This window comes from Hyla sarda, chromosome 6 (genome assembly GCF_029499605.1).
Source record: "Hyla sarda isolate aHylSar1 chromosome 6, aHylSar1.hap1, whole genome shotgun sequence".
Taxonomy (NCBI): domain Eukaryota; kingdom Metazoa; phylum Chordata; class Amphibia; order Anura; family Hylidae; genus Hyla; species Hyla sarda.
Genome location: NC_079194.1, coordinates 21,041,799 through 21,113,887, shown reverse-complemented (window position 1 = coordinate 21,113,887; position 72,089 = coordinate 21,041,799).

Here is a 72,089-nt window from a genome sequence, read left to right as displayed (position 1 = left end):
CCCAGCGTTTTAACCTAATATTTTAATCCTGCCTTCCTTCCCACAAAAATAAGATATATATCCCTTAAAATGTATGAAAAAATAAATAATATTTCAAAATGACTGAGACAAATAGTTCTGGCCCTAGAGTGTTACATATATTAGCATTTGTAGCATGTATTAGGAACATGTTATCATAGTTGTATCTCTTTTACAGGTGACTGATGCCGAGTGAGAAGGTATACCTGACACATACCCCCGTCAGCTGCAATAAAGGAACCACGAGACAGGTAATTAATATTTATATTAATTACTGATAACAATCAGGCTAGATGTAAAATCTAGACCTGCAGAGATGTCACAGTCTCTACCTTTTACATGAAGATATATGTGTTGTTTATAAGTATATCGTCTATGGATAGCTTTTTATATTACACAATCATATCTCAGATACAGAGATTAGGAACATATATGATCGCTAATATCCGTTTTTTATCTGCAGGAATCCCCAGCGTTCGGGAAATTTAGTTCCAAACGCTTGGTGCGGGCTTCTGGGGTCGCCCCACCCCCCTCGTTATGTCACTCCATGCCCCCTTAATGCAAGTCAATGGGCGGAGGTGTGATGAAGATCACACCCACTCCCATAAACTTCCATGGAGGGGGATGGGGTGTGACGTCACGAGGGGGCTGGGTGATCCCCGAAGCAAGCACCCAGCGTTTGAACCTAATATTTTAATCCTGCCCTCCTTCCCACAAAAATAAGATATATATCCCTTAAAATGTATGAATAAATTAATCATATTTCAAAATGACTGAGACAAATAGTTCTGGCCCTAGAGTGTTACATATATTAGCGTTTGTAGCATGTATCAGGAACATGTTATCATAGTTGTATCTCTTTTACAGGTGACTGATGCCGAGTGAGAAGGTATACCTGACACATACCCCCGTCAGCTGCAATAAAGGAACCACGAGACAGGTAATTAATATTTATATTAATTACTGATAACAATCAGGCTAGATGTAAAATCTAGACCTGCAGAGATGTCACAGTCTCTACCTTTTACATGAAGATATATGTGTTTTTTTTATAAGTATTGTCACGATGCCGGCTGGCAGGTAGTGGATCCTCTGTGCCAGAGAGGGATAGCGAGGACCGTGCTAGTGGACCGGTTCTAAGACACTACAGGTTTTCACCAGAGCCCGCCGCAAAGCGGGATGGACTTGCTGCGGCGGTAGTGACCAGGTCGTATCCACTAGCAACGGCTCACCTCTCTGGCTGCTGAAGATAGGCGAGGTACAAGGGAGTAGGCAGAAGCAAAGTCGGACGTAGCAGAAGGTCGGGGGCAGGCGGCAAGGTTCGTAGTCAGGGGAGATAGCAAAGTTCTGGTACACAGGGTATAACACACAAAAACGCTTTCACTAGGCTCTAGGGCAACAAGATCCGGCAAGGAAGTGCAAGGGAGGAGACTAGATATAGCCAGGAAACAGATGGGAACCAATTAAGCTAATTGGGCCAGGCACCAATCATTGGTGCACTGGCCCTTTAAGTCTCAGGGAGCTGGCGCGCGCGCGCCCTAGAGAGCGGAGCCGCGCGCGCCAGCACATGACCGCAGGAGACGGGAACGGGTAAGTGACCTGGGATGCGATTCGCGAGCGGGCGCGTCCCGCTGTGCGAATCGCATCCCCAACGGCCATGACAGGGCAGCGCTCCCGGTCAGCGCTGACCGGGGAGCTGCAGGGAGAAAGGCGCCGTGAGCGCTCCGGGGAGGAGCGGGGACCCGGAGCGCTAGGCGTAACAGTACCCCCCCCCTTAGGTCTCCCCTTCTCTTTATCGGGTAACTGCCTCCCCTGGGAAGAGGACACCGGGAAAGGAAGGAGGGATTCCTCAACGGCAGGCAGAACCGCAGGAGTAGGAATGGGGAGAGAGGGCAGAGGGCGAGACCTGGCACGGGGCAGTGTGACACCAGGACGGGGGCCATGGGGTGGCACAGAGGCTTGCCTGACGGGACTGGGAGGGGGGGAGGGGCATTTCCTGTGGCAGGCAGAGTCCTTAATGACCTTAGGGGGACCGGAAACAGGAGGAACCACAGGGTCACGGCAGGGAGTACTGGGAACCGGTTTTAGACAGTTCTTGGAACAAGAGGACCCCCAACTCCTGATCTCCCCAGTGGACCAATCCAGGGTAGGGGAATGAAGTTGAAGCCAGGGAAGTCCAAGGAGAATTTCCGAGGTGCAATTGGGGAGGACCAAAAGTTCAATCCTCTCATGATGAGATCCGATGCTCATAAGAAGGGGCTCCGTGCGGAAACGTATGGTGCAATCCAACTTGGCTCCGTTGACCGCGGAAACGTGGAGTGGCTTGACAAGACGGGTCACCGGAATGCGAAATTTATTCACTAGGGACTCTCGAATAAAATTTCCAGAAGCTCCAGAGTCCAGGCAGGCCACGGCTGAGAGAGAAGAGCTGGCTGAAGCAGAAATCCGCACGGGTACCGTGAGACGTGGAGGAGCAGACTTGGAACCAAGAGACGCCACACCCACGTGAGCTGGGTGCGTGCGTGCGTTTCCCAGGCGTGGAGGACGGATAGGGCAATCCACCAAGAAATGCTCGGTACTGGCACAGTACAGACAAAGATTCTCTTCCTTACGGCGATTCCTCTCTTCCTGGGTCAGGCGAGACTTATCCACTTGCATGGCCTCCTCGGCGGGAGGCCCAGGCGTAGATTGCAACGGATACTGTGGGAGAGGTGCCCAGAGATCTAAGTCTTTTTCCTGGCGGAGCTCTTGGTGTCGCTCAGAAAAACGCATGTCAATGCGGGTAGCTAGATGGATGAGTTCTTGCAGATTGGCAGGAATCTCTCGTGCGGCCAGCACATCCTTGATGCGACTGGATAGGCCTTTTTTGAAGGTCGCGCAGAGTGCCTCATTATTCCAGGATAATTCTGAAGCAAGGGTACGGAACTGTACGGCATACTCGCCAATGGAAGAATTACCCTGGACCAGGTTCAACAGGGCAGTCTCAGCAGAAGAGGCTCGGGCAGGTTCCTCAAAGACACTTCGGATTTCCGAGAAGAAGGAGTGTACGGAGGCAGTGACGGGGTCATTGCGGTCCCAGAGCGGTGTGGCCCAAGACAGAGCTTTTCCAGACAGCAGGCTGACTACGAAAGCCACCTTAGACCTTTCAGTGGGAAACAGGTCCGACATCATCTCCAGGTGCAATGAACATTGCGAAAGAAAGCCACGGCAAAACTTAGAGTCCCCATTAAATTTGTCCGGCAAGGACAGGTGGAGGCTAGGAGTGGCCACTCGCAGCGGAGGAGGTGCAGGAGCTGGCGAAGGAGATGATTGCTGAAGAAGTTGCGAATGTTGGCGCACAATGGTGGACACTTCCGACAGCTGGTGGGTTAGATGGGCGATCTGTCGGGCGATATCAGAGACAACTGGCAGGGGAACCTCAGCGGGATCCATGGCCGGATCTACTGTCACGATGCCGGCTGGCAGGTAGTGGATCCTCTGTGCCAGAGAGGGATAGCGAGGACCGTGCTAGTGGACCGGTTCTAAGACACTACAGGTTTTCACCAGAGCCCGCCGCAAAGCGGGATGGACTTGCTGCGGCGGTAGTGACCAGGTCGTATCCACTAGCAACGGCTCACCTCTCTGGCTGCTGAAGATAGGCGAGGTACAAGGGAGTAGGCAGAAGCAAAGTCGGACGTAGCAGAAGGTCGGGGGCAGGCGGCAAGGTTCGTAGTCAGGGGAGATAGCAAAGTTCTGGTACACAGGGTATAACACACAAAAACGCTTTCACTAGGCTCTAGGGCAACAAGATCCGGCAAGGAAGTGCAAGGGAGGAGACTAGATATAGCCAGGAAACAGATGGGAACCAATTAAGCTAATTGGGCCAGGCACCAATCATTGGTGCACTGGCCCTTTAAGTCTCAGGGAGCTGGCGCGCGCGCGCCCTAGAGAGCGGAGCCGCGCGCGCCAGCACATGACCGCAGGAGACGGGAACGGGTAAGTGACCTGGGATGCGATTCGCGAGCGGGCGCGTCCCGCTGTGCGAATCGCATCCCCAACGGCCATGACAGGGCAGCGCTCCCGGTCAGCGCTGACCGGGGAGCTGCAGGGAGAAAGGCGCCGTGAGCGCTCCGGGGAGGAGCGGGGACCCGGAGCGCTAGGCGTAACAAGTATATTATCTATGGATAGCTTTTTATATAACACAATCATATCTCAGGTACAGAGATTAGGAACATTTATCATCCCTAATATCTGTTTTTTTAACTGCAGGAATCCCTTTTTCAATATGTAAAAGAATAGACTAGAATGACCCCATAGTTTACAAGTTTACTTTAGTCCGTGGGCTGACTGACGGCAGATTTAAGACTGAAAGGGGTACTCCACTCCCCAGAGTCCGGGAAATTTAGTTCCAAACGCTTGGTGCGGGCTTCGGGGGTCGCCCCCCCCCCCCCCCTTGTTATGTCACTCCATGCCCCCTTAATGCAAGTCAACGGGTGGAGGTGTGATGAAGATCACACCCACTCCCATAAACTTCCATGGAGGGGGATGGGGTGTGACATCACGAGGGGGATGGGTGATACCCGAAGCCGGCACCCAGCATTCAAACCTAATATTTTAATCCTACCCTCCTTCCCACAAAAATAAAAATAAGATATATATCCCTTAAAATGTATGAATAAATAAATAATATTTCAAAATGACTGATATAAATAGTTCTGGCCTTAGAGTGTTACCTATATTAGCATCTGTAGCATGTATCAGGAACATGTTATCATAGTTGTGTCTTTTTCACAGGTGACTGATGCCAAGTGAGAAGGTATACCTGACACGTACCCCCGTCAGCTGCAATAAAGGAACCACGAGCCAGGTAATTAATATTTATATTAATTACTGATAACAATCAGGCTATATGTAAAATCTAGACCTGCAGAGATGTCACAGTCTCTACCTTATACATGAAGATATATGTGTTTTTTTTATAAGTATATTGTCTATGGATAGCTTTTTATATCACACAATCATATCTCAGGTACAGAGATTAGAAACATTTATCATCCCTAATATCTGTTTTTTAAACTGCAGGAATCCCTTTTTCAATATCTAAAAGAATAGACTAGAATGACCGCAGAGTTTACAAGTTTACTTTAGTCCGTGGGCTGACTGACGGCAGATTTAAGACTGAAAGTGGTACTCCACTACCCAGAGAACGGGAAATTTAGTTCCAAACGCTTGTAGCGGTCTTCGGGGGTCGCCCCCCCCCCCTTGTTATGTCACTCCATGCACCCTTAATGCAAGTCAACGGGTGGAGGTGTGATGAAGATCACACCCACTCCCATAAACTTCCATGGAGGGGGATGGGGTGTGATGTCATGAGGGAGCTGGATGATCTTCGAAGCCGGCACCCAACATTTGAACCTAATATTTTAATCCTGCCCTCCTTCCCACAAAAATAAAATTAAGATATATATCCCTTAAAATGTATGAATAAATTGGTAATATTTCAAAATGACTGAGATAAATAGTTCTGGCCCTAGAGTGTTACATACATTAGCGTCTGTAGCATGTATCAGGAACATGTTATCATAGTTGTGTCTTTTTTACAGGTGACTGATGCCGAGTGAGAAGGTATACCTGACACATACCCCCATCAGCTGCAATAAAGGAACCACGAGACAGGTAATTAATATTTATATTAATTACTGATAACAATCAGGCTAGATGTAAAATCTAGACCCTCAGAGATGTCACAGTCTCTACCTTTTACATGAGGATATATGTGTTGTTTATAAGTATATCATCTATGGGTAGCTTTTTATATAACACAATCATATCTCAGATGCAGAGATTAGGAACATATATGATCCCTAATATCTGTTTTTTATCTGCAGGAATCCCCAGCGTTCGGGAAATTTAGTTCCAAACGCTTGGTGCGGGCTTCGGGGGTCGCCCCACCCCCCTCGTTATGTCACTCCATGCCCCCTTAATGCAAGTCAATGGGCGGAGGTGTGATGAAGATCACACCCACTCCCATAAACTTCCATGGAGGGTGAGGGGGTGTGACATCACGAGGGGGCTGGGTGATCCCCGAAGCAAGCGCCCAGCGTTTTAACCTAATATTTTAATCCTGCCTTCCTTCCCACAAAAATAAGATATATATCCCTTAAAATGTATGAAAAAATAAATAATATTTCAAAATGACTGACATAAATAGTTCTGGCCCTAGAGTGTTACATACATTAGCGTCTGTAGCATGTATCAGGAACATGTTATCATAGTTGTGTCTTTTTTACAGGTGACTGATGCCGAGTGAGAAGGTATACCTGACACATACCCCCATCAGCTGCAATAAAGGAACCACGAGACAGGTAATTAATATTTATATTAATTACTGATAACAATCAGGCTAGATGTAAAATCTAGACCTGCAGAGATGTCACAGTCTCTACTTTTTACATGAAGATATATGTGTTGTTTATAAGTATATCGTCTATGGATAGCTTTTTATATAACACAATCATATCTCAGATGCAGAGATTAGGAACATATATGATCCCTAATATCTGTTTTTTATCTGCAGGAATCCCCAGCGTTCGGGAAATTTAGTTCCAAACGCTTGGTGCGGGCTTCGGGGGTTGCCCCACCCCCCTCGTTATGTCACTCCATGCCCCCTTAATGCAAGTCAATGGGCGGAGGTGTGATAAAGATCACACCCACTCCCATAAACTTCCATGGAGGGGGATGGGGAGTGACATCACGAGGGGGCTGGGTGATCCCCGAAGCAAGCACCCAGCGTTTGAACCTAATATTTTAATCCTGCCCTCCTTCCCACAAACATAAGATATATATCCCTTAAAATGTATGAATAAATTAATCATATTTCAAAATGACTGAGACAAATAGTTCTGGCCCTAGAGTGTTACATATATTAGCGTTTGTAGCATGTATTAGGAACATGTTATCATAGTTGTATCTCTTTTACAGGTGACTGATGCCGAGTGAGAAGGTATACCTGACACATACCCCGGTCAGCTGCAATAAAGGAACCACGAGACAGGTAATTAATATTTATATTAATTTCTGATAACAATCAGGCTAGATGTAAAATCTAGACCTGCAGAGATGTCACAGTCTCTACCTTTTACATGAAGATATATGTGTTGTTTATAAGTATATCGTCTATGGATAGCTTTTTATATTACACATTCATATCTCAGATACAGAGATTAGGAACATATATGATCCCTAATATCTGTTTTTTATCTGCAGGAATCCCCAGCGTTCGGGAAATTTAGTTCCAAACGCTTGGTGCGGGCTTCGGGGGTTGCCCCACCCCCCTCGTTATGTCACTCCATGCCCCCTTAATGCAAGTCAATGGGCGGAGGTGTGATGAAGATCACACCCACTCCCATAAACTTCCATGGAGGGGGATGGGGAGTGATATCACGAGGGGGCTGGGTGATCCCCGAAGCAAGCACCCAGCGTTTGAACCTAATATTTTAATCCTGCCCTCCTTCCCACAAACATAAGATATATATCCCTTAAAATGTATGAATAAATTAATCATATTTCAAAATGACTGAGACAAATAGTTCTGGCCCTAGAGTGTTACATATATTAGCGTTTGAAGCATGTATTAGGAACATGTTATCATAGTTGTATCTCTTTTACAGGTGACTGATGCCGAGTGAGAAGGTATACCTGACACATACCCCCGTCGGCTGCAATAAATGAACCACGAGACAGGTAATTAATATTTATATTAATTACTGATAACAATCAGGCTAGATGTAAAATCTAGACCTGCAGAGATGTCACAGTCTCTACCTTTTACATGAAGATATATGTGTTGTTTATAAGTATATCGTCTATGGATAGCTTTTTATATTACACAATCATATCTCAGATACAGAAATTAGGAACATATATGATCCCTAATATCTGTTTTTTATCAGCAGGAATCCCCAGCGTTCTGGAAATTTAGTTCCAAACGCTTGGTGCGGGCTTCGGGGGTCGCCCCTCCCCCTCGTTATGTTACTCCATGCCCCCTTAATGCAAGTCAATGGGCGGAGGTGTGATGAAGATCACACCCACTCTCATAAACTTCCATGGAGGGGGATGGGGTGTGACATCACGAGGGGGATGGGTGATCCCCGAAGCCGGCACCCAGCATTTGAACCTAATATTTTAATCCTGCCCTCCTTCCCACAAAAATAAAAATAAGACATATATCCCTTAAAATGTATGAATAAATAAATAATATTTCAAAATGACTTATATAAATAGTTCTGGCCCTAGAGTGTTACATATATTAGCATCTGTAGCATGTATCAGGAACATGTTATCATAGTTGTGTCTTTTTTACAGGTGACTGATGCCAAGTGAGAAGGTATACCTGACACGTACCCCCGTCCGCTGCAATAAAGGAACCACGAGACAGGTAATTAATATTTATATTAATTACTGATAACAATCAGGCTACATGTAAAATCTAGACCTGCAGAGATGTCACAGTCTCTACCTTATACATGAAGATAAATGTGTTTTTTTTATAAGTATATTGTCTATTGATAGCTTTTTATATAACACAATCATATCTCAGGTACAGAGATTAGGAACATTTATCATCCCTAATATCTGTTTTTTAAACTGCAGGAATCCCTTTTTCAATATGTAAAAGAATAGACTAGAATGACCGCAGAGTTTACAAGTTTACTTTAGTCCGTGGGCTGACTGACGGCAGATTTAAGACTGAAAGGGGTACTCCACTCCCCAGAGTCCGGGAAATTTAGTTCCGAACGATTGGTGCGGGCTTTCGGGGGTCGCCCCCCCCCCTCTTGTTATGTCACTCCATGCCCCCTTAATGCAAGTCAACGGGTGGAGGTGTGATGAAGATCACACCCACTCCCATAAACTTCCATGGAGGGGGATGGGGTGTGACGTCATGAGGGAGCTGGGTGATCCCCGAAGCAAGCACCCAGCGTTTTAACCTAATATTTTAATCCTGCCTTCCTTCCCACAAAAATAAGATATATATCCCTTAAAATGTATGAAAAAATAAATAATATTTCAAAATGACTGAGATAAATAGTTCTGGCCCTAGAGTGTTACATACATTAGCGTCTGTAGCATGTATCAGGAACATGTTATCATAGTTGTGTCTTTTTTACAGGTGACTGATGCCGAGTGAGAAGGTATACCTGACACATACCCCCATCAGCTGCAATAAAGGAACCACGAGACAGGTAATTAATATTTATATTAATTACTGATAACAATCAGGCTAGATGTAAAATCTAGACCTGCAGAGATGTCACAGTCTCTACCTTTTACATGAAGATATATGTGTTGTTTATAAGTATATCGTCTATGGATAGCTTTTTATATAACACAATCATATCTCAGATGCAGAGATTAGGAACATATATGATCCCTAATATCTGTTTTTTATCTGCAGGAATCCCCAGCGTTCGGGAAATTTAGTTCCAAACACTTGGTGCGGGCTTCGGGGGTCGCCCCACCCCCCTCGTTATGTCACTCCATGCCCCCTTAATGCAAGTCAATGGGCGGAGGTGTGATGAAGATCACACCCACTCCCATAAACTTCCATGGAGGGGGATGGGGTGTGATGTCACGAGGGGGCTGGGTGATCCCCGAAGCCGGCACCCAACATTCGAACCTAATATTTTACTCCTGCCCTCCTTCCCACAAACATAAGATATATATCCCTTAAAATGTATGAATAAATTAATCATATTTCAAAATGACTGAGACAAATAGTTCTGGCCCTAGAGTGTTACATATATTAGCGTTTGTAGCATGTATTAGGAACATGTTATCATAGTTGTATCTCTTTTACAGGTGACTGATGCCGAGTGAGAAGGTATACCTGACACATACCCCGGTCAGCTGCAATAAAGGAACCACGAGACAGGTAATTAATATTTATATTAATTTCTGATAACAATCAGGCTAGATGTAAAATCTAGACCTGCAGAGATGTCACAGTCTCTACCTTTTACATGAAGATATATGTGTTGTTTATAAGTATATCGTCTATGGATAGCTTTTTATATTACACATTCATATCTCAGATACAGAGATTAGGAACATATATGATCCCTAATATCTGTTTTTTATCTGCAGGAATCCCCAGCGTTCGGGAAATTTAGTTCCAAACGCTTGGTGCGGGCTTCGGGGGTTGCCCCACCCCCCTCGTTATGTCACTCCATGCCCCCTTAATGCAAGTCAATGGGCGGAGGTGTGATGAAGATCACACCCACTCCCATAAACTTCCATGGAGGGGGATGGGAAGTGACATCACGAGGGGGCTGGGTGATCCCCGAAGCAAGCACCCAGCGTTTGAACCTAATATTTTACTCCTGCCCTCCTTCCCACAAACATAAGATATATATCCCTTAAAATGTATGAATAAATTAATCATATTTCAAAATGACTGAGACAAATAGTTCTGGCCCTAGAGTGTTACATATATTAGCGTTTGTAGCATGTATCAGGAACATGTTATCATAGTTGTATCTCTTTTACAGGTGACTGATGCCGAGTGAGAAGGTATACCTGACACATACCCCGGTCAGCTGCAATAAAGGAACCACGAGACAGGTAATTAATATTTATATTAATTTCTGATAACAATCAGGCTAGATGTAAAATCTAGACCTGCAGAGATGTCACAGTCTCTACCTTTTACATGAAGATATATGTGTTGTTTATAAGTATATCGTCTATGGATAGCTTTTTATATTACACATTCATATCTCAGATACAGAGATTAGGAACATATATGATCCCTAATATCTGTTTTTTATCTGCAGGAATCCCCAGCGTTTGGGAAATTTAGTTCCAAACGCTTGGTGCGGGCTTCGGGGGTTGCCCCACCCCCCTCGTTATGTCACTCCATGCCCCCTTAATGCAAGTCAATGGGCGGAGGTGTGATGAAGATCACACCCACTCCCATAAACTTCCATGGAGGGGGATGGGGAGTGACATCACGAGGGGGCTGGGTGATCCCCGAAGCAAGCACCCAGCGTTTGAACCTAATATTTTAATCCTGCCCTCCTTCCCACAAACATAAGATATATATCCCTTAAAATGTATGAATAAATTAATCATATTTCAAAATGACTGAGACAAATAGTTCTGACCCTAGAGTGTTACATATATTAGCGTTTGTAGCATGTATTAGGAACATGTTATCATAGTTGTATCTCTTTTACAGGTGACTGATGCCGAGTGAGAAGGTATACCTGACACATACCCCGGTCAGCTGCAATAAAGGAACCACGAGACAGGTAATTAATATTTATATTAATTTCTGATAACAATCAGGCTAGATGTAAAATCTAGACCTGCAGAGATGTCACAGTCTCTACCTTTTACATGAAGATATATGTGTTGTTTATAAGTATATCGTCTATGGATAGCTTTTTATATTACACATTCATATCTCAGATACAGAGATTAGGAACATATATGATCCCTAATATCTGTTTTTTATCTGCAGGAATCCCCAGCGTTCGGGAAATTTAGTTCCAAACGCTTGGTGCGGGCTTCGGGGGTTGCCCCACCCCCCTCGTTATGTCACTCCATGCCCCCTTAATGCAAGTCAATGGGCGGAGGTGTGATGAAGATCACACCCACTCCCATAAACTTCCATGGAGGGGGATGGGGAGTGACATCACGAGGGGGCTGGGTGATCCCCGAAGCAAGCACCCAGCGTTTGAACCTAATATTTTACTCCTGCCCTCCTTCCCACAAACATAAGATATATATCCCTTAAAATGTATGAATAAATTAATCATATTTCAAAATGACTGAGACAAATAGTTCTGGCCCTAGAGTGTTACATATATTAGCGTTTGTAGCATGTATCAGGAACATGTTATCATAGTTGTATCTCTTTTACAGGTGACTGATGCCGAGTGAGAAGGTATACCTGACACATACCCCCATCAGCTGCAATAAAGGAACCACGAGACAGGTAATTAATATTTATATTAATTTCTGATAACAATCAGGCTAGATGTAAAATCTAGACCTGCAGAGATGTCACAGTCTCTACCTTTTACATGAAGATATATGTGTTGTTTATAAGTATATCGTCTATGGATAGCTTTTTATATTACACATTCATATCTCAGATACAGAGATTAGGAACATATATGATCCCTAATATCTGTTTTTTATCTGCAGGAATCCCCAGCGTTCGGGAAATTTAGTTCCAAACGCTTGGTGCGGGCTTCGGGGGTTGCCCCACCCCCCTCGTTATGTCACTCCATGCCCCCTTAATGCAAGTCAATGGGCGGAGGTGTGATGAAGATCACACCCACTCCCATAAACTTCCATGGAGGGGGATGGGGAGTGACATCACGAGGGGGCTGGGTGATCCCCGAAGCAAGCACCCAGCGTTTGAACCTAATATTTTAATCCTGCCCTCCTTCCCACAAAAATAAGATATATATCCCTTAAAATGTATGAATAAATTAATCATATTTCAAAATGACTGAGACAAATAGTTCTGGCCCTAGAGTGTTACATATATTAGCGTTTGTAGCATGTATCAGGAACATGTTATCATAGTTGTATCTCTTTTATAGGTGACTGATGCCGAGTGAGAAGGTATACCTGACACATACCCCGGTCAGCTGCAATAAAGGAACCACGAGACAGGTAATTAATATTTATATTAATTACTGATAACAATCAGGCTAGATGTAAAATCTAGACCTGCAGAGATGTCACAGTCTCTACCTTTTACATGAAGATATATGTGTTGTTTATAAGTATATCGTCTATGGGTAGCTTTTTATATAACACAATCATATCTCAGATGCAGAGATTAGGAACATATATGATCCCTAATATCTGTCTTTTAACTGCAGGAATCCCTTTTTTCAATATGTAAAAGAATAGACTAGAATGACCGCAGAGTTTACAAGTTTACTTTAGTCCGTAGGCTGACTGACGGCAGATTTAAGACTGAAAGGGGTACTCCACTCCCCAGAGTTCGGGAAATTTAGTTCCAAACGTTTGGTGCGGGCTTCGGGGGTCGCCCCCCCCCCCCTCTTTAAGTCACTCCATGCCCCCTTAATGCAAGTCAACAGGAGGAGGTGTGATGAAGATCACATCCACTCCCATAAACTTCCATGGAGGGGGATGGGGTGTGACTTAACGAGGGAGCTGGGTAATCCCCAAAGCGACACCCAGCGTTTGAACCTAATATTTTAATCCTGCCCTACTTCCCACAAAAAAAGATATATATATATCCCTTAAAATGTATGAATAAATAAATAATATTTCAAAATGACTGAGATAAATAGTTCTGGCCCTAAAGTGTTATATATATTAGCAGCTGTAGCATGTATCAGGAACATGTTATCATATTTGTGTCTTTTTTTACAGGTGACTGATGCCAAGTGAGAAGGTGAGCCTGACATATAACCCTGTCAGCTGCAATAAAGGAACCACGAGACAGGTAATTAATATTTATATTAATTACTGATAACAATCAGGCTAGATGTAAAATCTAGACCTGCAGAGACGTCATAGTCTCTACCTTATACATGAAGATATATGTGTTTTTTTATATGTATAACGTCTATGGATAGCTTTTTATATAACACAATCATATCTCAGGTACAGAGATTAGGAACATTTATGATCCCTAATATCTGTTTTTTTAACTGCAGGAATCCCTTTTTCAATATGTAAAGGAATAGACTAGAATGACCGCAGAGTTTAAAAGTTTACTTTAGTCCGTGGGCTGACTGACGGCAGATTTAAGACTGAAAGGGGTACTCCACTCCCCAGAGTTCGGGAAATTTAGTTCCAAACGTTTGGTGCGGGATTCGGGGGTCGCCCCCCCCCCCTCTTTAAGTCACTCCATGCCCCCTTAATGCAAGTCAACAGGTGGAGGTGTGATGAAGATCACATCCACTCCCATAAACTTCCATGGAGGGGGATGGGGTGTGACTTCACGAGGGAGCTGGGTGATCCCCAAAGCCGACACCCAGCGTTTGAACCTAATATTTTAATCCTGCCCTACTTCCCACAAAAAAATAGATATATATATATCCCTTAAAATGTATGAATAAATAAATAATATTTCAAAATGACTGAGATAAATAGTTCTGGCCCTAAAGTGTTATATATATTAGCATCTGTAGCATGTATCAGGAACATGTTATCATATTTGTGTCTTTTTTACAGGTGACTGATGCCTGGTGAGAAGGTGAGCCTGACATATAACCCTGTCAGCTGCAATAAAGGAACCACGAGACAGGTAATTAATATTTATATTAATTACTGATAACAATCAGGCTAGATGTAAAATCTAGACCTGCAGAGACGTCATAGTCTCTACCTTATACATGAAGATATATGTGTTTTTTTATATGTATATCGTATATGGATAGCTTTTTATATAACACAATCATATCTCAGTTACAGAGATTAGGAACATTTATGATCCCTAATATCTGTTTTTTTAACTGCAGGAATCCCTTTTTCAATATGTAAAGGAATAGACTAGAATGACCGCAGAGTTTACAAGTTTACTTTAGTCCGTGGGCTGACTGACGGCAGATTTTTTACTGAAAGGGGTACTCCACTCTTCAGAGTTTGGGAAATATAGCTCCAAATGCTTGGAGCGGGCTTCTGGGGTCGCCCTCCCCCCCCCTCGTTATGTCACTCCATGCCCCCTTAATGCAAATCAATGGGAGGAGGTTTGATGAAGATCACACCCACTCCCATAATTTTCCATGGAGGGGGCTGGGTGATAATTTTCCATGGAGGGGGCTGGGTGATAATTTTCCCATGTGTGACGTCACGAGGGGGCTGGGTGATCCCCAAAGCCGGCACCCAGCGTTTGAACCCAATATTTTAATCCTGCTCTCCTTCCCACAAAAAATAAAAATAAGATATGTATCCCTTAAAATGTATGAATAAATTAGTAATATTTCAAAATGACTGAGATAAATAGTTCTGGCCTTAGAGTGTTACATACATTAGCGTCTGTAGCATGTATCAGGAACATGTTATCATAGATGAGTCTTTTTTACAGGTGACTGATGCCGAGTGAGAAGGTATACCTGTCACATACCCCCATCAGCTGCAATAAAGGAACCACGAGACAGGTAATTAATATTTATATTAATTACTGATAACAATCAGGCTAGATGTAAAATCTAGACCTGCAGAGATGTCACAGTCTCTACCTTTTACATGAAGATATGTGTGTTGTTTATAAGTATATCGTCTATGGGTAGCTTTTTATATAACACAATCATATCTCAGATACAGAGATTAGGAACATATATGATCCCTAATATCTGTTTTTTATCTGCAGGAATCCCCAGCGTTCGGGAAATTTAGTTCCAAACGCTTGGTGCGGGCTTCGGGGGTCGCCCCTCCCCCTCGTTATGTCACTCCATGCCCCCTTAATGCAAGTCAATGGGCGGAGGTGTGATGAAGATCACACCCACTCCCATAAACTTCCATGGAGGGGGATGGGGTGTGACGTCACGAGGGGGCTGGGTGATCCCCGAAGCAAGCACCCAGCGTTTGAACCTAATATTTTAATCCTGCCCTCCTTCCCACAAAAATAAGATATATATCCCTTAAAATGTATGAATAAATTAATCATATTTCAAAATGACTGAGACAAATAGTTCTTGCCCTAGAGTGTTACATATATTAGCGTTTGTAGCATGTATTAGGAACATGTTATCATAGTTGTATCTCTTTTACAGGTGACTGATGCCAAGTGAGAAGGTATACCTGACACATACCCCCGTCAGCTGCAATAAAGGAACCACGAGACAGGTAATTAATATTTATATTAATTACTGATAACAATCAGGCTAGATGTAAAATCTAGACCTGCAGAGATGTCACAGTCTCTACCTTATACATGAAGATATATGTATTTTTTTTATAAGTATATTGTCTATGGATAGCTTTTTATATAACACAATCATATCTCAGGTACAGAGATTAGGAACATTTATCATCCCTAATATCTGTTTTTTTAAACTGCAGGAATCCCTTTTTCAATATGTAAAAGAATAGACTAGAATGACCGCAGAGTTTACAAGTTTACTTTAGTCCGTGGGCTGACTGACGGCAGATTTAAGACTGAAAGTGGTACTCCATTCTCCAGAGTCCGGGAAATTTAGTTCCAAACGCTTGGTGCGGGCTTCGGGGGACGCCCCCCCCCCTTGTTATGTCACTCCATGCCCCCGTAATGCAAGTCAACGAGTGGAGGTGTGATGAAGATCACACCCACTCCCATAAACTTCCATGGAGGGGGATGGGGTGTGACGTCATGAGGGAGCTGGATGATCCTCGAAGCCGACACCCAACGTTTGAACCTAATATTTTAATCCTGCCCTCCTTCCCACAAAAATAAAAATAAGATATATATCCCTTAAAATGTATGAATAAATTAGTAATATTTCAAAATGACTGATATAAATAGTTCTGGCCCTAGAGTGTTACATATATTAGCGTTTGTAGCATGTATCAGGAACATGTTATCATAGTTGTATCTCTTTTACAGGTGACTGATGCCGAGTGAGAAGGTATACCTGACACATACCCCGGTCAGCTGCAATAAAGGAACCACGAGACAGGTAATTAATATTTATATTAATTACTGATAACAATCAGGCTAGATGTAAAATCTAGACCTGCAGAGATGTCACAGTCTCTACCTTATACATGAAGATATATGTGTTTTTTTTATAAGTATATTGTCTATGGATAGCTTTTTATATAACACAATCATATCTCAGGTACAGAGATTAGGAACATTTATCATCCCTAATATCTGTTTTTTAAACTGCAGGAATCCCTTTTTCAATATGTAAAAGAATAGACTAGAATGACCGCAGAGTTTACAAGTTTACTTTAGTCCGTGGGCTGACTGACGGCAGATTTAAGACTGAAAGTGGTACTCCACTCCCCAGAGTCCGGGAAATTTAGTTCCAAACGCTTGGTGCGGGCTTCGGGGATCGCCCCCCCCCCCTTGTTATGTCACTCCATGCCCCCTTAATGCAAGTCAACGGGTGGAGGTGTGATGAAGATCACACCCACTCCCATAAACTTCCATGGAGGTGGATGGGGTGTGACGTCATGAGGGAGCTGGATGATCCTCGAAGCCGACACCCAACGTTTGAACCTAATAGTTTAATCCTGCCCTCATTCCCACAAAAATAAAATTAAGATATATATCCCTTAAAATGTATGAATAAATTAGTAATATTTCAAAATGACTGAGATAAATAGTTCTGGCCCTAGAGTGTTACATACATTAGCGTTTGTAGCATGTATCAAGAACATGTTATCATAGTTGTGTCTTTTTTACAGGTGACTGATGCCGAGTGAGAAGGTATACCTGACACATACCCCCATCAGCTGCAATAAAGGAACCACGAGACAGGTAATTAATATTTATATTAATTACTGATAACAATCAGGCTAGATGTAAAATCTAGACCTGCAGAGATGTCACAGTCTCTACCTTTTACATGAGGATATATGTGTTGTTTATAAGTATATCGTCTATGGGTAGCTTTTTATATAACACAATCATATCTCAGATGCAGAGATTAGGAACATATATGATCCCTAATATCTGTTTTTTATCTGCAGGAATCCCCAGCGTTCGGGAAATTTTGTTCCAAACGCTTGGTGCGGGCTTCGAGGGTCGCCCCACCCCCCTCGTTATGTCACTCCATGCCCCCTTAATGCAAGTCAATGGGCGGAGGTGTGATGAAGATCACACCCACTCCCATAAACTTCCATGGAGGGGGATGGGGTGTGACGTCACGAGGGGGCTGGGTGATCCCCGAAGCAAGCACCCAGCGTTTTAACCTAATATTTTAATCCTGCCCTCCTTCCCACAAAAATAAGATATATATCCCTTAAAATGTATGAAAAAATAAATAATATTTCAAAATGACTGATACAAATAGTTCTGGCCCTAGAGTGTTACATATATTAGCGTTTGTAGCATGTATTAGGAACATGTTATCATAGTTGTATCTCTTTTACAGGTGACTGATGCCGAGTGAGAAGGTATACCTGACACATACCCCCTCAGCTGCAATAAAGGAACCACGAGACAGGTAATTAATATTTATATTAATTACTGATAACAATCAGGCTAGATGTAAAATCTAGACCTGCAGAGATGTCACAGTCTCTACATTTTACATGAAGATATATGTGTTGTTTATAAGTATATCGTCTATGGATAGCTTTTTATATTACACAATCATATCTCAGATACAGAGATTAGGAACATATATGATCCCTAATATCTGTTTTTTATCTGCAGGAATCCCCAGCGTTCGGGAAATTTAGTTCCAAACGCTTGGTGCGGGCTTCGGGGGTCGCCCCACCCCCCTCGTTATGTCACTCCATGCCCCCTTAATGCAAGTCAATGGGCGGAGGTGTGATGAAGATCACACCCACTCCCATAAACTTCCATGGAGGGGGATGGGTGATCCCCGAAGCCGGCACCCAGCATTTGAACCTAATATTTTAATCCTGCACTCCTTCCCACAAAAATAAAAATAAGATATATATCCCTTAAAATGTATGAATAAATAAATAATATTTGAAAATTACTTATATAAATAGTTCTGGCCCTAGAGTGTTACATATATTAGCATCTGTAGCATGTATCAGGAACATGTTATCATAGTTGTGTCTTTTTTACAGGTGACTGATGCCAAGTGAGAAGGTATACCTGACACGTACCCCCGTCAGCTGCAATAAAGGAACCACGAGACAGGTAATTAATATTTATCTTAATTACTGTTAACAATCAGGCTAGATGTAAAATCTAGACCTGCAGAGATGTCACAGTCTCTACCTTATACATGAAGATATATGTGTTTTTTTTATAAGTATATTGTCTATGGATAGCTTTTTATATAACACAATCATATCTCAGGTACAGAGATTAGGGACATTTATCATCCCTAATATCTGTTTTTTTTAAACTGCAGGAATCCCTTTTTCAATATGTAAAAGAATAGACTAGAATGACTGCAGAGTTTACAAGTTTACTTTAGTCCTTGGGCTGACTGACGGCAGATTTAAGACTGAAAGTGGTACTCCACTCCCCAGAGTCCGGGAAATTTAGTTCCAAATGCTTGGTGCGGGCTTCGGGGGTCGCCCCCCCCCCCTTGTTATGTCACTCCATGCCCCCTTAATGCAAGTCAACGGGTGGAGGTGTGATGAAGATCACACCCAATCCCATAAACTTCCATGGAGGGGGATGGGGTGTGACGTCATGAGGGGGCTGGGTGATCCCCGAAGCAAGCACCCAGCGTTTTAACCTAATATTTTAATCCTGCACTCCTTCCCACAAAAATAAGATATATATCCCTTAAAATGTATGAATAAATTAGTAATATTTCAAAATGACTGAGACAAATAGTTCTGGCCCTAGAGTGTTACATATATTAGCGTCTGTAGCATGTATCAGGAACATGTTATCATAGTTGTGTCTTTTTTACAGGTGACTGATGCCGAGTGAGAAGGTATACCTGACACATACCCCCATCAGCTGCAATAAAGGAACCACGAGACAGGTAATTAATATTTATATTAATTACTGATAACAATCAGGCTAAATGTAAAATCTAGACCTGCAGAGATGTCACAGTCTCTACCTTTTACATGAGGATATATGTGTTGTTTATAAGTATATCGTCTATGGATAGCTTTTTATATTACACAATCATATCTCAGATACAGAGATTAGGAACATATATGATCCCTAATATCTGTTTTTTATCTGCAGGAATCCCCAGCGTTCGGGAAATTTAGTTCCAAACGCTTGGTGCGGGCTTCTGGGGTCGCCCCACCCCCCTCGTTATGTCACTCCATGCCCCCTTAATGCAAGTCAATGGGCGGAGGTGTGATAAAGATCACACCCACTCCCATAAACTTCCATGGAGGGGGATGGGGTGTGACGTCACGAGGGGGCTGGGTGATCCCCGAAGCAAGCACCCAGCGTTTGAACCTAATATTTTAATCCTGCCCTCCTTCCCACAAAAATAAGATATATATCCCTTAAAATGTATGAATAAATGAATCATATTTCAAAATGACTGAGACAAATAGTTCTGGCCCTAGAGTGTTACATATATTAGCGTTTGTAGCATGTATTAGGAACATGTTATCATAGTTGTATCTCTTTTACAGGTGACTGATGCCGAGTGAGAAGGTATACCTGACACATACCCCCGTCAGCTGCAATAAAGGAACCACGAGACAGGTAATTAATATTTATATTAATTACTGATAACAATCAGGCTAGATGTAAAATCTAGACCTGCAGAGATTTCACAGTCTCTACCTTTTACATGAAGATATATGTGTTGTTTACAAGTATATCGTCTATGGATAGCTTTTTATATTACACAATCATATCTCAGATACAGAGATTAGGAACATATATGATCCCTAATATCTGTTTTTTATCTGCAGGAATCCCCAGCGTTCGGGAAATTTAGTTCCAAACGCTTGGTGCGGGCTTCGGAGATCGTCCCACCCCCCTCGTTATGTCACTCCATGCCCCCTTAATGCAAGTCAATGGCCGGAGGTGTGATGAAGATCACACCCACTCCCATAAACTTCCATGGAGGGGGATGGGGTGTGACATCACGAGGGGGATGGGTGATCCCCGAAGCCGGCACCCAGCATTCGAACCTAATATTTTAATCCTGCCCTCCTTCCCACAAAAATAAAAATAAGATATATATCCCTTAAAATGTATGAATAAATAAATAATATTTCAAAATGACTGATATAAATAGTTCTGGCCCTAGAGTGTTACCTATATTAGCATCTGTAGCATGTTTCAGGAACATGTTATCATAGTTGTGTCTTTTTTACAGGTGACTAATGCCAAGTGAGAAGGTATACCTGACACGTACCCCCGTCAGCTGCAATAAAGGAACCACGAGCCAGGTAATTAATATTTATATTAATTACTGATAACAATCAGGCTAGATGTAAAATCTAGACCTGCAGAGATGTCACAGTCTCTACCTTATACATGAAGATATATGTGTTTTTTTTATAAGTATATTGTCTATGGATAGCTTTTTATATCACACAATCATATCTCAGGTACAGAGATTAGGAACATTTATCATCCCTAATATCTGTTTTTTAAACTGCAGGAATCCCTTTTTCAATATGTAAAAGAATAGACTAGAATGACCGCAGAGTTTACAAGTTTACTTTAGTCCGTGGGCTGACTGACGGCAGATTTAAGACTGAAAGTGGTACTCCACTCCCCAGAGTCCTGGAAATTTAGTTCCAAACGCTTGGTGCGGGCTTCGGGGGTCGCCCCCCCCCCCCTTGTTATGTCACTCCATGCCCCCTTAATGCAAGTCAACGGGTGGAGGTGTGATGAAGATCACACCCACTCCCATAAACTTCCATGGAGGGGGATGGGGTGTGACGTCATGAGGGAGCTGGATGATCCTCGAAGCCGGCACCCAACGTTTGAACCTAATAGTTTAATCCTGCCCTCATTCCCACAAAAATAAAATTAAGATATATATCCCTTAAAATGTATGAATAAATTAGTAATATTTCAAAATGACTGAGATAAATAGTTCTGGCCCTAGAGTGTTACATACATTAGCGTCTGTAGCATGTATCAGGAACATGTTATCATAGTTGTGTCTTTTTTACAGGTGACTGATGCCGAGTGAGAAGGTATACCTGACACATACCCCCATCAGCTGCAATAAAGGAACCACGAGACAGGTAATTAATATTTATATTAATTACTGATAACAATCAGGCTAGATGTAAAATCTAGACCTGCAGAGATGTCACAGTCTCTACCTTTTACATGAAGATATATGTGTTGTTTATAAGTATATCGTCTATGGATAGCTTTTTATATTACACAATCATATCTCAGATACAGAGATTAGGAACATATATGATCCCTAATATCTGTTTTTTATCTGCAGGATTCCCCAGCGTTCGGGAAATTCAGTTCCAAACGCTTGGTGCGGGCTTCGGGGGTCGCCCAACCCCCCTCGTTATGTCACTCCATGCCCCCTTAATGCAAGTCAATGGGCGGAGGTGTGATGAAGATCACACCCACTCCCATAAACTTCCATGGAGGGGGATGGGGTGTGACATCACGAGGGGGATGGGTGATCCCCGAAGCCGGCACCCAGCATTCGAACCTAATATTTTAATCCTGCCCTCCTTCCCACAAAAATAAAAATAAGATATATATCCCTTAAAATGTATGAATAAATAAATAATATTTCAAAATGACTGATATAAACAGTTCTGGCCCTAGAGTGTTACCTATATTAGCATGTATCAGGAACATGTTATCATAGTTGTGTCTTTTTTACAAGTGACTGATGCCAAGTGAGAAGGTATACCTGACACGTACCCCCGTCAGCTTCAATAAAGGAACCAAGAGTCAGGTAATTCATATTTATATTAATTACTGATAACAATCAGGCTAGATGTAAAATCTAGACCTGCAGAGATGTCACAGTCTCTACCTTATACATGAAGATATATGTTTTTTTTTTATAAGTATATTGTCTATGGATAGCTTTTTATATCACACAATCATATCTCAGGTACAGAGATTAGGAACATTTATCATCCCTAATATCTGTTTTTTTAACTGCAGGAATCCCTTTTTCAATATGTAAAAGAATAGACTAGAATGACCGCAGAGTTTACAAGTTTATTTTAGTCCGTGGGCTGACTGACTGCAGATTTAAGACTGAAAGGGGTACTCCACTCCCCAGAGTCCGGGAAATTTAGTTCCAAACGCTTGGTGCGGGCTTCGGGGGTCGCCCCCCCCTTGTTATGTCACTCCATGCCCCCTTAATGCAAGTCAATGGGTGGAGGTGTGATGAAGATCACACCCACTCCCATAAACTTCCATGGAGGGGGATGGGGTGTGACGTCATGATAGAGCTGGATGATCCTCGAAGCCGGCACTCAATGTTTGAACCTAATATTTTAATCCTGCACTCCTTCCCACAAAAATAAAATTAAGATATATATCCCTTAAAATGTATGAATAAATTAGTAATATTTCAAAATGACTGAGATAAATAGTTCTGGCCCTAGAGTGTTACATACATTAGCGTCTGTAGCATGTATCAGGAACATGTTATCATAGTTGTGTCTTTTTTACAGGTGACTGATGCCGAGTGAGAAGGTATACCTGACACATACCCCCATCAGCTGCAATAAAGGAACCACGAGACAGGTAATTAATATTTATATTAATTACTGATAACAATCAGGCTAGATGTAAAATCTAGACCTGCAGAGATGTCACAGTCTCTACCTTTTACATGAAGATATATGTGTTGTTTATAAGTATATCGTCTATGGATAGCTTTTTATATTACACAATCATATCTCAGATACAGAGATTAGGAACATATATGATCCCTAATATCTGTTTTTTATCTGCAGGAATCCCCAGCGTTCGGGAAATTTAGTTCCAAACGCTTGGTGCGGACTTCGGGGGTCGCCCCACCCCCCTCGTTATGTCACTCCATAACCCCTTAACGCAAGTCAATGGGCGGAGGTGTGATGAAGATCACACCCACTCCCATAAACTTCCATGGAGGGGGATGGGGTGTGACGTCACGAGGGGGATGGGTGATCCCCGAAGCAGGCACCCAGCATTCGAACCTAATATTTTAATCCTGCCCTCCTTCCCACAAAAATAAAAATAAGATATATATCCCTTAAAATGTATGAATAAATAAATAATATTTCAAAATGACTGATATAAATAGTTCTGGCCCTAGAGTGTTACCTATATTCGCATCTGTAGCATGTATCAGGAACATGTTATCATAGTTGTGTCTTTTTTACAGGTGACTGATGCCAAGTGAGAAGGTATACCTGACACGTACCCCCGTCAGCTGCAATAAAGGAACCACGAGCCAGGTAATTAATATTTATATTAATTACTGATAACAATCAGGCTAGATGTAAAATCTAGACCTGCAGAGCTGTCACAGTCTCTACCTTATACATGAATATATCTGTGTTTTTTTCATAAGTATATATTCACTATGGATAGCTTTTTATATCACACAATCATATCTCAGGTACAGAGATTAGGAACAATTATCATCCCTAATATCAGTTTTTTTTAACTGCAGGAATCCCTTTTTCAATATGTAAAAGAATAGACTAAAATGACGGCAGAGTTTACAAGTTTACTTTAGTCCGTGGGCTGACTGACGGCAGATTTAAGACTGAAAGGGGTACTCCACTCCCCAGAGTCCGGGAAATTTAGTTCCAAACGCTTGGTGCGGGCTTCGGGGGTCGCCCCACCCCCCTCGTTATGTCACTCCATGCCCCCTTAATGCAAGTCAATGGGCGGAGGTGTGATGAAGATCACACCCACTCCCATAAACTTCCATGGAGGGGGATGGGGTGTGACGTCACGAGGGGGCTGGGTGATCCCCGAAGCAAGTGTTACGCCGAGCGCTCCGGGTCCCCGTTCCTCCCCGGAGCGCTCGCCTCATCTTCGTTGTTGCAGCGCCCCGGTCAGATCCACTGACCGGGTGCGCTGCGGTCTCCCTTACCTGACTCGCTCTCCCTCGGTCCTGTCCCGGCGCGCGCGGCCCCGCTCCCTAGGGCGCGCGCGCGCCGGGTCTCTGCGATTTAAAGGGCCAGTGCACCAATGATGGTGCCTGGCCCAATCTTCCCAATTAGCTTAATTGGCTCCCACCTGTGCACTCCCCTATATCTAGTCACTTCCCCTGCACTCCCTTGCCGGATCTTGTTGCCTTAGTGCCTAGTGAAAGCGTTCCCTTGTCTGTTCCTAGTCCGTGTTCCTGACCTCCTGCCGTTGCCCCTGACTACGATCCTTGCCGCCTGCCCCCGACCTTCTGCTACGTCCGACTTTGCTTCTGCCTACTCCATTGTACCGCGCCTATCTTCAGCATCTTCAGCAGCCAGAGAGGTAAGCCGTTGCTAGTGGATACGACCTGGTCACTACCGCCGCAGCAAGACCATCCCGCTTTGCGGCGGGCTCTGGTGAAAACCTGTAGTGGCTTAGAACCGGTCCACTAGCGCGGTCCTCTCCATCCCTCTCTGGCACAGAGGATCCACTACCTGCCAGCCGGCATCGTGACAGTAGATCCGGCCATGGATCCCGCTGAAGTTCCTCTGTCAGTTATCGCTGACCTCACCACGGTGGCCGCCCAGCAAGCCCGACAGATCGCCCTTCTAACCCGTCAGCTGTCGGAAATGTCCACCATTTCGCACCAACTTCAGTCGCAACTTCTCCAGCAATCTTCTCCTCCGCCAGCTCCTGCACATCCTCCGCAGCGAGTGGCCACTCCTAGCCTCTGCCTGTCCTTGCCGGACAAATTTGATGGGGACTCTAAGTATTGCCGTGGCTTTCTTTCGCAATGTTCCCAGCACTTGGAGATGATGTCGGACCAGTTTCCTACTGAAAGGTCTAAGGTGGCTTTCGTAGTCAGCCTTCTGTCCGGTAAAGCCCTGTCATGGGCCGCACCGCTTTGGGACCGCAATGACCCCGTCACTGCCTCTGTACACTCCTTCTTCTCGGAAATTCGAAGTGTCTTTGAGGAACCTGCCCGAGCTTCTTCAGCCGAGATTGCCCTGCTGAACCTGGCCCAGGGTGTTTCTTCCGTTGGCGAGTACGCCATTCAGTTCCGTGCTCTTGCTTACGAGTTGTCCTGGAATAGTGAGGTTCTCTGCGCGACCTTTAAAAAAGGCCTATCCAGCAACATTAAAGATGTTCTGGCCGCACGAGAGACTCCTGCTGACCTACATGAACTCATTCATCTTGCCACTCGCATTGACATGCGTTCTTCCGGATGGCGTCTGGAGCTTCGCCTGGATATGGACTTTGTTCGCACGAAGCGTTTTTTCTCCCCGGCTCCTCTCTCCTCTGGTCCTCTGCAATCTGTTCCTGTGCTTCCCGCCGCGGAGGCTATGCAAGTTGACCGGTCTCGCTTGACACCTCAAGAGAGGACACGACGCCGCATGGAGAATCTTTGCCTGTACTATGCCGGTACCGAACACTTCCTGAAGGATTGTCCTATCCGTCCTCCCCGCCTGGAAAGACGTACGCTGACTCCGCACAAAGGTGACACAGTTCTTGATGTCAACTCTGCTTCTCCACGCCTTACTGTGCCTGTGCGGATATCTGCCTCTACCTTCTCTACTATGCTCTTCTTGGATTCCGGATCTGCAGGAAAATTTTTTTTGGCCTCTCTCATCAACAGGTTCTACGTCCCCGTGACCAGTCTCGCCAGACCCCTCTACATCTATTGTTTTTACAATAAAAGATTGGACTGTCTTGTACGTTTCCACACAGAACCCCTCCTAATTTGCATCGGACCTCATCACGGAAAAATTGAGTTTTTTTTCCTCAGGTTCTTTGGCCCCAAGAAGAGGGGGAGACCCAAGGGGGGGGGTACTGTTACGCCGAGCGCTCCGGGTCCCCGTTCCTCCCCGGAGCGCTCGCCTCATCTTCGTTGTTGCAGCGCCCCGGTCAGATCCACTGACCGGGTGCGCTGCGGTCTCCCTTACCTGACTCGCTCTCCCTCGGTCCTGTCCCGGCGCGCGCGGCCCCGCTCCCTAGGGCGCGCGCGCGCCGGGTCTCTGCGATTTAAAGGGCCAGTGCACCAATGATGGTGCCTGGCCCAATCTTCCCAATTAGCTTAATTGGCTCCCACCTGTGCACTCCCCTATATCTAGTCACTTCCCCTGCACTCCCTTGCCGGATCTTGTTGCCTTAGTGCCTAGTGAAAGCGTTCCCTTGTCTGTTCCTAGTCCGTGTTCCTGACCTCCTGCCGTTGCCCCTGACTACGATCCTTGCCGCCTGCCCCCGACCTTCTGCTACGTCCGACCTTGCTTCTGCCTACTCCATTGTACCGCGCCTATCTTCAGCATCTTCAGCAGCCAGAGAGGTAAGCCGTTGCTAGTGGATACGACCTGGTCACTACCGCCGCAGCAAGACCATCCCGCTTTGCGGCGGGCTCTGGTGAAAACCTGTAGTGGCTTAGAACCGGTCCACTAGCGCGGTCCTCTCCATCCCTCTCTGGCACAGAGGATCCACTACCTGCCAGCCGGCATCGTGACAGCAAGCACCCAGCGTTTGAACCTAATATTTTAATCCTGCCCTCCTTCCCACAAAAATAAGATATATATCCCTTAAAATGTATGAATAAATTAATAATATTTCAAAATGACTGAGACAAATAGTTCTGGCCATAGAGTGTTACATATATTAGCGTTTGTAGCATGTATCAGGAACATGTTATCATAGTTGTATCTCTTTTACAGGTGACTGATGCCGAGTAAGAAGGTATACCTGACACATACCCCGGTCAGCTGCAATAAAGGAACCACGAGACAGGTAATTAATATTTATATTAATTACTGATAACAATCAGGCTAGATGTAAAATCTAGACCTGCAGAGATGTCACAGTCTCTACCTTTTACATGAAGATATATGTGTTGTTTATAAGTATATCGTCTATGGATAGCTTTTTATATTACACAATCATATCTCAGATACAGAGATTAGGAACATATATGATCCCTAATATCTATTTTTTATCTGCAGGAATCCCCAGCGTTCGGGAAATTTAGTTCCAAACGCTTGGTGCGGGCTTCGGGGGTTGCCCCACCCCCCTCGTTATGTCACTCCATGCCCCCTTAATGCAAGTCAATGGGCGGAGGTGTGATGAAGATCACACCCACTCCCATAAACTTCCATGGAGGGGGATGGGGTGTGACATCACGAGGGGGATGGGTGATCACCGAAGCCGGCACCCAGCATTCGAACCTAATATTTTAATCCTGCCCTCCTTCCCACAAAAATAAAAATAAGATATATAACCCTTAAAATGTATGAATAAATAAATAATATTTCAAAATGACTGAGATAAATAGTTCTGGCCCTAGAGTGTTACATACATTAGCGTCTGTAGCATGTATCAGGAACATGTTATCATAGTTGTGTCTTTTTTACAGGTGACTGATGCCGAGTGAGAAGGTATACCTGACACATACCCCCATCAGCTGCAATAAAGGAACCACGAGACAGGTAATTAATATTTATATTAATTACTGATAACAATCAGGCTAGATGTAAAATCTAGACCTGCAGAGATGTCACAGTCTCTACCTTTTACATGAAGATATATGTGTTGTTTATAAGTATATCGTCTATGGGTAGCTTTTTATATAACACAATCATATATCAGATGCAGAGATTATTAACATATATGATCCCTAATATCTGTTTTTTAAACTGCAGGAATCCCTTTTTCAATATGTAAAAGAATAGATTAGAATGACCGCAGAGTTTACAAGTTTACTTTAGTCCATGGGCTGACTGACGGCAGATTTAAGACTGAAAGGGGTACTCCACTCCCCAGAGTCTTGGAAATTTAGTTCCAAACGCTTGGTGCGGGCTTCGGGGGTTGCCCCCCCCCCCTTGTTATGTCACTCCATGCCCCCTTAATGCAAGTCAACAGGTGGAGGTGTGATGAAGATCACACCCACTCCCATAAACTTCCATGGAGGGGGATGGGGTGTGACATCACGAGGGGGATGGGTGATCACCGAAGCCGGCACCCAGCATTCGAACCTAATATTTTAATCCTGCCCTCCTTCCCACAAAAATAAAAATAAGATATATAACCCTTAAAATGTATGAATAAATAAATAATATTTCAAAATGACTGATATAAATAGTTCTGGCCCTAGAGTGTTACCTATATTAGTATCTGTAGCATGTATCAGGAACATGTTATCATAGTTGTGTCTTTTTTACAGGTGACTGATGCCGACTGAGAAGGTATACCTGACACATACCCCCATCAGCTGCAATAAAGGAACCACGAGACAGGTAATTAATATTTATATTAATTACTGATAACAATCAGGCTAGATGTAAAATCTAGACCTGCAGAGATGTCACAGTCTCTACCTTTTACATGAAGATATATGTGTTGTTTATAAGTATATCGTCTATGGATAGCTTTTTATATTACACAATCATATCTCAGATACAGAGATTAGGAACATATATGATCCCTAATATCTGTTTTTTATCTGCAGAAATCCCCAGCGTTCGGGAAATTTAGTTCCAAACGCTTGGTGCGGACTTCGGGGGTCGCCCCACCCCCCTCGTTATGTCACTCCATAACCCCTTAACGCAAGTCAATGGGCGGAGGTGTGATGAAGATCACACCCACTCCCATAAACTTCCATGGAGGGGGATGGGGTGTGACATCACGAGGGGGATGGGTGATCCCCGAAGCCGGCACCCAGCATTCGAACCTAATATTTTAATCCTGCCCTCCTTCCCACAAAAATAAAAATAAGATATATATCCCTTAAAATGTATGAATAAATAAATAATATTTCAAAATGACTGATATAAACAGTTCTGGCCCTAGAGTGTTACCTATATTAGCATGTATCAGGAACATGTTATCATAGTTGTGTCTTTTTTACAAGTGACTGATGCCAAGTGAGAAGGTATACCTGACACGTACCCCCGTCAGCTTCAATAAAGGAACCAAGAGTCAGGTAATTCATATTTATATTAATTACTGATAACAATCAGGCTAGATGTAAAATCTAGACCTGCAGAGATGTCACAGTCTCTACCTTATACATGAAGATATATGTTTTTTTTTTATAAGTATATTGTCTATGGATAGCTTTTTATATCACACAATCATATCTCAGGTACAGAGATTAGGAACATTTATCATCCCTAATATCTGTTTTTTTAACTGCAGGAATCCCTTTTTCAATATGTAAAAGAATAGACTAGAATGACCGCAGAGTTTACAAGTTTATTTTAGTCCGTGGGCTGACTGACTGCAGATTTAAGACTGAAAGGGGTACTCCACTCCCCAGAGTCCGGGAAATTTAGTTCCAAACGCTTGGTGCGGGCTTCGGGGGTCGCCCCCCCCTTGTTATGTCACTCCATGCCCCCTTAATGCAAGTCAATGGGTGGAGGTGTGATGAAGATCACACCCACTCCCATAAACTTCCATGGAGGGGGATGGGGTGTGACGTCATGATAGAGCTGGATGATCCTCGAAGCCGGCACCCAATGTTTGAACCTAATATTTTAATCCTGCACTCCTTCCCACAAAAATAAAATTAAGATATATATCCCTTAAAATGTATGAATAAATTAGTAATATTTCAAAATGACTGAGATAAATAGTTCTGGCCCTAGAGTGTTACATACATTAGCGTCTGTAGCATGTATCAGGAACATGTTATCATAGTTGTGTCTTTTTTACAGGTGACTGATGCCGAGTGAGAAGGTATACCTGACACATACCCCCATCAGCTGCAATAAAGGAACCACGAGACAGGTAATTAATATTTATATTAATTACTGATAACAATCAGGCTAGATGTAAAATCTAGACCTGCAGAGATGTCACAGTCTCTACCTTTTACATGAAGATATATGTGTTGTTTATAAGTATATCGTCTATGGATAGCTTTTTATATTACACAATCATATCTCAGATACAGAGATTAGGAACATATATGATCCCTAATATCTGTTTTTTATCTGCAGGAATCCCCAGCGTTCGGGAAATTTAGTTCCAAACGCTTGGTGCGGACTTCGGGGGTCGCCCCACCCCCCTCGTTATGTCACTCCATAACCCCTTAACGCAAGTCAATGGGCGGAGGTGTGATGAAGATCACACCCACTCCCATAAACTTCCATGGAGGGGGATGGGGTGTGACGTCACGAGGGGGATGGGTGATCCCCGAAGCAGGCACCCAGCATTCGAACCTAATATTTTAATCCTGCCCTCCTTCCCACAAAAATAAAAATAAGATATATATCCCTTAAAATGTATGAATAAATAAATAATATTTCAAAATGACTGATATAAATAGTTCTGGCCCTAGAGTGTTACCTATATTCGCATCTGTAGCATGTATCAGGAACATGTTATCATAGTTGTGTCTTTTTTACAGGTGACTGATGCCAAGTGAGAAGGTATACCTGACACGTACCCCCGTCAGCTGCAATAAAGGAACCACGAGCCAGGTAATTAATATTTATATTAATTACTGATAACAATCAGGCTAGATGTAAAATCTAGACCTGCAGAGCTGTCACAGTCTCTACCTTATACATGAATATATCTGTGTTTTTTTCATAAGTATATATTCACTATGGATAGCTTTTTATATCACACAATCATATCTCAGGTACAGAGATTAGGAACAATTATCATCCCTAATATCAGTTTTTTTTAACTGCAGGAATCCCTTTTTCAATAAGTAAAAGAATAGACTAAAATGACGGCAGAGTTTACAAGTTTACTTTAGTCCGTGGGCTGACTGACGGCAGATTTAAGACTGAAAGGGGTACTCCACTCCCCAGAGTCCGGGAAATTTAGTTCCAAACGCTTGGTGCGGGCTTCGGGGGTCGCCCCACCCCCCTCGTTATGTCACTCCATGCCCCCTTAATGCAAGTCAATGGGCGGAGGTGTGATGAAGATCACACCCACTCCCATAAACTTCCATGGAGGGGGATGGGGTGTGACGTCACGAGGGGGCTGGGTGATCCCCGAAGCAAGTGTTACGCCGAGCGCTCCGGGTCCCCGTTCCTCCCCGGAGCGCTCGCCTCATCTTCGTTGTTGCAGCGCCCCGGTCAGATCCACTGACCGGGTGCGCTGCGGTCTCCCTTACCTGACTTGCTCTCCCTCGGTCCTGTCCCGGCGCGCGCGGCCCCGCTCCCTAGGGCGCGCGCGCGCCGGGTCTCTGCGATTTAAAGGGCCAGTGCACCAATGATGGTGCCTGGCCCAATCTTCCCAATTAGCTTAATTGGCTCCCACCTGTGCACTCCCCTATATCTAGTCACTTCCCCTGCACTCCCTTGCCGGATCTTGTTGCCTTAGTGCCTAGTGAAAGCGTTCCCTTGTCTGTTCCTAGTCCGTGTTCCTGACCTCCTGCCGTTGCCCCTGACTACGATCCTTGCCGCCTGCCCCCGACCTTCTGCTACGTCCGACCTTGCTTCTGCCTACTCCATTGTACCGCGCCTATCTTCAGCATCTTCAGCAGCCAGAGAGGTAAGCCGTTGCTAGTGGATACGACCTGGTCACTACCGCCGCAGCAAGACCATCCCGCTTTGCGGCGGGCTCTGGTGAAAACCTGTAGTGGCTTAGAACCGGTCCACTAGCGCGGTCCTCTCCATCCCTCTCTGGCACAGAGGATCCACTACCTGCCAGCCGGCATCGTGACAGTAGATCCGGCCATGGATCCCGCTGAAGTTCCTCTGTCAGTTATCGCTGACCTCACCACGGTGGCCGCCCAGCAAGCCCGACAGATCGCCCTTCTAACCCGTCAGCTGTCGGAAATGTCCACCATTTCGCACCAACTTCAGTCGCAACTTCTCCAGCAATCTTCTCCTCCGCCAGCTCCTGCACCTCCTCCGCAGCGAGTGGCCACTCCTAGCCTCTGCCTGTCCTTGCCGGACAAATTTGATGGGGACTCTAAGTATTGCCGTGGCTTTCTTTCGCAATGTTCCCAGCACTTGGAGATGATGTCGGACCAGTTTCCTACTGAAAGGTCTAAGGTGGCTTTCGTAGTCAGCCTTCTGTCCGGTAAAGCCCTGTCATGGGCCGCACCGCTTTGGGACCGCAATGACCCCGTCACTGCCTCTGTACACTCCTTCTTCTCGGAAATTCGAAGTGTCTTTGAGGAACCTGCCCGAGCTTCTTCAGCCGAGATTGCCCTGCTGAACCTGGCCCAGGGTGTTTCTTCCGTTGGCGAGTACGCCATTCAGTTCCGTGCTCTTGCTTACGAGTTGTCCTGGAATAGTGAGGTTCTCTGCGCGACCTTTAAAAAAGGCCTATCCAGCAACATTAAAGATGTTCTGGCCGCACGAGAGACTCCTGCTGACCTACATGAACTCATTCATCTTGCCACTCGCATTGACATGCGTTCTTCCGGATGGCGTCTGGAGCTTCGCCTGGATATGGACTTTGTTCGCACGAAGCGTTTTTTCTCCCCGGCTCCTCTCTCCTCTGGTCCTCTGCAATCTGTTCCTGTGCTTCCCGCCGCGGAGGCTATGCAAGTTGACCGGTCTCGCTTGACACCTCAAGAGAGGACACGACGCCGCATGGAGAATCTTTGCCTGTACTATGCCGGTACCGAACACTTCCTGAAGGATTGTCCTATCCGTCCTCCCCGCCTGGAAAGACGTACGCTGACTCCGCACAAAGGTGACACAGTTCTTGATGTCAACTCTGCTTCTCCACGCCTTACTGTGCCTGTGCGGATATCTGCCTCTACCTTCTCTACTATGCTCTTCTTGGATTCCGGATCTGCAGGAAAAATTTTTTTGGCCTCTCTCATCAACAGGTTCTACGTCCCCGTGACCAGTCTCGCCAGACCCCTCTACATCTATTGTTTTTACAATAAAAGATTGGACTGTCTTGTACGTTTCCACACAGAACCCCTCCTAATTTGCATCGGACCTCATCACGGAAAAATTGAGTTTTTTTTCCTCAGGTTCTTTGGCCCCAAGAAGAGGGGGAGACCCAAGGGGGGGGGTACTGTTACGCCGAGCGCTCCGGGTCCCCGTTCCTCCCCGGAGCGCTCGCCTCATCTTCGTTGTTGCAGCGCCCCGGTCAGATCCACTGACCGGGTGCGCTGCGGTCTCCCTTACCTGACTCGCTCTCCCTCGGTCCTGTCCCGGCGCGCGCGGCCCCGCTCCCTAGGGCGCGCGCGCGCCGGGTCTCTGCGATTTAAAGGGCCAGTGCACCAATGATGGTGCCTGGCCCAATCTTCCCAATTAGCTTAATTGGCTCCCACCTGTGCACTCCCCTATATCTAGTCACTTCCCCTGCACTCCCTTGCCGGATCTTGTTGCCTTAGTGCCTAGTGAAAGCGTTCCCTTGTCTGTTCCTAGTCCGTGTTCCTGACCTCCTGCCGTTGCCCCTGACTACGATCCTTGCCGCCTGCCCCCGACCTTCTGCTACGTCCGACCTTGCTTCTGCCTACTCCATTGTACCGCGCCTATCTTCAGCATCTTCAGCAGCCAGAGAGGTAAGCCGTTGCTAGTGGATACGACCTGGTCACTACCGCCGCAGCAAGACCATCCCGCTTTGCGGCGGGCTCTGGTGAAAACCTGTAGTGGCTTAGAACCGGTCCACTAGCGCGGTCCTCTCCATCCCTCTCTGGCACAGAGGATCCACTACCTGCCAGCCGGCATCGTGACAGCAAGCACCCAGCGTTTGAACCTAATATTTTAATCCTGCCCTCCTTCCCACAAAAATAAGATATATATCCCTTAAAATGTATGAATAAATTAATAATATTTCAAAATGACTGAGACAAATAGTTCTGGCCATAGAGTGTTACATATATTAGCGTTTGTAGCATGTATCAGGAACATGTTATCATAGTTGTATCTCTTTTACAGGTGACTGATGCCGAGTAAGAAGGTATACCTGACACATACCCCGGTCAGCTGCAATAAAGGAACCACGAGACAGGTAATTAATATTTATATTAATTACTGATAACAATCAGGCTAGATGTAAAATCTAGACCTGCAGAGATGTCACAGTCTCTACCTTTTACATGAAGATATATGTGTTGTTTATAAGTATATCGTCTATGGATAGCTTTTTATATTACACAATCATATCTCAGATACAGAGATTAGGAACATATATGATCCCTAATATCTATTTTTTATCTGCAGGAATCCCCAGCGTTCGGGAAATTTAGTTCCAAACGCTTGGTGCGGGCTTCGGGGGTTGCCCCACCCCCCTCGTTATGTCACTCCATGCCCCCTTAATGCAAGTCAATGGGCGGAGGTGTGATGAAGATCACACCCACTCCCATAAACTTCCATGGAGGGGGATGGGGTGTGACATCACGAGGGGGATGGGTGATCACCGAAGCCGGCACCCAGCATTCGAACCTAATATTTTAATCCTGCCCTCCTTCCCACAAAAATAAAAATAAGATATATAACCCTTAAAATGTATGAATAAATAAATAATATTTCAAAATGACTGAGATAAATAGTTCTGGCCCTAGAGTGTTACATACATTAGCGTCTGTAGCATGTATCAGGAACATGTTATCATAGTTGTGTCTTTTTTACAGGTGACTGATGCCGAGTGAGAAGGTATACCTGACACATACCCCCATCAGCTGCAATAAAGGAACCACGAGACAGGTAATTAATATTTATATTAATTACTGATAACAATCAGGCTAGATGTAAAATCTAGACCTGCAGAGATGTCACAGTCTCTACCTTTTACATGAAGATATATGTGTTGTTTATAAGTATATCGTCTATGGGTAGCTTTTTATATAACACAATCATATATCAGATGCAGAGATTATTAACATATATGATCCCTAATATCTGTTTTTTAAACTGCAGGAATCCCTTTTTCAATATGTAAAAGAATAGATTAGAATGACCGCAGAGTTTACAAGTTTACTTTAGTCCATGGGCTGACTGACGGCAGATTTAAGACTGAAAGGGGTACTCCACTCCCCAGAGTCTTGGAAATTTAGTTCCAAACGCTTGGTGCGGGCTTCGGGGGTTGCCCCCCCCCCCTTGTTATGTCACTCCATGCCCCCTTAATGCAAGTCAACAGGTGGAGGTGTGATGAAGATCACACCCACTCCCATAAACTTCCATGGAGGGGGATGGGGTGTGACATCACGAGGGGGATGGGTGATCACCGAAGCCGGCACCCAGCATTCGAACCTAATATTTTAATCCTGCCCTCCTTCCCACAAAAATAAAAATAAGATATATAACCCTTAAAATGTATGAATAAATAAATAATATTTCAAAATGACTGATATAAATAGTTCTGGCCCTAGAGTGTTACCTATATTAGTATCTGTAGCATGTATCAGGAACATGTTATCATAGTTGTGTCTTTTTTACAGGTGACTGATGCCGACTGAGAAGGTATACCTGACACATACCCCCATCAGCTGCAATAAAGGAACCACGAGACAGGTAATTAATATTTATATTAATTACTGATAACAATCAGGCTAGATGTAAAATCTAGACCTGCAGAGATGTCACAGTCTCTACCTTTTACATGAAGATATATGTGTTGTTTATAAGTATATCGTCTATGGATAGCTTTTTATATTACACAATCATATCTCAGATACAGAGATTAGGAACATATATGATCCCTAATATCTGTTTTTTATCTGCAGAAATCCCCAGCGTTCGGGAAATTTAGTTCCAAACGCTTGGTGCGGACTTCGGGGGTCGCCCCACCCCCCTCGTTATGTCACTCCATAACCCCTTAACGCAAGTCAATGGGCGGAGGTGTGATGAAGATCACACCCACTCCCATAAACTTCCATGGAGGGGGATGGGGTGTGACATCACGAGGGGGATGGGTGATCCCCGAAGCCGGCACCCAGCATTCGAACCTAATATTTTAATCCTGCCCTCCTTCCCACAAAAATAAAAATAAGATATATATCCCTTAAAATGTATGAATAAATAAATAATATTTCAAAATGACTGATATAAACAGTTCTGGCCCTAGAGTGTTACCTATATTAGCATGTATCAGGAACATGTTATCATAGTTGTGTCTTTTTTACAAGTGACTGATGCCAAGTGAGAAGGTATACCTGACACGTACCCCCGTCAGCTTCAATAAAGGAACCAAGAGTCAGGTAATTCATATTTATATTAATTACTGATAACAATCAGGCTAGATGTAAAATCTAGACCTGCAGAGATGTCACAGTCTCTACCTTATACATGAAGATATATGTTTTTTTTTTATAAGTATATTGTCTATGGATAGCTTTTTATATCACACAATCATATCTCAGGTACAGAGATTAGGAACATTTATCATCCCTAATATCTGTTTTTTTAACTGCAGGAATCCCTTTTTCAATATGTAAAAGAATAGACTAGAATGACCGCAGAGTTTACAAGTTTATTTTAGTCCGTGGGCTGACTGACTGCAGATTTAAGACTGAAAGGGGTACTCCACTCCCCAGAGTCCGGGAAATTTAGTTCCAAACGCTTGGTGCGGGCTTCGGGGGTCGCCCCCCCCTTGTTATGTCACTCCATGCCCCCTTAATGCAAGTCAATGGGTGGAGGTGTGATGAAGATCACACCCACTCCCATAAACTTCCATGGAGGGGGATGGGGTGTGACGTCATGATAGAGCTGGATGATCCTCGAAGCCGGCACCCAATGTTTGAACCTAATATTTTAATCCTGCACTCCTTCCCACAAAAATAAAATTAAGATATATATCCCTTAAAATGTATGAATAAATTAGTAATATTTCAAAATGACTGAGATAAATAGTTCTGGCCCTAGAGTGTTACATACATTAGCGTCTGTAGCATGTATCAGGAACATGTTATCATAGTTGTGTCTTTTTTACAGGTGACTGATGCCGAGTGAGAAGGTATACCTGACACATACCCCCATCAGCTGCAATAAAGGAACCACGAGACAGGTAATTAATATTTATATTAATTACTGATAACAATCAGGCTAGATGTAAAATCTAGACCTGCAGAGATGTCACAGTCTCTACCTTTTACATGAAGATATATGTGTTGTTTATAAGTATATCGTCTATGGATAGCTTTTTATATTACACAATCATATCTCAGATACAGAGATTAGGAACATATATGATCCCTAATATCTGTTTTTTATCTGCAGGAATCCCCAGCGTTCGGGAAATTTAGTTCCAAACGCTTGGTGCGGACTTCGGGGGTCGCCCCACCCCCCTCGTTATGTCACTCCATAACCCCTTAACGCAAGTCAATGGGCGGAGGTGTGATGAAGATCACACCCACTCCCATAAACTTCCATGGAGGGGGATGGGGTGTGACGTCACGAGGGGGATGGGTGATCCCCGAAGCAGGCACCCAGCATTCGAACCTAATATTTTAATCCTGCCCTCCTTCCCACAAAAATAAAAATAAGATATATATCCCTTAAAATGTATGAATAAATAAATAATATTTCAAAATGACTGATATAAATAGTTCTGGCCCTAGAGTGTTACCTATATTCGCATCTGTAGCATGTATCAGGAACATGTTATCATAGTTGTGTCTTTTTTACAGGTGACTGATGCCAAGTGAGAAGGTATACCTGACACGTACCCCCGTCAGCTGCAATAAAGGAACCACGAGCCAGGTAATTAATATTTATATTAATTACTGATAACAATCAGGCTAGATGTAAAATCTAGACCTGCAGAGCTGTCACAGTCTCTACCTTATACATGAATATATCTGTGTTTTTTTCATAAGTATATATTCACTATGGATAGCTTTTTATATCACACAATCATATCTCAGGTACAGAGATTAGGAACAATTATCATCCCTAATATCAGTTTTTTTTAACTGCAGGAATCCCTTTTTCAATATGTAAAAGAATAGACTAAAATGACGGCAGAGTTTACAAGTTTACTTTAGTCCGTGGGCTGACTGACGGCAGATTTAAGACTGAAAGGGGTACTCCACTCCCCAGAGTCCGGGAAATTTAGTTCCAAACGCTTGGTGCGGGCTTCGGGGGTCGCCCCACCCCCCTCGTTATGTCACTTCATGCCCCCTTAATGCAAGTCAATGGGCGGAGGTGTGATGAAGATCACACCCACTCCCATAAACTTCCATGGAGGGGGATGGGGTGTGACGTCACGAGGGGGCTGGGTGATCCCCGAAGCAAGTGTTACGCCGAGCGCTCCGGGTCCCCGTTCCTCCCCGGAGCGCTCGCCTCATCTTCGTTGTTGCAGCGCCCCGGTCAGATCCACTGACCGGGTGCGCTGCGGTCTCCCTTACCTGACTCGCTCTCCCTCGGTCCTGTCCCGGCGCGCGCGGCCCCGCTCCCTAGGGCGCGCGCGCGCCGGGTCTCTGCGATTTAAAGGGCCAGTGCACCAATGATGGTGCCTGGCCCAATCTTCCCAATTAGCTTAATTGGCTCCCACCTGTGCACTCCCCTATATCTAGTCACTTCCCCTGCACTCCCTTGCCGGATCTTGTTGCCTTAGTGCCTAGTGAAAGCGTTCCCTTGTCTGTTCCTAGTCCGTGTTCCTGACCTCCTGCCGTTGCCCCTGACTACGATCCTTGCCGCCTGCCCCCGACCTTCTGCTACGTCCGACCTTGCTTCTGCCTACTCCATTGTACCGCGCCTATCTTCAGCATCTTCAGCAGCCAGAGAGGTAAGCCGTTGCTAGTGGATACGACCTGGTCACTACCGCCGCAGCAAGACCATCCCGCTTTGCGGCGGGCTCTGGTGAAAACCTGTAGTGGCTTAGAACCGGTCCACTAGCGCGGTCCTCTCCATCCCTCTCTGGCACAGAGGATCCACTACCTGCCAGCCGGCATCGTGACAGTAGATCCGGCCATGGATCCCGCTGAAGTTCCTCTGTCAGTTATCGCTGACCTCACCACGGTGGCCGCCCAGCAAGCCCGACAGATCGCCCTTCTAACCCGTCAGCTGTCGGAAATGTCCACCATTTCGCACCAACTTCAGTCGCAACTTCTCCAGCAATCTTCTCCTCCGCCAGCTCCTGCACCTCCTCCGCAGCGAGTGGCCACTCCTAGCCTCTGCCTGTCCTTGCCGGACAAATTTGATGGGGACTCTAAGTATTGCCGTGGCTTTCTTTCGCAATGTTCCCAGCACTTGGAGATGATGTCGGACCAGTTTCCTACTGAAAGGTCTAAGGTGGCTTTCGTAGTCAGCCTTCTGTCCGGTAAAGCCCTGTCATGGGCCGCACCGCTTTGGGACCGCAATGACCCCGTCACTGCCTCTGTACACTCCTTCTTCTCGGAAATTCGAAGTGTCTTTGAGGAACCTGCCCGAGCTTCTTCAGCCGAGATTGCCCTGCTGAACCTGGCCCAGGGTGTTTCTTCCGTTGGCGAGTACGCCATTCAGTTCCGTGCTCTTGCTTACGAGTTGTCCTGGAATAGTGAGGTTCTCTGCGCGACCTTTAAAAAAGGCCTATCCAGCAACATTAAAGATGTTCTGGCCGCACGAGAGACTCCTGCTGACCTACATGAACTCATTCATCTTGCCACTCGCATTGACATGCGTTCTTCCGGATGGCGTCTGGAGCTTCGCCTGGATATGGACTTTGTTCGCACGAAGCGTTTTTTCTCCCCGGCTCCTCTCTCCTCTGGTCCTCTGCAATCTGTTCCTGTGCTTCCCGCCGCGGAGGCTATGCAAGTTGACCGGTCTCGCTTGACACCTCAAGAGAGGACACGACGCCGCATGGAGAATCTTTGCCTGTACTATGCCGGTACCGAACACTTCCTGAAGGATTGTCCTATCCGTCCTCCCCGCCTGGAAAGACGTACGCTGACTCCGCACAAAGGTGACACAGTTCTTGATGTCAACTCTGCTTCTCCACGCCTTACTGTGCCTGTGCGGATATCTGCCTCTACCTTCTCTACTATGCTCTTCTTGGATTCCGGATCTGCAGGAAAATTTTTTTTGGCCTCTCTCATCAACAGGTTCTACGTCCCCGTGACCAGTCTCGCCAGACCCCTCTACATCTATTGTTTTTACAATAAAAGATTGGACTGTCTTGTACGTTTCCACACAGAACCCCTCCTAATTTGCATCGGACCTCATCACGGAAAAATTGAGTTTTTTTTCCTCAGGTTCTTTGGCCCCAAGAAGAGGGGGAGACCCAAGGGGGGGGGTACTGTTACGCCGAGCGCTCCGGGTCCCCGTTCCTCCCCGGAGCGCTCGCCTCATCTTCGTTGTTGCAGCGCCCCGGTCAGATCCACTGACCGGGTGCGCTGCGGTCTCCCTTACCTGACTCGCTCTCCCTCGGTCCTGTCCCGGCGCGCGCGGCCCCGCTCCCTAGGGCGCGCGCGCGCCGGGTCTCTGCGATTTAAAGGGCCAGTGCACCAATGATGGTGCCTGGCCCAATCTTCCCAATTAGCTTAATTGGCTCCCACCTGTGCACTCCCCTATATCTAGTCACTTCCCCTGCACTCCCTTGCCGGATCTTGTTGCCTTAGTGCCTAGTGAAAGCGTTCCCTTGTCTGTTCCTAGTCCGTGTTCCTGACCTCCTGCCGTTGCCCCTGACTACGATCCTTGCCGCCTGCCCCCGACCTTCTGCTACGTCCGACCTTGCTTCTGCCTACTCCATTGTACCGCGCCTATCTTCAGCATCTTCAGCAGCCAGAGAGGTAAGCCGTTGCTAGTGGATACGACCTGGTCACTACCGCCGCAGCAAGACCATCCCGCTTTGCGGCGGGCTCTGGTGAAAACCTGTAGTGGCTTAGAACCGGTCCACTAGCGCGGTCCTCTCCATCCCTCTCTGGCACAGAGGATCCACTACCTGCCAGCCGGCATCGTGACAGCAAGCACCCAGCGTTTGAACCTAATATTTTAATCCTGCCCTCCTTCCCACAAAAATAAGATATATATCCCTTAAAATGTATGAATAAATTAATAATATTTCAAAATGACTGAGACAAATAGTTCTGGCCATAGAGTGTTACATATATTAGCGTTTGTAGCATGTATCAGGAACATGTTATCATAGTTGTGTCTTTTTTACAGGTGACTGATGCCGAGTGAGAAGGTATACCTGACACATACCCCCATCAGCTGCAATAAAGGAACCACGAGACAGGTAATTAATATTTATATTAATTACTGATAACAATCAGGCTAGATGTAAAATCTAGACCTGCAGAGATGTCACAGTCTCTACCTTTTACATGAAGATATATGTGTTGTTTATAAGTATATCGTCTATGGGTAGCTTTTTATATAACACAATCATATATCAGATGCAGAGATTATTAACATATATGATCCCTAATATCTGTTTTTTAAACTGCAGGAATCCCTTTTTCAATATGTAAAAGAATAGATTAGAATGACCGCAGAGTTTACAAGTTTACTTTAGTCCATGGGCTGACTGACGGCAGATTTAAGACTGAAAGGGGTACTCCACTCCCCAGAGTCTTGGAAATTTAGTTCCAAACGCTTGGTGCGGGCTTCGGGGGTTGCCCCCCCCCCCCTTGTTATGTCACTCCATGCCCCCTTAATGCAAGTCAACAGGTGGAGGTGTGATGAAGATCACACCCACTCCCATAAACTTCCATGGAGGGGGATGGGGTGTGACATCACGAGGGGGATGGGTGATCACCGAAGCCGGCACCCAGCATTCGAACCTAATATTTTAATCCTGCCCTCCTTCCCACAAAAATAAAAATAAGATATATAACCCTTAAAATGTATGAATAAATAAATAATATTTCAAAATGACTGATATAAATAGTTCTGGCCCTAGAGTGTTACCTATATTAGTATCTGTAGCATGTATCAGGAACATGTTATCATAGTTGTGTCTTTTTTACAGGTGACTGATGCCGACTGAGAAGGTATACCTGACACATACCCCCATCAGCTGCAATAAAGGAACCACGAGACAGGTAATTAATATTTATATTAATTACTGATAACAATCAGGCTAGATGTAAAATCTAGACCTGCAGAGATGTCACAGTCTCTACCTTTTACATGAAGATATATGTGTTGTTTATAAGTATATCGTCTATGGATAGCTTTTTATATTACACAATCATATCTCAGATACAGAGATTAGGAACATATATGATCCCTAATATCTGTTTTTTATCTGCAGAAATCCCCAGCGTTCGGGAAATTTAGTTCCAAACGCTTGGTGCGGACTTCGGGGGTCGCCCCACCCCCCTCGTTATGTCACTCCATAACCCCTTAACGCAAGTCAATGGGCGGAGGTGTGATGAAGATCACACCCACTCCCATAAACTTCCATGGAGGGGGATGGGGTGTGACATCACGAGGGGGATGGGTGATCCCCGAAGCCGGCACCCAGCATTCGAACCTAATATTTTAATCCTGCCCTCCTTCCCACAAAAATAAAAATAAGATATATATCCCTTAAAATGTATGAATAAATAAATAATATTTCAAAATGACTGATATAAACAGTTCTGGCCCTAGAGTGTTACCTATATTAGCATGTATCAGGAACATGTTATCATAGTTGTGTCTTTTTTACAAGTGACTGATGCCAAGTGAGAAGGTATACCTGACACGTACCCCCGTCAGCTTCAATAAAGGAACCAAGAGTCAGGTAATTCATATTTATATTAATTACTGATAACAATCAGGCTAGATGTAAAATCTAGACCTGCAGAGATGTCACAGTCTCTACCTTATACATGAAGATATATGTTTTTTTTTTATAAGTATATTGTCTATGGATAGCTTTTTATATCACACAATCATATCTCAGGTACAGAGATTAGGAACATTTATCATCCCTAATATCTGTTTTTTTAACTGCAGGAATCCCTTTTTCAATATGTAAAAGAATAGACTAGAATGACCGCAGAGTTTACAAGTTTATTTTAGTCCGTGGGCTGACTGACTGCAGATTTAAGACTGAAAGGGGTACTCCACTCCCCAGAGTCCGGGAAATTTAGTTCCAAACGCTTGGTGCGGGCTTCGGGGGTCGCCCCCCCCTTGTTATGTCACTCCATGCCCCCTTAATGCAAGTCAATGGGTGGAGGTGTGATGAAGATCACACCCACTCCCATAAACTTCCATGGAGGGGGATGGGGTGTGACGTCATGATAGAGCTGGATGATCCTCGAAGCCGGCACCCAATGTTTGAACCTAATATTTTAATCCTGCACTCCTTCCCACAAAAATAAAATTAAGATATATATCCCTTAAAATGTATGAATAAATTAGTAATATTTCAAAATGACTGAGATAAATAGTTCTGGCCCTAGAGTGTTACATACATTAGCGTCTGTAGCATGTATCAGGAACATGTTATCATAGTTGTGTCTTTTTTACAGGTGACTGATGCCGAGTGAGAAGGTATACCTGACACATACCCCCATCAGCTGCAATAAAGGAACCACGAGACAGGTAATTAATATTTATATTAATTACTGATAACAATCAGGCTAGATGTAAAATCTAGACCTGCAGAGATGTCACAGTCTCTACCTTTTACATGAAGATATATGTGTTGTTTATAAGTATATCGTCTATGGATAGCTTTTTATATTACACAATCATATCTCAGATACAGAGATTAGGAACATATATGATCCCTAATATCTGTTTTTTATCTGCAGGAATCCCCAGCGTTCGGGAAATTTAGTTCCAAACGCTTGGTGCGGACTTCGGGGGTCGCCCCACCCCCCTCGTTATGTCACTCCATAACCCCTTAACGCAAGTCAATGGGCGGAGGTGTGATGAAGATCACACCCACTCCCATAAACTTCCATGGAGGGGGATGGGGTGTGACGTCACGAGGGGGATGGGTGATCCCCGAAGCAGGCACCCAGCATTCGAACCTAATATTTTAATCCTGCCCTCCTTCCCACAAAAATAAAAATAAGATATATATCCCTTAAAATGTATGAATAAATAAATAATATTTCAAAATGACTGATATAAATAGTTCTGGCCCTAGAGTGTTACCTATATTCGCATCTGTAGCATGTATCAGGAACATGTTATCATAGTTGTGTCTTTTTTACAGGTGACTGATGCCAAGTGAGAAGGTATACCTGACACGTACCCCCGTCAGCTGCAATAAAGGAACCACGAGCCAGGTAATTAATATTTATATTAATTACTGATAACAATCAGGCTAGATGTAAAATCTAGACCTGCAGAGCTGTCACAGTCTCTACCTTATACATGAATATATCTGTGTTTTTTTCATAAGTATATATTCACTATGGATAGCTTTTTATATCACACAATCATATCTCAGGTACAGAGATTAGGAACAATTATCATCCCTAATATCAGTTTTTTTTAACTGCAGGAATCCCTTTTTCAATATGTAAAAGAATAGACTAAAATGACGGCAGAGTTTACAAGTTTACTTTAGTCCGTGGGCTGACTGACGGCAGATTTAAGACTGAAAGGGGTACTCCACTCCCCAGAGTCCGGGAAATTTAGTTCCAAACGCTTGGTGCGGGCTTCGGGGGTCGCCCCACCCCCCTCGTTATGTCACTCCATGCCCCCTTAATGCAAGTCAATGGGCGGAGGTGTGATGAAGATCACACCCACTCCCATAAACTTCCATGGAGGGGGATGGGGTGTGACGTCACGAGGGGGCTGGGTGATCCCCGAAGCAAGTGTTACGCCGAGCGCTCCGGGTCCCCGTTCCTCCCCGGAGCGCTCGCCTCATCTTCGTTGTTGCAGCGCCCCGGTCAGATCCACTGACCGGGTGCGCTGCGGTCTCCCTTACCTGACTCGCTCTCCCTCGGTCCTGTCCCGGCGCGCGCGGCCCCGCTCCCTAGGGCGCGCGCGCGCCGGGTCTCTGCGATTTAAAGGGCCAGTGCACCAATGATGGTGCCTGGCCCAATCTTCCCAATTAGCTTAATTGGCTCCCACCTGTGCACTCCCCTATATCTAGTCACTTCCCCTGCACTCCCTTGCCGGATCTTGTTGCCTTAGTGCCTAGTGAAAGCGTTCCCTTGTCTGTTCCTAGTCCGTGTTCCTGACCTCCTGCCGTTGCCCCTGACTACGATCCTTGCCGCCTGCCCCCGACCTTCTGCTACGTCCGACCTTGCTTCTGCCTACTCCATTGTACCGCGCCTATCTTCAGCATCTTCAGCAGCCAGAGAGGTAAGCCGTTGCTAGTGGATACGACCTGGTCACTACCGCCGCAGCAAGACCATCCCGCTTTGCGGCGGGCTCTGGTGAAAACCTGTAGTGGCTTAGAACCGGTCCACTAGCGCGGTCCTCTCCATCCCTCTCTGGCACAGAGGATCCACTACCTGCCAGCCGGCATCGTGACAGTAGATCCGGCCATGGATCCCGCTGAAGTTCCTCTGTCAGTTATCGCTGACCTCACCACGGTGGCCGCCCAGCAAGCCCGACAGATCGCCCTTCTAACCCGTCAGCTGTCGGAAATGTCCACCATTTCGCACCAACTTCAGTCGCAACTTCTCCAGCAATCTTCTCCTCCGCCAGCTCCTGCACCTCCTCCGCAGCGAGTGGCCACTCCTAGCCTCTGCCTGTCCTTGCCGGACAAATTTGATGGGGACTCTAAGTATTGCCGTGGCTTTCTTTCGCAATGTTCCCAGCACTTGGAGATGATGTCGGACCAGTTTCCTACTGAAAGGTCTAAGGTGGCTTTCGTAGTCAGCCTTCTGTCCGGTAAAGCCCTGTCATGGGCCGCACCGCTTTGGGACCGCAATGACCCCGTCACTGCCTCTGTACACTCCTTCTTCTCGGAAATTCGAAGTGTCTTTGAGGAACCTGCCCGAGCTTCTTCAGCCGAGATTGCCCTGCTGAACCTGGCCCAGGGTGTTTCTTCCGTTGGCGAGTACGCCATTCAGTTCCGTGCTCTTGCTTACGAGTTGTCCTGGAATAGTGAGGTTCTCTGCGCGACCTTTAAAAAAGGCCTATCCAGCAACATTAAAGATGTTCTGGCCGCACGAGAGACTCCTGCTGACCTACATGAACTCATTCATCTTGCCACTCGCATTGACATGCGTTCTTCCGGATGGCGTCTGGAGCTTCGCCTGGATATGGACTTTGTTCGCACGAAGCGTTTTTTCTCCCCGGCTCCTCTCTCCTCTGGTCCTCTGCAATCTGTTCCTGTGCTTCCCGCCGCGGAGGCTATGCAAGTTGACCGGTCTCGCTTGACACCTCAAGAGAGGACACGACGCCGCATGGAGAATCTTTGCCTGTACTATGCCGGTACCGAACACTTCCTGAAGGATTGTCCTATCCGTCCTCCCCGCCTGGAAAGACGTACGCTGACTCCGCACAAAGGTGACACAGTTCTTGATGTCAACTCTGCTTCTCCACGCCTTACTGTGCCTGTGCGGATATCTGCCTCTACCTTCTCTACTATGCTCTTCTTGGATTCCGGATCTGCAGGAAAATTTTTTTTGGCCTCTCTCATCAACAGGTTCTACGTCCCCGTGACCAGTCTCGCCAGACCCCTCTACATCTATTGTTTTTACAATAAAAGATTGGACTGTCTTGTACGTTTCCACACAGAACCCCTCCTAATTTGCATCGGACCTCATCACGGAAAAATTGAGTTTTTTTTCCTCAGGTTCTTTGGCCCCAAGAAGAGGGGGAGACCCAAGGGGGGGGGGTACTGTTACGCCGAGCGCTCCGGGTCCCCGTTCCTCCCCGGAGCGCTCGCCTCATCTTCGTTGTTGCAGCGCCCCGGTCAGATCCACTGACCGGGTGCGCTGCGGTCTCCCTTACCTGACTCGCTCTCCCTCGGTCCTGTCCCGGCGCGCGCGGCCCCGCTCCCTAGGGCGCGCGCGCGCCGGGTCTCTGCGATTTAAAGGGCCAGTGCACCAATGATGGTGCCTGGCCCAATCTTCCCAATTAGCTTAATTGGCTCCCACCTGTGCACTCCCCTATATCTAGTCACTTCCCCTGCACTCCCTTGCCGGATCTTGTTGCCTTAGTGCCTAGTGAAAGCGTTCCCTTGTCTGTTCCTAGTCCGTGTTCCTGACCTCCTGCCGTTGCCCCTGACTACGATCCTTGCCGCCTGCCCCCGACCTTCTGCTACGTCCGACCTTGCTTCTGCCTACTCCCTTGTACCGCGCCTATCTTCAGCATCTTCAGCAGCCAGAGAGGTAAGCCGTTGCTAGTGGATACGACCTGGTCACTACCGCCGCAGCAAGACCATCCCGCTTTGCGGCGGGCTCTGGTGAAAACCTGTAGTGGCTTAGAACCGGTCCACTAGCGCGGTCCTCTCCATCCCTCTCTGGCACAGAGGATCCACTACCTGCCAGCCGGCATCGTGACAATGTATCAGGAACATGTTATCATAGTTGTATCTCTTTTACAGGTGACTGATGCCGAGTGAGAAGGTATACCTGACACATACCCCGGTCAGCTGCAATAAAGGAACCACGAGACAGGTAATTAATATTTATATTAATTACTGATAACAATCAGGCTAGATGTAAAATCTAGACCTGCAGAGATGTCACAGTCTCTACCTTATACATGAAGATATATGTGTTTTTTTTATAAGTATATTGTCTATGGATAGCTTTTTATATCACACAATCATATCTCAGGTACAGAGATTAGGAACATTTATCATCCCTAATATCTGTTTTTTAAACTGCAGGAATCCCTTTTTCAATATGTAAAAGAATAGACTAGAATGACCGCAGAGTTTACAAGTTTACTTTAGTCCTTAGGCTGACTGACGGCAGATTTAAGACTGAAAGTGGTACTCCACTCCCCAGAGTCCGGGAAATTTAGTTCCAAACGCTTGGTGCGGGCTTCGGGGGTCGCCCCCCCACCCCTTGTTATTTCACTCCATGCCCCCTTAATGCAAGTCAACGGGTGGAGGTGTGATGAAGATCACACCCACTCCCATAAACTTCCATGGAGGGGGATGGGGTGTGACGTCATGAGGGAGCTGGATGAACCTCGAAGCCGGCACCCAACGTTTGAACCTAATATTTTAATCCTGCCCTCCTTCCCACAAAAATAAAAATAAGATATATATCCCTTAAAATGTATGAATAAATTAGTAATATTTCAAAATGACTGAGATAAATAGTTCTGGCCCTAGAGTGTTACATACATTAGCGTCTGTAGCATGTATCAGGAACATGTTATCATAGTTGTGTCTTTTTTACAGGTGACTGATGCCGAGTGAGAAGGTATACCTGACACATACCCCCATCAGCTGCAATAAAGGAACCACGAGACAGGTAATTAATATTTATATTAATTACTGATAACAATCAGGCTAGATGTAAAATCTAGACCTGCAGAGATGTCACAGTCTCTACCTTTTACATGAGGATATATGTGTTGTTTATAAGTATATCGTCTATGGGTAGCTTTTTATATAACACAATCATATCTCAGATGCAGAGATTAGGAACATATATGATCCCTAATATCTGTTTTTTATCTGCAGGAATCCCCAGCGTTCGGGAAATTTAGTTCCAAACGCTTGGTGCGGGCTTCGGGGGTCGCCCCACCCCCCTCGTTATGTCACTCCATGCCCCCTTAATGCAAGTCAATGGGCGGAGGTGTGATGAAGATCACACCCACTCCCATAAACTTCCATGGAGGGGGATGGGGTGTGACGTCACGAGGGGGCTGGGTGATCCCCGAAGCAAGCACCCAGCGTTTTAACCTAATATTTTAATCCTGCACTCCTTCCCACAAAAATAAGATATATATCCCTTAAAATGTATGAAAAAATAAATAATATTTCAAAATGACTGAGACAAATAGTTCTGGCCCTAGAGTATTACATATATTAGCGTTTGTAGCATGTATCAGGAACATGTTATCATAGTTGTATCTCTTTTACAGGTGACTGATGCCGAGTGAGAAGGTATACCTGACACATACCCCCGTCAGCTGCAATAAAGGAACCACGAGACAGGTAATTAATATTTATATTAATTACTGATAACAATCAGGCTAGATGTAAAATCTAGACCTGCAGAGATGTCACAGTCTCTACCTTTTACATGAGGATATATGTGTTGTTTATAAGTATATCGTCTATGGGTAGCTTTTTATATAACACAATCATATCTCAGATGCAGAGATTAGGAACATATATGATCCCTAATATCTGTTTTTTATCTGCAGGAATCCCCAGCGTTCGGGAAATTTTGTTCCAAACGCTTGGTGCGGGCTTCGGGGGTCGCCCCACCCCCCTCGTTATGTCACTCCATGCCCCCTTAATGCAAGTCAATGGGCGGAGGTGTGATGAAGATCACACCCACTCCCATAAACTTCCATGGAGGGGGATGGGGTGTGACGTCACGAGGGGGCTGGGTGATCCCCGAAGCAAGCACCCAGCGTTTTAACCTAATATTTTAATCCTGCACTCCTTCCCACAAAAATAAGATATATATCCCTTAAAATGTATGAAAAAATAAATAATATTTCAAAATGACTGAGACAAATAGTTCTGGCCCTAGAGTATTACATATATTAGCGTTTGTAGCATGTATCAGGAACATGTTATCATAGTTGTATCTCTTTTACAGGTGACTGATGCCGAGTGAGAAGGTATACCTGACACATACCCCCGTCAGCTGCAATAAAGGAACCACGAGACAGGTAATTAATATTTATATTAATTACTGATAACAATCAGGCTAGATGTAAAATCTAGACCTGCAGAGATGTCACAGTCTCTACCTTTTACATGAAGATATATGTGTTGTTTATAAGTATATCGTCTATGGGTAGCTTTTTATATAACACAATCATATCTCAGATGCAGAGATTAGGAACATATATGATCCCTAATATCTGTTTTTTATCTGCAGTAATCCCCAGCGTTCGGGAAATTTTGTTCCAAACGCTTGGTGCGGGCTTCGGGGGTCGCCCCACCCCCCTCGTTATGTCACTCCATGCCCCCTTAATGCAAGTCAATGGGCGGAGGTGTGATGAAGATCACACCCACTCCCATAAACTTCCATGGAGGGGGATGGGGTGTGACGTCACGAGGGGGCTGGGTGATCCCCGAAGCAAGCACCCAGCGTTTTAACCTAATATTTTAATCCTGCCCTCCTTCCCACAAAAATAAGATATATATCCCTTAAAATGTATGAAAAAATAAATAATATTTCAAAATGACTGAGACAAATAGTTCTGGCCGTAGAGTGTTACATATATTAGCGTTTGTAGCATGTATTAGGAACATGTTATCATAGTTGTATCTCTTTTACAGGTGACTGATGCCGAGTGAGAAGGTATACCTGACACATACCCCCTCAGCTGCAATAAAGGAACCACGAGACAGGTAATTAATATTTATATTAATTACTGATAACAATCAGGCTAGATGTAAAATCTAGACCTGCAGAGATGTCACATTTCTCAACCTTTTACATGAAGATATATGTGTTGTTTATAAGTATATCGTCTATGGATAGCTTTTTATATTACACAATCATATCTCAGATACAGAGATTAGGAACATATATGATCCCTAATATCTGTTTTTTATCTGCAGGAATCCCCAGCGTTCGGGAAATTTAGTTCCAAACGCTTGGTGCGGGCTTCGGGGGTCGCCCCACCCCCCTCGTTATGTCACTCCATGCCCCCTTAATGCAAGTCAATGGGCGGAGGTGTGATGAAGATCACACCCACTCCCATAAACTTCCATGGAGGGGGATGGGTGATCCCCGAAGCCGGCACCCAGCATTTGAACCTAATATTTTAATCCTGCACTCCTTCCCACAAAAATAAAAATAAGATATATATCCCTTAAAATGTATGAATAAATAAATAATATTTCAAAATTACTTATATAAATAGTTCTGGCCCTAGAGTGTTACATATATTAGCATCTGTAGCATGTATCAGGAACATGTTATCATAGTTGTGTCTTTTTTTACAGGTGACTGATGCCAAGTGAGAATGTATACCTGACACGTACCCCCGTCAGATGCAATAAAGGAACCACAAGCCAGGTAATTAATATTTATCTTAATTACTGATAACAATCAGGCTAGATGTAAAATCTAGACCTGCAGAGATGTCACAGTCTCTACCTTATACATGAAGATATATGTGTTTTTTTTATAAGTATATTGTCTATGGATAGCTTTTTATATAACACAATCATATCTCAGGTACAGAGATTAGGGACATTTATCATCCCTAATATCTGTTTTTTTAAACTGCAGGAATCCCTTTTTCAATATGTAAAAGAATAGACTAGAATGACTCTAGAGTTTACAAGTTTACTTTAGTCCTTGGGCTGACTGACGGCAGATTTAAGACTGAAAGTGGTACTCCACTCCCCAGAGTCCGGGAAATTTAGTTCCAAATGCTTGGTGCGGGCTTCGGGGGTCGCCCCCCCCCCCCCTTGTTATGTCACTCCATGCCCCCTTAATGCAAGTCAACGGGTGGAGGTGTGATGAAGATCACACCCACTCCCATAAACTTCCATGGAGGGGGATGGGGTGTGACGTCATGAGGGAGCTGGATGATCCTCGAAGCCGGCACCCAACATTTGAACCTAATATTTTAATCCTGCCCTCCTTCCCACAAAAATAAAATTAAGATATATATCCCTTAAAATGTATGAATAAATTAGTAATATTTCAAAATGACTGAGACAAATAGTTCTGGCCCTAGAGTGTTACATATATTAGCGTCTGTAGCATGTATCAGGAACATGTTATCATAGTTGTGTCTTTTTTACAGGTGACTGATGCCGAGTGAGAAGGTATACCTGACACATACCCCCATCAGCTGCAATAAAGGAACCACGAGACAGGTAATTAATATTTATATTAATTACTGATAACAATCAGGCTAGATGTAAAATCTAGACCTGCAGAGATGTCACAGTCTCTACCTTTTACATAAGGATATATGTGTTGTTTATAAGTATATCGTCTATGGGTAGCTTTTTATATAACACAATCATATCTCAGATGCAGAGATTAGGAACATATATGATCCCTAATATCTGTTTTTTATCTGCAGGATTCCCCAGCGTTCGGGAAATTTAGATCCAAACGCTTGGTGCGGGCTTCGGGGGTCGCCCCACCCCCCTCGTTATGTCACTCCATGCCCCCTTAATTCAAATCAATGGGCGGAGGTGTGATGAAGATCACACCCACTCCCATAAACTTCCATGGAGGGGGAGGGGGTGTGACGTCACGAGGGGGCTGGGTGATCCCCGAAGCAAGCACCCAGCTTTTTAACCTAATATTTTAATCGTGCCTTCCTTCCCACAAAAATAAGATATATATCCCTTAAAATGTATGAAAAAATAAATAATATTTCAAAATGACTGAGACAAATAGTTCTGGCCCTAGAGTGTTACATATATTAGCATTTGTAGCATGTATTAGGAACATGTTATCATAGTTGTATCTCTTTTACAGGTGACTGATGCCGAGTGAGAAGGTATACCTGACACATACCCCCGTCAGCTGCAATAAAGGAACCACGAGACAGGTAATTAATATTTATATTAATTACTGATAACAATCAGGCTAGATGTAAAATCTAGACCTGCAGTGATGTCACAGTCTCTACCTTTTACATGAAGATATATGTGTTGTTTATAAGTATATCGTCTATGGATAGCTTTTTATATTACACAATCATATCTCAGATACAGAGATTAGGAACATATATGATCCCTAATATCTGTTTTTTATCTGCAGGAATCCCCAGCGTTCGGGAAATTTAGTTCCAAACGCTTGGTGCGGGCTTCTGGGGTCGCCCCACCCCCCTCGTTATGTCACTCCATGCCCCCTTAATGCAAGTCAATGGGCGGAGGTGTGATGAAGATCACACCCACTCCCATAAACTTCCATGGAGGGGGATGGGGTGTGACGTCACGAGGGGGCTGGGTGATCCCCGAAGCAAGCACCCAGCGTTTGAACCTAATATTTTAATCCTGCCCTCCTTCCCACAAAAATAAGATATATATCCCTTAAAATGTATGAATAAATTAATCATATTTCAAAATGACTGAGACAAATAGTTCTGGCCCTAGAGTGTTACATATATTAGCGTTTGTAGCATGTATCAGGAACATGTTATCATAGTTGTATCTCTTTTACAGGTGACTGATGCCGAGTGAGAAGGTATACCTGACACATACCCCCGTCAGCTGCAATAAAGGAACCACGAGACAGGTAATTAATATTTATATTAATTACTGATAACAATCAGGCTAGATGTAAAATCTAGACCTGCAGAGATGTCACAGTCTCTACCTTTTACATGAAGATATATGTGTTGTTTACAAGTATATCGTCTATGGATAGCTTTTTATATTACACAATCATATCTCAGATACAGAGATTAGGAACATATATGATCCCTAATATCTGTTTTTTATCTGCAGGAATCCCCAGCGTTCGGGAAATTTAGTTCCAAACGCTTGGTGCGGGCTTCGGAGATCGTCCCACCCCCCTCGTTATGTCACTCCATGCCCCCTTAATGCAAGTCAATGGGCGGAGGTGTGATGAAGATCACACCCACTCCCATAAACTTCCATGGAGGGGGATGGGGTGTGACATCACGAGGGGGATGGGTGATCCCCGAAGCCGGCACCCAGCATTCGAACCTAATATTTTAATCCTGCCCTCCTTCCCACAAAAATAAAAATAAGATATATATCCCTTAAAATGTATGAATAAATAAATAATATTTCAAAATGACTGATATAAATAGTTCTGGCCCTAGAGTGTTACCTATATTAGCATCTGTAGCATGTTTCAGGAACATGTTATCATAGTTGTGTCTTTTTTACAGGTGGCTGATGCCAAGTGAGAATGTATACCTGACACGTACCCCCGTCAGATGCAATAAAGGAACCACAAGCCAGGTAATTAATATTTATCTTAATTACTGATAACAATCAGGCTAGATGTAAAATCTAGACCTGCAGAGATGTCACAGTCTCTACCTTATACATGAAGATATATGTGTTTTTTTTATAAGTATATTGTCTATGGATAGCTTTTTATATAACACAATCATATCTCAGGTACAGAGATTAGGGACATTTATCATCCCTAATATCTGTTTTTTTAAACTGCAGGAATCCCTTTTTCAATATGTAAAAGAATAGACTAGAATGACTCTAGAGTTTACAAGTTTACTTTAGTCCTTGGGCTGACTGACGGCAGATTTAAGACTGAAAGTGGTACTCCACTCCCCAGAGTCCGGGAAATTTAGTTCCAAATGCTTGGTGCGGGCTTCGGGGGTCGCCCCCCCCCCCCTTGTTATGTCACTCCATGCCCCCTTAATGCAAGTCAACGGGTGGAGGTGTGATGAAGATCACACCCACTCCCATAAACTTCCATGGAGGGGGATGGGGTGTGACGTCATGAGGGAGCTGGATGATCCTCGAAGCCGGCACCCAACATTTGAACCTAATATTTTAATCCTGCCCTCCTTCCCACAAAAATAAAATTAAGATATATATCCCTTAAAATGTATGAATAAATTAGTAATATTTCAAAATGACTGAGACAAATAGTTCTGGTCCTAGAGTGTTACATATATTAGCGTCTGTAGCATGTATCAGGAACATGTTATCATAGTTGTGTCTTTTTTACAGGTGACTGATGCCGAGTGAGAAGGTATACCTGACACATACCCCCATCAGCTGCAATAAAGGAACCACGAGACAGGTAATTAATATTTATATTAATTACTGATAACAATCAGGCTAGATGTAAAATCTAGACCTGCAGAGATGTCACAGTCTCTACCTTTTACATGAGGATATATGTGTTGTTTATAAGTATATCGTCTATGGGTAGCTTTTTATATAACACAATCATATCTCAGATGCAGAGATTAGGAACATATATGATCCCTAATATCTGTTTTTTATCTGCAGGATTCCCCAGCGTTCGGGAAATTTAGTTCCAAACGCTTGGTGCGGGCTTCGGGGGTCGCCCCACCCCCCTCGTTATGTCACTCCATGCCCCCTTAATTCAAATCAATGGGCGGAGGTGTGATGAAGATCACACCCACTCCCATAAACTTCCATGGAGGGGGAGGGGGTGTGACGTCACGAGGGGGCTGGGTGATCCCCGAAGCAAGCACCCAGCTTTTTAACCTAATATTTTAATCCTGCCTTCCTTCCCACAAACATAAGATATATAACCCTTAAAATGTATGAAAAAATAAATAATATTTCAAAATGACTGAGACAAATAGTTCTGGCCCTAGAGTGTTACATATATTAGCATTTGTAGCATGTATTAGGAACATGTTATCATAGTTGTATCTCTTTTACAGGTGACTGATGCCGAGTGAGAAGGTATACCTGACACATACCCCCGTCAGCTGCAATAAAGGAACCACGAGACAGGTAATTAATATTTATATTAATTACTGATAACAATCAGGCTAGATGTAAAATCTAGACCTGCAGTGATGTCACAGTCTCTACCTTTTACATGAAGATATATGTGTTGTTTATAAGTATATCGTCTATGGATAGCTTTTTATATTACACAATCATATCTCAGATACAGAGATTAGGAACATATATGATCCCTAATATCTGTTTTTTATCTGCAGGAATCCCCAGCGTTCGGGAAATTTAGTTCCAAACGCTTGGTGCGGGCTTCTGGGGTCGCCCCACCCCCCTCGTTATGTCACTCCATGCCCCCTTAATGCAAGTCAATGGGCGGAGGTGTGATGAAGATCACACCCACTCCCATATACTTCCATGGAGGGGGATGGGGTGTGACGTCACGAGGGGGCTGGGTGATCCCCGAAGCAAGCACCCAGCGTTTGAACCTAATATTTTAATCCTGCCCTCCTTCCCACAAAAATAAGATATATATCCCTTAAAATGTATGAATAAATTAATCATATTTCAAAATGACTGAGACAAATAGTTCTGGCCCTAGAGTGTTACATATATTAGCGTTTGTAGCATGTATCAGGAACATGTTATCATAGTTGTATCTCTTTTACAGGTGACTGATGCCGAGTGAGAAGGTATACCTGACACATACCCCCGTCAGCTGCAATAAAGGAACCACGAGACAGGTAATTAATATTTATATTAATTACTGATAACAATCAGGCTAGATGTAAAATCTAGACCTGCAGAGATGTCACAGTCTCTACCTTTTACATGAAGATATATGTGTTGTTTATAAGTATATCGTCTATGGATAGCTTTTTATATTACACAATCATATCTCAGATACAGAGATTAGGAACATATATGATCCCTAATATCTGTTTTTTATCTGCAGGAATCCCCAGCGTTCGGGAAATTTAGTTCCAAACGCTTGGTGCGGACTTCGGGGGTCGCTCCACCCCCCTCGTTATGTCACTCCATAACCCCTTAACGCAAGTCAATGGGCGGAGGTGTGATGAAGATCACACCCACTCCCATAAACTTCCATGGAGGGGGATGGGGTGTGACGTCACGAGGGGGATGGGTGATCCCCGAAGCAGGCACCCAGCATTCGAACCTAATATTTTAATCCTGCCCTCCTTCCCACAAAAATAAAAATAAGATATATATCCCTTAAAATGTATGAATAAATAAATAATATTTCAAAATGACTGATATAAATAGTTCTGGCCCTAGAGTGTTACCTATATTCGCATCTGTAGCATGTATCAGGAACATGTTATCATAGTTGTGTCTTTTTTACAGGTGACTGATGCCAAGTGAGAAGGTATACCTGACACGTACCCCCGTCAGCTGCAATAAAGGAACCACGAGCCAGGTAATTAATATTTATATTAATTACTGATAACAATCAGGCTAGATGTAAAATCTAGACCTGCAGAGCTGTCACAGTCTCTACCTTATACATGAATATATCTGTGTTTTTTTCATAAGTATATATTCACTATGGATAGCTTTTTATATCACACAATCATATCTCAGGTACAGAGATTAGGAACAATTATCATCCCTAATATCAGTTTTTTTTAACTGCAGGAATCCCTTTTTCAATATGTAAAAGAATAGACTAAAATGACGGCAGAGTTTACAAGTTTACTTTAGTCCGTGGGCTGACTGACGGCAGATTTAAGACTGAAAGGGGTACTCCACTCCCCAGAGTCCGGGAAATTTAGTTCCAAACGCTTGGTGCGGGCTTCGGGGGTCGCCCCACCCCCCTCGTTATGTCACTCCATGCCCCCTTAATGCAAGTCAATGGGCGGAGGTGTGATGAAGATCACACCCACTCCCATAAACTTCCATGGAGGGGGATGGGGTGTGACGTCACGAAGGGGCTGGGTGATCCCCGAAGCAAGTGTTACGCCGAGCGCTCCGGGTCCCCGTTCCTCCCCGGAGCGCTCGCCTCATCTTCGTTGTTGCAGCGCCCCGGTCAGATCCACTGACCGGGTGCGCTGCGGTCTCCCTTACCTGACTCGCTCTCCCTCGGTCCTGTCCCGGCGCGCGCGGCCCCGCTCCCTAGGGCGCGCGCGCGCCGGGTCTCTGCGATTTAAAGGGCCAGTGCACCAATGATGGTGCCTGGCCCAATCTTCCCAATTAGCTTAATTGGCTCCCACCTGTGCACTCCCCTATATCTAGTCACTTCCCCTGCACTCCCTTGCCGGATCTTGTTGCCTTAGTGCCTAGTGAAAGCGTTCCCTTGTCTGTTCCTAGTCCGTGTTCCTGACCTCCTGCCGTTGCCCCTGACTACGATCCTTGCCGCCTGCCCCCGACCTTCTGCTACGTCCGACCTTGCTTCTGCCTACTCCATTGTACCGCGCCTATCTTCAGCATCTTCAGCAGCCAGAGAGGTAAGCCGTTGCTAGTGGATACGACCTGGTCACTACCGCCGCAGCAAGACCATCCCGCTTTGCGGCGGGCTCTGGTGAAAACCTGTAGTGGCTTAGAACCGGTCCACTAGCGCGGTCCTCTCCATCCCTCTCTGGCACAGAGGATCCACTACCTGCCAGCCGGCATCGTGACAGTAGATCCGGCCATGGATCCCGCTGAAGTTCCTCTGTCAGTTATCGCTGACCTCACCACGGTGGCCGCCCAGCAAGCCCGACAGATCGCCCTTCTAACCCGTCAGCTGTCGGAAATGTCCACCATTTCGCACCAACTTCAGTCGCAACTTCTCCAGCAATCTTCTCCTCCGCCAGCTCCTGCACCTCCTCCGCAGCGAGTGGCCACTCCTAGCCTCTGCCTGTCCTTGCCGGACAAATTTGATGGGGACTCTAAGTATTGCCGTGGCTTTCTTTCGCAATGTTCCCAGCACTTGGAGATGATGTCGGACCAGTTTCCTACTGAAAGGTCTAAGGTGGCTTTCGTAGTCAGCCTTCTGTCCGGTAAAGCCCTGTCATGGGCCGCACCGCTTTGGGACCGCAATGACCCCGTCACTGCCTCTGTACACTCCTTCTTCTCGGAAATTCGAAGTGTCTTTGAGGAACCTGCCCGAGCTTCTTCAGCCGAGATTGCCCTGCTGAACCTGGCCCAGGGTGTTTCTTCCGTTGGCGAGTACGCCATTCAGTTCCGTGCTCTTGCTTACGAGTTGTCCTGGAATAGTGAGGTTCTCTGCGCGACCTTTAAAAAAGGCCTATCCAGCAACATTAAAGATGTTCTGGCCGCACGAGAGACTCCTGCTGACCTACATGAACTCATTCATCTTGCCACTCGCATTGACATGCGTTCTTCCGGATGGCGTCTGGAGCTTCGCCTGGATATGGACTTTGTTCGCACAAAGCGTTTTTTCTCCCCGGCTCCTCTCTCCTCTGGTCCTCTGCAATCTGTTCCTGTGCTTCCCGCCGCGGAGGCTATGCAAGTTGACCGGTCTCGCTTGACACCTCAAGAGAGGACACGACGCCGCATGGAGAATCTTTGCCTGTACTATGCCGGTACCGAACACTTCCTGAAGGATTGTCCTATCCGTCCTCCCCGCCTGGAAAGACGTACGCTGACTCCGCACAAAGGTGACACAGTTCTTGATGTCAACTCTGCTTCTCCACGCCTTACTGTGCCTGTGCGGATATCTGCCTCTACCTTCTCTACTATGCTCTTCTTGGATTCCGGATCTGCAGGAAAATTTTTTTTGGCCTCTCTCATCAACAGGTTCTACGTCCCCGTGACCAGTCTCGCCAGACCCCTCTACATCTATTGTTTTTACAATAAAAGATTGGACTGTCTTGTACGTTTCCACACAGAACCCCTCCTAATTTGCATCGGACCTCATCACGGAAAAATTGAGTTTTTTTTCCTCAGGTTCTTTGGCCCCAAGAAGAGGGGGAGACCCAAGGGGGGGGGTACTGTTACGCCGAGCGCTCCGGGTCCCCGTTCCTCCCCGGAGCGCTCGCCTCATCTTCGTTGTTGCAGCGCCCCGGTCAGATCCACTGACCGGGTGCGCTGCGGTCTCCCTTACCTGACTCGCTCTCCCTCGGTCCTGTCCCGGCGCGCGCGGCCCCGCTCCCTAGGGCGCGCGCGCGCCGGGTCTCTGCGATTTAAAGGGCCAGTGCACCAATGATGGTGCCTGGCCCAATCTTCCCAATTAGCTTAATTGGCTCCCACCTGTGCACTCCCCTATATCTAGTCACTTCCCCTGCACTCCCTTGCCGGATCTTGTTGCCTTAGTGCCTAGTGAAAGCGTTCCCTTGTCTGTTCCTAGTCCGTGTTCCTGACCTCCTGCCGTTGCCCCTGACTACGATCCTTGCCGCCTGCCCCCGACCTTCTGCTACGTCCGACCTTGCTTCTGCCTACTCCATTGTACCGCGCCTATCTTCAGCATCTTCAGCAGCCAGAGAGGTAAGCCGTTGCTAGTGGATACGACCTGGTCACTACCGCCGCAGCAAGACCATCCCGCTTTGCGGCGGGCTCTGGTGAAAACCTGTAGTGGCTTAGAACCGGTCCACTAGCGCGGTCCTCTCCATCCCTCTCTGGCACAGAGGATCCACTACCTGCCAGCCGGCATCGTGACAGCAAGCACCCAGCGTTTGAACCTAATATTTTAATCCTGCCCTCCTTCCCACAAAAATAAGATATATATCCCTTAAAATGTATGAATAAATTAATAATATTTCAAAATGACTGAGACAAATAGTTCTGGCCATAGAGTGTTACATATATTAGCGTTTGTAGCATGTATCAGGAACATGTTATCATAGTTGTATCTCTTTTACAGGTGACTGATGCCGAGTAAGAAGGTATACCTGACACATACCCCGGTCAGCTGCAATAAAGGAACCACGAGACAGGTAATTAATATTTATATTAATTACTGATAACAATCAGGCTAGATGTAAAATCTAGACCTGCAGAGATGTCACAGTCTCTACCTTTTACATGAAGATATATGTGTTGTTTATAAGTATATCGTCTATGGATAGCTTTTTATATTACACAATCATATCTCAGATACAGAGATTAGGAACATATATGATCCCTAATATCTGTTTTTTATCTGCAGAAATCCCCAGCGTTCGGGAAATTTAGTTCCAAACGCTTGGTGCGGACTTCGGGGGTCGCCCCACCCCCCTCGTTATGTCACTCCATAACCCCTTAACGCAAGTCAATGGGCGGAGGTGTGATGAAGATCACACCCACTCCCATAAACTTCCATGGAGGGGGATGGGGTGTGACATCACGAGGGGGATGGGTGATCACCGAAGCCGGCACCCAGCATTCGAACCTAATATTTTAATCCTGCCCTCCTTCCCACAAAAATAAAAATAAGATATATAACCCTTAAAATGTATGAATAAATAAATAATATTTCAAAATGACTGATATAAATAGTTCTGGCCCTAGAGTGTTACCTATATTAGCATCTGTAGCATGTATCAGGAACATGTTATCATAGTTGTGTCTTTTTTACAGTTGACTGATGCCAAGTGAGAAGGTATACCTGACACGTACCCCCGTCAGATGCAATAAAGGAACCACGAGCCAGGTAATTAATATTTATATTATTTACTGATAACAATCAGGCTAGATGTAAAATCTAGACCTCCAGAGATGTCACAGTCTCTACCTTTTACATGAAGATATATGTGTTGTTTATAAGTATATCGTCTATGGGTAGCTTTTTATATAACACAATCATATCTCAGATGCAGAGATAAGGAACATATATGATCCCTAATATCTGTTTTTTATCTACAGGAATCCCCAGCGTTCTGGAAATTTAGTTCCAAACGCTTGGTGCGGGCTTCGGGGGTGGCCCCACCCCCCTCGTTATGTCACTCCATGCCCCCTTAATGCAAGTCAATGGGCGGAGGTGTGATGAAGATCACACCCACTCCCATAAACTTCCATGGAGGGGGATGGGGTGTGACATCACGAGGGGGATGGGTGATCACCGAAGCCGGCACCCAGCATTCGAACCTAATATTTTAATCCTGCCCTCCTTCCCACAAAAATAAGATATATATCCCTTAAAATGTATGAATAAATTAATCATATTTCAAAATGACTGAGACAATTAGTTCTGGTCCTAGAGTGTTTCATATATTAGCATCTGTAGCATGTATTAGGAACATGTTATCATAGTTGTATCTCTTTTACAGGTGACTAATGCCGAGTGAGAAGGTGTACCTGACACATACCCCTGTCAGCTGCAATAAAGGAACCACGAGACAGGTAATTAATATTTATATTAATTACTGATAACAATCAGGCTAGATGTAAAATCTAGACCTGCAGAGATGTCACAGTCTCTACCTTATACATGAAGATATATGTGTTTTTTATAAGTATATCGTCTATGGATAGCTTTTTATATTACACAATCATATCTCAGCTACAGAGATTAGGAACATATGTGATCCCTAATATCTGTTTTTTATCTGCAGAAATCCCCAGCGTTCGGGAAATTTAGTTCCAAACGCTTGGTGCGGGCTTCGGGGGTCGCCCCACCCCCCTCGTTATGTCACTCCATGCCCCCTTAATGCAAGTCAATGGGCGGAGGTGTGATGAAGATCACACCCACTCCCATAAACTTCCATGGAGGGGGATGGGGTGTGACATCACGAGGGGGATGGGTGATCCCCGAAGCCGGCACCCAGCATTCGAACCTAATATTTTAATCCTGCCCTCCTTCCCACAAAAATAAAAATAAGATATATATCCCTTAAAATGTATGAATAAATAAATAATATTTCAAAATGACTGATATAAACAGTTCAGGCCCTAGAGTGTTACCTATATTAGCATGTATCAGGAACATGTTATCATAGTTGTGTCTTTTTTACAGGTGACTGATGCCAAGTGAGAAGGTATACCTGACACGTACCTCCGTCAGCTGCAATAAAGGAACCAAGAGTCAGGTAATTAATATTTATATTAATTACTGATAACAATCAGGCTAGATGTAAAATCTAGACCTGCAGAGATGTCACAGTCTCTACCTTATACATGAAGATATATGTGTTTTTTTTATAAGTATATTGTCTATGGATAGCTTTTTATATCACACAATCATATCTCAGGTACAGAGATTAGGAACATTTATCATCCCTAATATCTGTTTTTTTAACTGCAGGAATTCCTTTTTCAATATGTAAAAGAATAGACTAGAATGACCGCAGAGTTTACAAGTTTACTTTAGTCCGTGGGCTGACTGACGGCAGATTTAAGACTGAAAGGGGTACTCCACTCCCCAGAGTCCGGGAAATTTAGTTCCAAACGCTTGGTGCGGGCTTCGGGGGTCGCGCCCCCCCCCCCCTTGTTATGTCACTCCATGCCCCCTTAATGCAAGTCAATGGGTGGAGGTGTGATGAAGATCACACCCACTCCCATAAACTTCCATGGAGGGGGATGGGGTGTGACGTCATGAGGGAGCTGGATGATCCTCGAAGCCGGCACCCAACATTTGAACCTAATATTTTAATCCAGCCCTCCTTCCCACAAAAATGAAATTAAGATATATATCCCTTAAAATGTATGAATAAATTAGTAATATTTCAAAATGACTGAGATAAATAGTTCTGGCTCTAGAGTGTTACATACATTAGCGTCTGTAGCATGTATCAGGAACATGTTATCATAGTTGTGTCTTTTTTACAGGTGACTGATGCCGAGTGAGAAGGTATACCTGACACATACCCCCATCAGCTGCAATAAAGGAACCACGAGACAGGTAATTAATATTTATATTAATTACTGATAACAATCAGGCTAGATGTAAAATCTAGACCTGCAGAGATGTCACAGTCTCTACCTTTTACATGAAGATATATGTGTTGTTTATAAGTATATCGTCTATGGATAGCTTTTTATTTGACACAATCATATCTCAGATACAGAGATTAGGAACATATGTGATCCCTAATATCTGTTTTTTATCTGCAGGAATCCCCAGCGTTCGGGAAATTTAGTTCCAAACGCTTGGTGCGGACTTCGGGGGTCGCCCCACCCCCCTCGTTATGTCACTCCATGCCCCCTTAACGCAAGTCAATGGGCGGAGGTGTGATGAAGATCACACCCACTCCCATAAACTTCCATGGAGGGGGATGGGGTGTGACGTCACGAGGGGGCTGGGTGATCCCCAAAGCAAGCACCCAGCGTTTGAACCTAATATTTAAATCCTGCCCTCCTTCCCACAAAAATAAGATATATATCCCTTAAAATGTATGAATAAATTAATTATATTTCAAAATGACTGAGACAAATAGTTCTGGCCATAGAGTGTTACATATATTAGCGTTTGTAGCATGTATCAGGAACATGTTATCATAGTTGTATCTCTTTTACAGGTGACTGATGCCGAGTGAGAAGGTATACCTGACACATACCCCGGTCAGCTGCAATAAAGGAACCACGAGACAGGTAATTAATATTTATATTAATTACTGATAACAATCAGGCTAGATGTAAAATCTAGACCTTCAGAGATGTCACAGTCTCTACCTTTTACATGAAGATATATGTGTTGTTTATAAGTATATCGTCTATGGATAGCTTTTTATATAACACAATCATATCTCAGATACAGAGATTAGGAACGTGTATGATCCCTAATATCTGTTTTTTATCTGCAGGAATCCCCAGCGTTCGGGAAATTTAGTTCCAAACGCTTGGTGCGGGCTTCGGGGGTCGCCCCACCCCCCTCGTTATGTCACTCCATGCCCCCTTAATGCAAGTCAATGGGCGGAGGTGTGATGAAGATCACACCCACTCCCATAAACTTCCATGGAGGGGGATGGGGTGTGACATCACGAGGGGGATGGGTGATCCCCGAAGCCGGCACCCAGCATTCGAACCTAATATTTTAATCCTGCCCTCCTTCCCACAAAAATAAAATTAAGATATATATCCCTTAAAATGTATGAATAAATTAGTAATATTTCAAAATGACTGAGATAAATAGTTCTGGCCCTAGAGTGTTACATACATTAGCGTCTGTAGCATGTATCAGGAACATGTTATCATAGTTGTGTCTTTTTTACAGGTGTCTGATGCCGAGTGAGAAGGTATACCTGATACATACCCCCGTCAGCTGCAATAAAGGAACCACGAGACAGGTAATTAATATTTATATTAATTACTGATAACAATCAGGCTAGATGTAAAATCTAGACCTGCAGAGATGTCACAGTCTCTACCTTTTACATGAAGATATATGTGTTGTTTATAAGTATATCGTCTATGGATAGCTTTTTATATTACACAATCATATCTCAGATACAGAGATTAGGAACATATATGATCCCTAATATCTGTTTTTTATCTGCAGGAATCCCCAGCGTTCGGGAAATTTAGTTCCAAACGCTTGGTGCGGGCTTCAGGGGTCGCCCCACCCCCCTCTTTATGTCACTCCATGCCCCCTTAATGCAAGTCAATGAGCGGAGGTGTGATGAAGATCACACCCACTCCCATAAACTTCCATGGAGGGGGATGGGGTGTGACGTCACGAGGGGGCTGGGTGATCCCCGAAGCAAGCACCCAGCGTTTGAACCTAATATTTTAATCCTGCCCTCCTTCCCACAAAAATAAGATATATATCCCTTAAAATGTATGAATAAATTTATAATATTTCAAAATGACTGAGACAAATAGTTCTGGCCCTAGAGTGTTACATATATTAGCGTTTGTGGCATGTATCAGGAACATGTTATCATAGTTGTATCTCTTTTACAGGTGACTGATGCCGAGTGAGAAGGAATACCTGACACATACCCCGGTCAGCTGCAATAAAGGAACCACGAGACAGGTAATTAATATTTATATTAATTACTGATAACAATCAGGCTAGATGTAAAATCTAGACCTGCAGAGATGTCACAGTATCTACCTTTTACATGAAGATATATGTGTTGTTTATAAGTATATCGTCTATGGAGAGCTTTTTATATTACACAATCATATCTCAGATACAGAGATTAGGAACATATATGATCCCTAATATCTGTTTTTTATCTGTAGGAATCCCCAGCGTTCGGGAAATTTAGTTCCAAACGCTTGGTGCGGGCTTCAGGGGTCGCCCCACCCCCCTCTTTATGTCACTCCATGCCTCCTTAATGCAAGTCAATGGGCGGAGGTGTGATGAAGATCACACCCACTCCCATAAACTTCCATGGAGGGGGATGGGGTGTGACGTCACGAGGGGGCTGGGTGATCCCCGAAGCAAGCACCCAGCGTTTGAACCTAATAATTTAATCCTGCCCTCCTTCCCACAAAAATAAGATATATATCCCTTAAAATGTATGAATAAATTAATCATATTTCAAAATGACTGAGACAATTAGTTCTGGCCCTAGAGTGTTACATATATTAGCATCTGTAGCATGTATCAGGAACATGTTATCATAGTTGTATCTCTTTTACAGGTGACTGATGCCGAGTGAGAAGGTATACCTGACACATACCCCGGTCAGCTGCAATAAAGGAACCACGAGACAGGTAATTAATATTTATATTAATTACTGATAACAATCAGGCTAGATGTAAAATCTAGACCTGCAGAGATGTCACAGTATCTACCTTTTACATGAAGATATATGTGTTGTTTATAAGTATATCGTCTATGGGTAGCTTTTTATATAACACAATCATATCTCAGATGCAGAGATTAGGAACATATATGATCCCTAATATCTGTTTTTTATCTGCAGGAATCCCCAGCGTTCGGGAAATTTAGTTCCAAACGCTTGGTGCTGGCTTCGGGGGTCGCCCCACCCCCCTCGTTATGTCACTCCATGCCCCCTTAATGCAAGTCAATGGGCAGAGGTGTGATGAAGATCACACCCACTCCCATAAACTTCCATGGAGGGGGATGGGGTGTGACATCACGAGGGGGATGGGTGATCCCCGAAGCCGGCACCAAGCATTTGAACCTAATATTTTAATCCTGCCCTCCTTCCCACAAAAATAAAAATAAGATATATATCCCTTAAATGTATGAATAAATAAATAATATTTCAAAATGACTTATATAAATAGTTCTGGCCCTAGAGTGTTACATATATTAGGATCTGTAGCATGTATCAGGAACATGTTATCATAGTTGTGTCTTTTTTACAGGTGACTGATGCCAAGTGAGAAGGTATACCTGACACGTACCCCCGTCAGCTGCAATAAAGGAACCACGAGACAGGTAATTAATATTTATATTAATTACTGATAACAATCAGGCTAGATGTAAAATCTAGACCTGCAGAGATGTCACAGTCTCTACCTTATACATGAAGATATATGTGTTTTTTTATAAGTATATTTTCTATGGATAGCTTTTTATATAACACAATCATATCTCAGGAACAGAGATTAGGAACATTTATCATCCCTAATATCTGTTTTTTAAACTGCAGGAATCCCTTTTTCAATATGTAAAAGAATAGACTAGAATGACCGCAGAGTTTACAAGTTTACTTTAGTCCGTGGGCTGACTGACGGCAGATTTAAGACTGAAAGGGGTACTCCACTCCCCAGAGTCTTGGAAATTTAGTTCCAAACGCTTGGTGCGGGCTTCGGGGGTCGCCCCCCCCCTTGTTATGTCACTCCATGCCCCCTTAATGCAAGTCAACGGGTGGAGGTGTGATGAAGATCACACCCACTCCCATAAACTTCCATGGAGGGGGATGGGGTGTGACATCACGAGGGGGATGGGTGATCACCGAAGCCGGCACCCAGCATTTGAACCTAATATTTTAATTCTGCCCTCCTTCCCACAAAAATAAAAATAAGATATATATCCCTTAAAATGTATGAATACATTAATAATATTTCAAAATGACTGAGATAAATAGTTCTGGCCCTAGAATGTTACATATATTAGCGTCTGTAGCATGTATCAGGAACATGTTATCATAGTTGTGTCTTTTTTTACAGGTGACTAATGCCGAGTGAGAAGGTATACCTGACACACACCCCCGTCAGCTGCAATAAAGGAACCTCGAGACAGGTTATTAATATTTATATTAATTATAGTTTTTGATGGGACTTTTTGATCGCTTTTTATTAATGTTTTTTATGGTATATGAAGTAAATGCACAGTTTTGTGCCATTCTGTACCCCTGTCAGTCCTATCAGGTGGACTCAGTCCATGTCCCCTGGCCCCACACTCCTCAGGACTATTTTATCACCTAAAGTGAGGGAGGCTCTAGGGCTAGTCCTGCAGCCACGCATCTACTATCAGTTAACACCTGCAGGTGAAAGTCAAAACCTGATGGTAAGCACAAATACAGGGAAGAAGTCTAGTCAAGATAGTCAAGTGTCATTTACCAAAGTCAGGGTGGGTTGCACAAGTCAGTCCAAGTCCACTACAAGTTCCGGCAAGCTCATAAGCTTCCTAAAGTTCACCGTGCATCTCCTTGGGCTTAAACTGAGCTGTACAGACTTTATCACTTTGTCTGCCTCAGTAAAAAGCCGTTGTTCCGTAACCTTGCATCGGAGTGATTATTTGCCCTGCACCTGGCCCAGGAATCATCGGCCATACCTCGGGTGGTGTATAGGATAACCACGCCCTGGCGTCACGAACACAAAGGGTTAATACCATATTCCCTAAGAGTTAACAACATCTGCCCTTCCATATCAGACACCCCATTAATAGTTTGGACTACCAGGGTGTATACATGTAGTGTTTGGACTATTTTGTGTAGTGTCGTGCATTGTGTTTTTACTATACATTCATGGTCTGGTTTACAACAGGTTTCTCACTACAAGTTTAAGCCATGGCAGATTTACCAAAGCTCAAACTCAGAGCAGGAAACTAACTGAAAACCCGTCCATGTGCTCTAGTTGTTGCATAACTACAACTCCCAGCATGCATGGAAAGTCAAAAGGCATGCTGAGAGTTGTAGTTTTGCTACCTCACTACTGGTGGCCAAGGGTGATTGCTGCTGTGTCGGACAACACCTGTTACACTTTTTTTTTCTGGGTCACCAGAGACCCGATTGGCCCGGACAGTCCATATGGAAGGTCACAGTACAGAGACCACTGTGGCCCTTCAAACTTTATAAAACTTCAACTTCCAGCATGCCCAGAAAATCAACCCATATTTCGTTCTTTGAGTTTGAAAGGGGGAGGCTCTATGTACCAAATTTTTGGCAGCAGATTTCTGCTGATGTATATCCACCTCAAACCCTATTTTATTTTATTTCAGTCACAAATCCACAATGTAATGAGCAGCTGTTCTGACTCATTTGGATTTAACTAAGGTTCATTATTTTCCTGTAGGACACATCATGGCGGCAGCAGCTACATCATAAGAATTTATCATTTTTCTTATGCTGTCTCCCCCAGGTTCCTGGTTGCAAATCCAGCCCTGTGTATCAGAAATGTGACAGACCCTATTAAACCCTTCCCAATTCATTGCTTTTCATTTCTTTTCTTTTTTTTTTTCTTCTTCCTCCTCGCCTTCTAAGATATTTTTTATTTTTCACATAATGGGGATTTTTTTTATATATTGCACAACAATCTTTAATATTTTGCCTGGTAAAATGTTAGATATCACAAAGGAAGCCTGACAGGCCCCATTAAAAATAACACTATAAAATCATATAGTGGCCTTACCGGCTTTCTTTGGTAACTTTCCCTTATGACATCACACATGTGACATCATCAAGTGTTTGGAGCTATCTCTACCAGCCACTAGTACAGTTCAGGCATTAGCGATCAGAGGGAGCGCAGACAAAGAGAAGAAGATGAGGAAGAGGATAAGATGACACAGGAGAGGTAAATAAATCCTAAATATTGATCAGAATACATCTAGAGTTCTAGACTTGCAAATGATGACTAGATCTATTACATATGAGGTGTCAAAATAATAATGTAAATTGGATTAAATCTAATTATTTAACTATACACTTTGCTGATGTTCACAAATGACCAAGTATATACTGTCTATTCAATTCTATTACACAAAGGGGGAGATTTATCAAAACCAGTGTAGACAAAGGGGAAGATTTATCAAAACCTGTGCAGAGGAAAAGTTGCTGAGTTGCCCATAGCAACCAATCAGATCACTTCTTTTATTATGTAGAGGCCTTTTCAAAAATGAAAGAAGAAATCTGATTGGTTGCTATGGGCAACTCAGCAACTTTTCCTCTAGACAGGTTTTAATAAGTCTCCCCCATAACGTTGACCCGTTGCCCATAGCAACCAATCAGATCAGCTTTTATCATTTTCAACAAGGCCTCTGAAAAATAAGTTATTTGATTGGTTGCTATGGGCAACTAGTCAATTTTTTCTCTGCACTGGTTTTGATAAGTCTCCCCTATATGTATAGTTTTCGGTAAATAGAAAGGGAAGCACCTAACTGTCTGAAATACACCTATATGTTCAGTGTATGTGACCTACTAATGGGGGTGACAGGGAAGTGATATAAGAGATCTCTAACCTTTAACATGACCTCCTGTTATAACGTTAAACATTTTTTTGGTTGAAATAATGTATATTTAACTATTATAATGCTGGATTTCATGTTTGACTTTTAATACTGAATCATTAAAAGAAATGCATACATTGAATTTTCCTTAACAGGATTGTCCCACAAAGCAAATTTGGTAAAATCAGATGTGTGCCCCACACATATATGCAAAGGGGTACAACTGTAAAAAAAAAAAAAAAAAGGGGGGTAGGGGTTTATAAATGTGCTGTTTTTAAGGAAAATAACTTATATCCCTGGATTTGATCACCGAGTTTCCTCTCTGAGCTCTAACCCAGTGGTATCCAAACTGCAGTCCTCCAGATGTTGCAAAACTTCAACTCCCAGCATGCCCAGACAGCCATTGGTTGCAGCCAACTGATGATAGCTGCAACCAATAGTTGTTCAGGCATGTCCAGGCATAATAGGAGTTGTAGTTTTGCAACATCTAGAGCAGTGGTCTTCAACTTGAGGACCTCCAGATGTTGCAAAACTACAACTTCAAGCATGCCCAGACAGCCAACAGCCATCTGGAGGTCCACAGGTTGAATACCACTGATCTAGAGGGTCGCAGTTTGGACACCACTGCTCTAACCCTAATGTTGCCAGGCAACAGAGCACACACTTTCCCACAATCCTCCTTGCTTATAAGCACAGTGGAGACAAACTGCCATTAACTTCAGGAGACTGCAGCTGAACTGAGCATGTGTTACCCCGCCATAATGGCTCATAACCAAGGGCAACAGTTATCAAAACAATGTGAGTACATGGAGGATTAGTAATCTTATATCTCTCAAATAATATTGTAATCCCGGTACATTTAACCCCTTCCCGACCTATGACGTACCTGTACGTCATGGGTGGCAAGGTGTTCCCGACCCATGACATACAGGTACGTCATGAACATTTTTGCCGCTACTCGCAGCATCCCGCAGCGTCCGGTAAGATGGTGGCTATCACTGATAGCCAGCTATCTTACCGTGCGACCACGGGGGGTTTCATCCCCCCCCCCCCCCAGCGATCGCTGCTATCAGCTGGTCAAATCTGACTAGCTGATAGCAGCGTTTCGCTATCAGAATACTTAGCAGCGCGGTGTGTGAGTCCCGATCACGGGGATCAGGACACACATCGCTCTGCTAAGTGTCCCTTACCCGTCCCCCGGCGTCACTTACCCGTCCATGCGGTGTCCCGAGCGGTCCCGGCACGAGCGACGTCCTCCAGGCGGTCCCGGAGACGCTGCGTCCCGGCGGCGAGTTTCCGGCAGCAGTGCGGCATCTTCATTGGCAGCAGTGAGATCGCCGTAAAGCGATCTCACTGCTGCCTCTGGGAGTTTCAAAACTGCAACTCCCAACATGCCCAGACAGCCTTTGGCTTTCTGTGCATGCTGGGAGTTGTAGTTTTGCAACATCTGGAGGTCCACAGTTTGGAGACCACTGTATAATGGTCTCCAATCTGTGCTCTTCCAGATGTTGCAAAACTACAACTCCCAGCATGCTCAGTCTGTCCAGGCATGCTGGGAGTTGTAGTTCTCTAACATCTGGAAGAGCACAGATTGGAGACCATTATACAGTGTTCTCCAAACTGTGGACCTCCAGATGTTGCAAAACTACAACTCCCAGCATGCCCAGACTGCCCAAGCATGCTGGAAGTTGTAGTTCGGCAACA